Below are 62,379 nucleotides of genomic sequence, written 5' to 3'. Positions count from 1 at the left end.
AGGGCATTGTTATATATTGCGAGAAACAAAATCGCAAAATTTCATGAAAATGTGTGCCCTTATTTTTAGAATTGTGCTTATAATACACATTAGACAACTTTCAAAACTAATTTGGTACAATTCATGGGTCAACAACCAATATGGTAGTTTTTCCCTTAAAAAAAAAAAAAAAAAACCAATATGGTAGTTTTGGGAAGTTTTTTTTCGCTGGATCCAGCATAATCCTTTTTTTGAAAAGAACGGTTTTTTTTTTTTGAGAGATGTCGTGGTAGAGTTTTCCTATAAATTAACGACTGTTCATATTATAATTAACAAAATAGAAATGGCACCTTCAACATACTTATCCTTTTTTATCATTATTTCAATGATCTTTATTTGTCATGCCCTTTCACCAACACCAAGCCCTAAGTTGTACGAACGTATATGCAAAGAATCTGGTCAAAAAGACTTTGAACAACGTTGTCTCAAACTTATAGAAGCTTACCCTCAAATTACTTTGATCGAAGATTATCTAACTTTTTGCAGGTCATTTTTAAAGATTGTGGCAATAGAGAAGGCAGTAAAATCCCAACAACAAGTTAAAGAGATTATGAACAAATATCCTTCTTCTCAACCCATCAAAGAATGTGGGGATGATTACAATACGGTGGTTATCGAGGTACAAGGTGCATTGCGTGAGGATCCGGAAATGATAAGCATGGCTGTCAATTATGCTAGCGATGCACTTGACATGTGTGAACGTAGCTTGGCTGATGAAAAGATTGTCAATACTTCTTCCATTGTTGCACTGAATCATGACATGAAGTTATACACAAATATTGTAGTGATAGCCGGAGGCCATCTATAAATTAATAAATTTACATTTTATCAATAAAACCACAATTATATACACACACGTGTGTTATGAATAATAAATTTGATGGATGTCCATCCTTAAGTCTTTCACCTTCCTATAATTCTCACTAGTGAATGTATGATTAGTGGTCCTTAATTGCTTTGATCATTAATTTGCTCATTTGTATCCTGTAAATGAGACTCATATTTTAGTGTAAAAGCACACTTTTAAAGAGAATAATACAAAATCTCCTATCTTCTCTATCTTTGATCATCTTCTTTATTTTTGCTCTTGTCATTTATTTTATTTCATAACACATTATCGACACGAAACTCTAACCATTGAGGTAAAGTGATTCCTGTTTTTTTTTTTTTTTTTTTTTTTATATTACTTGTGGTGTTGTATGCACATCACTAGAAGCAGAGGAAAACTAAGAAAAACTATCAGAAAAATTGATGTGTTGGATTAAAATATGTAGTACGATAGAATATTATGACATAATTTGATCCATACATTCGACGCCACTTATTTAGAATTGCTCGAGCGTGGGATTGGTATGCACATGTTCTTTTTTAAGAGACACGATTGAAGGGTTGATAGTTCTTTATTTGTGGTAACCGTTAGTTAGAGGGTAAATATGGAAACAAAATAGGTTAAACCAAATCGATATAAATTTTTATAGATGTAGAAATTTATCGGTGGAAATCGTTAGTTGGAGGGCAAATATGAAAATAAAATAGGGTAGACCAAATCGGTTTATCCTTTTTATAAAGGGATCAAAATTGATTCTAAATGTGTATAATTGATTTTCCTATGTTTCATTGCTTCTAAATAAATTGCTTTTGCCTCAAGAATTGATATTACTGAAAATTGAGATATGTAGCTTATGATTATAGAATTGATTTTGACACTCAAATTTAAAGTTTAACTCACTTTTATATAAATGTATAAAAACATAAATTATTTGACCTTAAATTCACTTTTATTTAGAATAAGTCCATTCAAAATCAATTTTTGTCATCGTTGAACCCAACATACACGTAGAGAGAATCATGTTTTGATCTATTTCTGAACTTAGTTATGAGAATAATTGATATACCTTAACGGGTGTAAGAAATATTAACAAGCGCCTGTAGCTCAGTGGATAGAGCGTCCGTTTCCTAAGCGGAAGGTCGTAGGTTCGACCCCTACCTGGCGCGTTTCTTTTTTTGCTCAAAATGCATTGCTTTTTTTTTTTTTGAAAGAAAAATGCATTCTAAATGATCAACTAATCAATTCGAGCTTTTAACAAGCACAAACAATAGATTATGAAAAAACAGAAGCATTAAATTTTTTTTCCATCAAAAATCACATTTGATCCTAATTTTTTTTTTTCTTGACAAAACATTTGATCCTAAACTTAAATTGCTACACTCCATAAAAAAAAAAAGAACTTAAATTGCTACATATGTGGAGCAAATTTTTTATTGATTCCTCAAACAAATACAAATTACCACAAACAATTTGATGTTTCTTCATCACTCCTGAAATCATTTCTCTAGTGTACTCTACACTCTCCTTGTTTCCAAAATAACAAACATATAAAATCTTTTTCATCACAAAACTCTAGCATATTGGAAGATCTTTTGGTGGTGGAAGTATGGATTCACTGGGGCCTCTTCCATTGTCTACTATGAATGCCATTTTAAGTCCCCATGTGGTGTGTACTTCTAAATGACAATGCAGGAACCAAACACCTTCAATGTTTACAAACAATATACAAGAGTTTAACAAAATAATATAAATATCCTAATAAAGTAAAATGTCTTGTTAACGGGTGCCCTCGGGACACTGGTTAAGGAACCCAAAAAATGAAAATTTAAAATTAAAAGTAATACTTTTTAAACTTTTAATGAGTTGATTGTACAGGTTCCAACACGATATTACTATATTTGTTTCCTTAACCAGTGCCTTCGGGGCACCGATTAACATTTCCCTAAAGTAAACGTTGATTACAAAATGTGACTTTAATACATATACAATCATATAGTAGTGTAAACTATGCTTATACCAAATTCCAATCTTTAACAAAATTCTTCAACTCTCATAACTTTTAGTGGTATCTTAGGCACACCTTGTGCTTGGGAACTACGGCTTGGTGTGGTATATAATTTCATTTTGATTTCTTAAAAAAGAAAACTTTAACAAAATTCTTTTGAAAATAATATGATGATGTTATCAAAGCATAAGATTTACTATTTGGATGGCATAATATCATTGCCACATTTAGTAACCTATTTTATGTTTTATTAACTTAGCATAGCTTTGAGTTTGGAAGAATTTATGATGTTTCGGATAACTTATTATCGACTCATATAAACATTTTTGAAACAGTTGGAAAAACTTACAAAATTAGCTTATTACATGTTCATAAGTTGTTTGCAGCTTATTTCATAAGTTCTCCAGAATGGCTTATTGCTTATATATAAGAAGTGCTTATATATAAGTACTTATATGTTAAATGCTTGTGTTATAAGTGCTTAATTAAGTTGTTTACCCAAACAGAACAAAAAATGAAGGTAAAAAAAATCAAAATTTAAAAGTTAGAAAGAAAAAAAAAGTGATTTTTTTTGCTACCTGGGTTATCTGCCCTGAATCTGATTGCAATCCATCCATTATTTGGCACTGACAATGTGTTTCTTTCAATAGGGTCAACAAGATTAAACCTTAAAGGATCCTTTTCAGGATCAAAATTCCCTAATCCTTGTCCAACAACAAAGAAATTGAACCCATGCAAATGAAATGGATGATTTTCTGGTGCTATCATTGCAGTGCCTTGAAGAACAATTTGAACACTTGAATTAAAATTCAATCTATAAACCTTTGTACCATTATCAGTGTGAAGATTAGCCGGCTGATCCGTGCCGGTATAATCGAAAACCATAGGTGGTTTAGAAGGAAAATCATCAGTGAAAACACCTTTGATATTATAGTAATTTGCTTGAAGAAGTGATACAGTAGGCATTAAAAATGTGATATTGTTTATAGCAGACACAAGCTTGTTATCAGTTATGCATGTATCACATGGATTAAGTCCAACAGTTATTGCAAATAAAAGAGAGTGATCAATGGTTAGTGAAACTCTTGTAGGGTAGGTCTTAGAATTAAGGCTTCTAAGAGAATCAGTGAAAGTTTTTGTTATTGGAGTTGCATTAAGTGGAGGAATGTTTGTTAAAATTGTTTTAGTATAAGGTGGTATTCCTTTGTAACGAAGCGTAGCAATCGAAGAAAGATTGTCAAAGCCAATAGGTGCATCCATGAAAGGTGTTATTGCTATTAAGTATTTGCCAATAGGTTGGTTTGCAGTTAGAAGAACATTTGTGGTTTGGCCTGGACTTAGAAATATTGTGTCGATTTCGAAAGGTTTAAGGTATGATGCATCTGCTTCAACAACTATTAGTTTATGGCCTGCAATTTTGAAGAATAGTTCGTCGTTTAAAGCTGCGTTTATAATGCGTAGGAGATAGGTCTTGCCGCTTTCAACATGTAGTGTGTAACCTGCACAAGTTGATAAAGATCAATATTTCGAAAAAGGTTTTATATAAGTCATTGACAGTGATCTGAGCCGCAACATCGATGATTTTGATGTTTATGCGATCTCAAGTGGCCGCAACTGCTACTATAGAAATAGTGAGATTATAAGAAACTAGTTATGTAAGTAGTAAATTATACCCTGAGAAATGCAACCGGGAACCGGTCCTGGATGACCGTTGATGGTATGAGCATCTGATATATTTGGTGGCATACCAGAACTTGTGGCCTGATTAACCACAGCTTCAACATCTGATTTCCACCATTCACCTGTAACTCATACAAATCAAGGTTAACACAAATGATCATAAAGCACAACTTCTAATTTCTATGGTTTAAGAAATAAATACTATTTTGGTAATTGTAAAACTTGCCTAGAATGATTATCTTTTCTTTGTCAGGTTTAGGAAATGGATAAGGAGTGCCTCTTTTAGGCAAAATGACAATAGCACCATGCATTGTAGCCCTTAGCCAAGTGATATGTGCATGCCATAGAAGTGTGCCTCTTTGACCTGTAATGGTAAAGTTGTAAACAAAGCTTTGTCCTGTCTGAATAGGGCATTGTGTGACATATGCCGGCCCATCAGACCAACAAGTCCTAAGTTGTTTGATTCCATGCCTGTCAATAAGCCCAAAAAACTGTTTGATCAAATCAAAATTTATGAAGCACTTGTATGGACATCGGACACGACAGTAACACTTGTAATAGTTTGATATAATAAAATAATTAAATGTATATGTCAGTGTTGTGTGAGACACATGTTGAACACTAGACACACCTTCAATCAGAAGTGTCGGTGCTACATAGGTCAAAATAATTCACTTCCAATTATTTTTTGAAGTTAAGAAGAAGAAATTCTCACCAATGGATTGTAACATTGTGTTGAACAAGGTTAGTGACCCTTACTATTAGAGTGTCATCTTCCCTTGCATACAGAGTTGGGCCTGGGAATTTTCCATTGACTGAGACAAAAGATTTTGTTGAGCAAAGCTTTGTTTCATTCTTCAGTACCACCTGCACACATTGACCATCATGAAAAATATTTAGTTTCCCTATTTTAAAAAAAAATATATGGGGAAGGGGCAAATTATTATTAATAAATTAAAGTGACATTATGGGTCATTTTTCAATCGTCCCTGAGAAAGTTTGAACTCCGTCCTCTGAGGTTATAAAGGTCAAACTCATGCCACCGAGGTGATATTTCATTAACGAGGCATTAGGATAATCGTGAGGTCTTTGCAAAAGCTTATTTAGAGTTTATTCGGACTTATCTCATCACGTAAGTATCTACGTTAATTTTAGAATACATGTAAGATAATTTACGACATCTCGTGAAGATATTTTTAGCTTATTTTAATAATCATTACTAGATAATTTAAGAATAAGTACTTAATTAAACTGTTTATTTGAATACTCACTATTTGTCACCACTTCACCTTTATTTGTCCCTATTTTTTTGTTAAGAAAATCCTACAAATGCATAGCCAGTGGTGATTTGTGAAATTGTGATCATATTTTATCAGTAGCATAGGAATTTAGGAAGCATTATTTTGATAATGCTTTTATGCCAACTTTTTCTCTTATTAACTAATGTCACGTTTTTCACTTAAAATGAATCTGAAAAATTGAGCATAAGAAGTGTACTTACACTAAAATTGTAATGACGCACCAAGGACTGAACAAAGAGTGGAAATGAAAGAGCTACCAAAAAAATTGCTAGAAAACGTGGCTCCATTCTCTTAAGCAATTGAATTTTTTCTGTCAATTCAATCCTTCCCTTACACTTATTAATCTCCTCTATAGTTTGATCAATACTTAAGTATGGACCAAGCACATTAACATTATATATAATGGAATAATTTGTGATGCTGTGTCCTTTTACACATGGTAGGTGACTACTAAAAAAATGCACAATTTGGAAAATTATACCATTTCTTGCATGCTACACAATGTTGTCTTTATCTTTTCTTTTGATGTAAACCGTTGCTGCTATTTTCATCAGACAATTTTTTTTCAGTGATATGAAAAATACTGCTCAGCTACAAATACTTGTTTTTCTCATTTGAATTACCATTTTTCTTGACCACCATTTCCCTTGTATGTTTATATTTTAATTTTTAAGTGTTACTCTTCAAATATACACTGCTAGGAGATAGACTTACCTGTCCAAATCCTGTTTTATTAAATATGTTGTACCATCAAAACACACCAAAATGATTCAAATGGGTTATCTTTTTCAATTTGATTTTTCTTATTCCTTGTCACAACTTGCTGCCTTTGTACTTCACTATACTCACCTTATTAGGACAAGATCAAAACTCACATTTTTTTCATTGCTAAATAAGTTTATTAAGTCATAATAGTTTCATAATTTGGTAATGAAGACTTAGTTAAGGTTTTTTAACTGTTTTTTTGTATTGATTTGAATTATGAACAAAAAAATATGATTGAAAGTGATGCCACCTCTTTTGTTGATGTTAAAAACAAAACTCATTGCATTTGCATAGCCACTTGCGCATAGATATGCTAGAAAATTAAGCACGACCACATAAGAAAAGGATAGAGAAAAATTCACAGTGGTACAAATATTTTGTTTAATTTTGAAATCCCTACAAGAAGGCTGTATGTTTATCCTATAGAATGATGTTTAACATAAGTCAAAATTCAAGATATCTTCAATTATGTATGTGATATTTAAATGATGTTATAGTTTGAATGGTGATGGAGATATTCTAATTTATATTACTCCCTCTGTTTTTAAATATAAACAAATTTTACTTTTTAGGTTCATCCAATTAATGATGTGTATGGTTCATAATATAGACTACATACATCATTAATTGAATGAACCTAAAAAGTAAAATTTGCTTATATTTAAATACGAGGGAGTATGTTTTATGTTACCTTAAAGTTGCGTAATATTTTCTAAAAGTTATAACACGACATAACATTGAAATTAACTTAGCATTGATAAATAAATATAGTTTAGGTAAATGAAAATGTACTTGTGTTACAGATAGTAAATGATAGATCATGAAGATAGTAGTTAATGAAGGAAAAAAAAAAAAAACATGAGATGGTGAATCGATTGTAGTATTTGAGATGGCAGCAGCAGTTGAACTGAATTTTTGACAGAAGGTTTGATCATTAAAAAGATGGAGTAGAAGATGAAGCTGAAGGATTGACTTTGTACACAGGACATTTTGTATTATCTGAAATTATCAATTTGAAGCGTATTGTTTGGCCAATCCTAAAATTATTTGTTTTGCAGAAACGATACCGGGTTGTACCAAACTGTGTGGTCAAATTTTCATCATTAAGGAAGTAAAGTTGGAATTTTTCTTCATGCCCATTATCACCACAGAGTTTAAGTCCCTGATATCCATACTGCTTGAGATACTAAGCAAAGATGTTATCCACTTGCTCCATAAATTACAAAGAATATCTTAAAAATAATAAACAAACAATTAAGTAACAATTACAAATATAGTCAAAGAATTAAAGTAGGACAGAAGCAATACAAACCTTCATTGGGTTCAGAAAGTCATCTTCAGTAAGGAGAGAATCAAAAAGTAACGATTTGGAATTTTTGCAATCTCTGCCTCTAAGAGCTGTTATTGTTGTTGTTGGCATCACCCTTTCTTCCTATAATGTTGATTTAGTGACTTTTTTATCATCTACAAAATTTCTTCTTTACTTTGTTGATAGTAGATGCGTTGGATCCGTTTTCTCCGATGAAGAGCCTAAGTTGAAACCGCTATGGAGAGTGTTACTTTAGTCAGTGTTACCGTGAGCATCGTTTTATAGGGTTTTTGTGGCTGCTTTGAGAATGCTACATTTGGAGATTCAATTCCAATATTTTTTTTTCTTCTCAATGTAACATACAGTAATGTTAATTAACCTATGGAAACACCCTTGCCATTGCATTTTGATAGCAGTGTCTTGATTTGTGACAATAGTTTTAGGACAAACCCCCGCCTGTTGCTTCTAATCAAGTACTTAACAACCAAACAAATATCTCTTCATTTTCATGGGTGCAAAGATTCTCTCTCCATTTGCCGAGGGCAATCCCTGGTTTAGGCCCTGGCAAAACACTGACAACCCATGTGTTGTGTTACATCACTCAGTTTCAAACAAATTTGAAATGGAGGGAGGTTTTCTGCCTCAAATTTCTCAGAGGTTCAAGTATGTTTTCCAAGGGTTAACCCTCGTCTTAACCCTTGTCATACCCAAATCTCTTAAAATATATTTTCTCAGGCGTACCCGTGTCTCTACCCCCTGACAAATTTCCTAGGGATTGATGCCCCTCACATATGTCTCCGGCAAATAACAGTTTTTCTTGTAGTGATTTGAATCATGAGTATACGCTTTATTCGGAACAAAATTGCAATTTTGCATGTATTGGTTAAAAAATAAAAATAAATTAAAAAGTCTTTGAAATGCAATCCTTTTTATGTATTTTTATATATCTCTCTCTACAAATAATTATCTCAAAATTTGATTTTTAGATCGAGATTTATGTTGTTTTATTCTTTGAGTTTTTGGCGCTTTAAAAATTCGTAATTAATTTGTCCTTAGTCGCAATTTTTTTTCTTGTGTAAAACCAATTGGTGCTAGTCACACCCCAAAAAAAAATAAGTTACACCCAAATTTATTTAAAATTTTACAATAATACCAAAATTGCTCTCTTCATGTAAATTTTTAAAAACCCATTTTTATGATCATTCTGAACCCTTACCCCCTTTCATCCACAAATCACCATAGATGTGCAACCAATATCTGAATCAACATCTTTGTTATTGATCTGTACTATATTCATAAAGGTTAGTGAATTTCATGAATTTCATTTTCGATGAGTTTCTATTTGTTTATTATTGTTTGTTTTGGTATAAGATATGTTCAATTTAGGTTAGTGTAAATTCAGTTTACTTATGTTCAATCTAGGTTAATGTAAATTAAGTTTACTTATGTTCAATTTAGGTTAATTTAAATTTAGTTTACTTATGTTCAATGTAAATTAAGTTTACTTATGTTCAATTTAGGTTAATGTAAATTTAGTTTACTTATGTTCAATCTAGGTTAATGTAAATTCAGTTTACTTACGTTCAATCTAGGTTAGTATAAATTCAGTTTACTTACGTGTATGTATATAAGAGGTTAGTGTAAATTCAGTTTACTTACGTTCAATCTAGATTAATGTAAATTAAGTTTATTTATGTTCAATCTAGGTTAATGTAAATTCAGGTTAATGTAAATTAAGTTTACTTATGTTCAATTTAGGTTAATGTAAATTTAGTTTACTTATGTTCAAAGTAAATTAAGTTTACTTATGTTCAATTTAGGTTAATGTAAATTTAGTTTACTGTTCAATCTAGTTAATGTAAATTCTGTTTACTTAAGTTCAATATAGGTTAGTGTAAATTCAGTTTACTTACGTGTATGTATATAAGAAGTTAGTGTAAATTCAGTTTAGTTACGTTCAATCTAAGTTAATGTAAATTAAGTTTACTTATGTTCAATCTAGGTTAATGTAAATTCAGTTTACTTACGTTCAATCTAGGTTAATGTAAATTAAGTTTACTTATGTTCAATTCAAGGGTATATTAGTCATTCTGGGGTGTAACTTGTTTTTTTGGGGTGTGACTAGCACCAGTCATATTTCAATGTCCTAAATTTTTTTTATCTATTTATTGATAATTTAATAATTATTTATTTATAATTTGATGATTATGATTTGGGTTTGTCAAATATTTTGAAAAAAGTTGTAGTAGTTAATTCCCACACCCTCCACCTTTTTAATTCCCACACCAACACAAATATACAACTCACTTTGAAATTGGGCTGGGTGGTGCTTATGGGCGCGAACCCGGCACTTTTTCCACCCGTAATTCGCATATATATCCCATCCTACCCACACAAACCATTCTCATTCTCTTTAACGAGTAACGACACATCTTTGCGATTGTTCATATAATCGCTTCTGATAATAAAGCTATCGCCACAAGAAAGAAGAAAAAGCGATTATTCGCGATTCACTTTTCAAGCTTCCGTTGTCGATCAAAGGGGTTTTCTCCGATTCCGTCATCGAAGGCACCAAGATTCGATTTCATCACCAAACCCTAACCGTTCCTGTTGCTTCTCGTGGTTTCTAATTCGGTAGGGTTTCGCTTCGCTGGATTTGGATTCCATTTTTGTTGATGCTCTCAAGATCATTCAAGACTCCGTTTCTTATCGTTCTTGAAGAAATTTAGATTTATTTTCATTGTTATGGTGGTTCGATTTATTCGATCGTGACCTAGATAGGAAAAAAAAAGTAGAGAGAAAGATATTTGATATATTGTACTGTTTGATTTTGTTTTGATTTTCACTATTATTTAATTAGTATTGTTGTAATTTTGTTCAATTTTGAAGAGATTTATTGATTATTGTTTTTTTGTGTTAATTCAATAGAGTAATTTACCATGGCGGTGTATTATAAATTTAAGAGTGCAAAAGATTATTATTCAATTCCTATGGATGGTCCTTTCATATCTGTTGGTACATTGAAACAAAGTATATTTGTATCCAAGCGTTTTGGAAGGGGTACTGATTTTGACCTTCTGGTTACTAACGCTCAGACCAATGAAGGTCGGTTCTTAATCTCGATCGTTTTTAATTTAACTGTTTTCATCCTTACGGTTGTATACTAGGATTTATTGATTTTCTTGATTAGGGTTTATATTTGATTCTTAATTTGTAAAATGAGTTTTAAGTTATGAATCACTGACATGGGCACACGGACAGTTACACCTCGTCACCGGTAGAAAGTTAATTTGTAAACTGAGTTTCAAGTTATGAACCACATGGGCACACGAACACGACAGTCATACCTCGACAGCATTAGTTGTTTGAAAAGTTAATAATCTCGATTAGGGTTTATATCTGATGCTTGATTGTAAACTGAGTTTTAAGTTGTGAAGCACGACACCGGACACAGATCAATACTTTTTGAGGAAATGAATTAACCGAATATAATCCGTGTCAGATAGTGTAGTAGACACTGTCACCTTTGATTAGAGGTGTCTGTGCTATAGATGTTCTGGGTGTTCTTTTGTTGAAGGGGTGTACTAGTATTCTCTTTTTCAATAACTACACTTTAGACTATAAAGTTGCACTCTTTCTTGTGCCAAGTACAAGTTTTTAGTAGTCCTATCTATCATTAACTGAAACAAGTTTAATTTGAGTTCACTTATAATAGAAACAAAAAGAAAACACTTACAATTAAGGCATAAAAATTGACCTGGGAAGATGTAGTTAAGCTGCAATGTAGTTGTGTATTAGAAGCACCTAACTTTGCTGCAAAATTTGTAGTATCATATTGGTTATATTAGGCTTAATGAAATAGCACATTTACAATGTTTTATAGTTGACTTATCTTTTGGAATTTCAGAATATCTCGATGAAGAAATGTTGATTTCTAAAAATACGTCAGTGTTAATTCGACGGGTTCCAGGACTGCCACGTGTACCAATTGTTATTGAACAAAAGTACTTTCTGAAACCTTTAATCTCATTACTCTTGTTTGATTTCTTTACCAATGATCATGCATTGTGTATGTAACTTTGTCTAAATAGGCAGTCATCAATTTTTCATACTTTGGCAAAATTAGAAACTGCATTGTTCATTTATGAAATAAAGTGTGTTGTGTGTTCTTGAGTTGCAACTGTATTTTGCTATTTGCAGACAAGGAGTTGAAAATAAGGTTGTGGAAACTGAACCTAAGAACAGTACCTTACCGGCAGATTATACATCTTCCATGCAATATGTAGGTCTTTTTTCATTTCATTTTTTTTTATAAACAAGTCATATTCATTTCCTAATAAATTGATAATTTTGGACCATTGAACAGCCTGAAAATTTGGATTGGCATGAATTTGGCAATGATGTATATTCAATACCTGATCAACTGCCTGTTCAATCAAGCACCATGATTCCAGATGCTCCTCTCACTAACAAAGCTGACGAAGACAGTAAGATTAAGGCCTTGGTTGATACTCCTGCACTGGATTGGCAACAGTGAGTAGATTATCCTCCTTTTCCTGGTGTTTTGTTTGGTGCATAGAATGAATTACAAGTATAATCAATAGATGCATAAAGAAAAAGATTCAAATTCAAATTATTGTCTTCTTACCAAACTAATGCTATGTGTGGATATCTAATATGGGTGAAATGGATGAAGGCAAAACGATGGGATGGGATAAAATTACTATAAAATATGTTTGGATGTTTTATAATGCCATGGAGATGTTAACTAAATGTAATCATTATAAATTCATTCTATCGCATTTGACTCATTCCATTTCGCCCTTCAAATGGAGTTACAAACCATATTTATTTTATGAATATACTTATTTTTTTCCTGTGGAGGGATAAGAGGCATTTGATGCAACAAAATGAGTTTTATCCAAACAATGGTAACTAATGACATTCTACTCTGATTTCCTTTATTTTATCAAATCCAATTATAGTCATCTAAGAAAACCTCATTCCCAACGAAGATTGAATTCCACACGTCAAATATGATTTTCTTTCCATTAAAGCCTTTGAGTTCTAGGCTTTTTCATGTTTTAGGTTGACACCTTCTTTTTCCTGTATGCAGACAAGGTTCATACTTTGGCGCTGGTAGAGGTTTTCGAAGGGGCATGGGTGGTGGAAGGATTGGGGGTGGACGTGGTTTTGGTGATTCTATTTCTCTATCTCCATCTCTATATATTATACATTTATGGATGATTTGCTTTTTTGAATGCAAATATTAACAGTTAATAGACTGATGCCTATATATTTGCTGGGGTCTTGCAGGGTTGGAGCGGAAAACACCTCCAGAAGGCTATGTATGTCACAGATGCAAGGTGTCTGGTATGCTCATATTTCTCAACTTTATAACCCGTTTTGTTTATAGAATGCTGGTTACCTGTGTCAGTTAATTTGGCTAACTTGTCTCTTGTTACATTTGTTAAGGACATTTCATTCAGCATTGCCCTACAAATGGTGATGCAACTTTTGACATCAAAAAACTCAGGCAACCTACTGGTATTCCTAGATCTATGCTGATGGTAAATCCACAAGGTTCCTATGCTCTACAAAATGGTTCAGTAGCTGTTTTGAAGCCAAATGAGTGAGTACATCTTGATTCTTGTCTGTTCTGTTATATGATGACATGAAATTGAGTTTCATGTTTTCCTTGCAAACAGGGATGCGTTCAATAAAGAAATGGAAGGGTTGTCATCCACACGTTCAGTTCGTGATCTACCACCTGAGCTCCACTGCCCCGTGTGCAATAATGTCATGAAAGATGCTGTATTGACAAGCAAGTGTTGTTTTAAAAGCTTCTGTGATAAATGTAAGTTTTTATGCTTCTATAATAAATATTTCAGAATTTGAGTATTATACTAGCGTCTTTAAAGTTTATCTTTTTCATTATGCAAGTATTGAACATTTTAGATGTTTTGCTTCTCGGCAACTTTTTCCCGAACTATATATATTGTATATAATTTTTATTTTATACTGAATCATTTTTAAAAATCTTTTCAGGTATTAGGGACTATATTATGTCCAAGTCTGCATGCGTATGTCTTGCAACAAATATTCTTGCAGATGATCTTATACCAAATAAGACGCTTAGAGATGCCATCAATCGCATATTGGAGTCTGGCAATAGCAGTACTGAAAATGCGGGGAGCACTTCTCAAGTTCAAGGTGATTGAAACAATCATGATTTGGATCTTAATTGCACTATTATTGGCTATAGGTTTATCAAGATAATTTTTTTTTTTGGTTTGATTTTATTTTCCAGATATGGAGTCTTCTCGTTGCCCACAACCCAAGATACCATCTCCAACTTCATCTGCTACCTCCAAGGGAGAACCAAATATACAGGAAATAGCTGCTGAGAAAAAGGAGGTCTCTGCTACACAGCAGGTATCAGAGCAAGTAAAGATCCCTAGAGCTGCAGTTGTATCTGAAGCTACTCATGAGTCTATGAATGTGAAGGAACCAGTCTCCCAAGGGAGTGCTGAGCTGGTTGAGGAAGAAGTGCAAGAAAAGTTGGTCCCCACCGACGGAGGTAATGTAGAATGTGTATATAACTATGCGTTCTTTGTGCATTTTCTGTTGAGGGCATTGTCATTTTATTTATTAACTTTGCAGGAAAGAAGAAGAAAAAGAAGAAAGTCTGTATGCCTGCAAATGGTAAATCTGCTGTTTTTTCTAGTTCTGCCTTACATAGTGCTGGAACATTTAGTGAACCACGTAATACATTGGTTTTTAGTCGAGTAATAACATTGAACAATCTTTATTTATCATGTAGATTTACAATGGAATGCCCCACTTGACCTTGGGGGTGAGAACTATATGATGACACCGATAGGCCTACTGCCTTTTAGCTACAATTCATACTGGAATGGCATGCAACCTTGTATGGATGGATTTATGGGACCATATGCTGCTCCAATGATGGGTTATGGTATAGGCCCCTTTGACATGTCATTTGCAGGTGGTCCGCCTCAAGACCCATTTGGCATGCAAGGTTATGTGATGCCTGTTCATCCACCTCATAGGTATGACGTCAGCCTTTCCCCCTGCTATTGCATGTTTGTTCTTATATGCATGTTTAAGAAGTTTGATAGAGTTTTAACTTGCTTGCAAGTCAAATATTTGCACCGCTGTAAAATAGCAACATCTGCCTTTTGCATCCTTTCCTTTTTGTACGATTCTCCTACTTTTTGTTTCCCGGCAGTGGTGTTTTGGGATTTTGTGTGGAAATTATTCTACAGCAAATCTTGTTTGATAAAGCAGAATATGTTGCGGATTTTCATAAAATAATTGCAAAGCACTGCTTTACACAGACATTTTTTCATATCATTAACTACTTACCTATTGAATATAGTTTCGAACTTTTATGGTTGACAGAGTAACATATTGTAAAAGGATGATAGATGTTATCATTATTCTTTTTGCATGTGGAACTATGCAGTGCTTGAGACTCATCCGAGTTTATTATTGTCTTATTGCTTTTAATGAGTTTAATTCCTACATGGAACAGGGACTTATCCAAAGATCGAGAATTTGGTAGAGATGTGAGCAATGTTGGAGATGTTTCTTCGTTGAAACCAAAAACAGTATGCACTTTCTATTGTCTTAATTTTCAGCTCTCTATGTGGAATTTTATGCGTTTATTATTTTCTGTGGGTTTTCTACCTAACGTTTGTCCAGAAACCTCAAGCATGCAAAAGAACATCATTATAGTAGATAATCCCATTTGTTATTTTTTTGTATTTAATTATAGTAGTCTTTGGAAGTTATTTCTTTTGGCTTCATTTATTGATTATAGTATTTATCTATCAAGTTATATTGTGTGGTTGTTTCCGAAATGGTTGAGGGAGCGATTCCGGCGTGTCTCACCTATTTTATGGTCAACGGCAACGGCGTGGGTAAAAGAAAACGTTCATGATGAAATATTGGATAACTGCATTGCTGCATATGATAACGGTGTAGTGCTGTTATAAAATCTTGATTCGCCGTTTCAAAATCTCTCTCGTGGCCATTTATTCAAACCATGGTTTATGGACATGATTTGAAGCATTTTGTCTTTGTATTGTAATTGGGTTAACCGTTAAAAGTTTTAATTGATTCATCGAAGATCATGGTTTGTCTTTGTATTTTTTAAATCTAAGTAAACTTGTTAACGGTTAAACACGCTGAAAACCTATCATTTTTTTTTGGTACAACACCTATCATTTGTTAACGGTTAAACTAAGTAAACTTTCGACCAAAAAAATAAACTAAGTAAACCAAATGTAACAACCTATGAGTTTTTTTTTGTTGTGACAATAATGCGATTAATTAATGATTTGGTCTACTATTTTGTAAAAAAAAAAAAAAAAATCATTTGGTCTACGATAATTTCTTTTCTTTTTTTGGTACAAGGTCTACTATAATTTCTAAATGAGTTATTTTAAACATTGTATAATATTTTAAAAGTCAAAATGATACTAATAATGAGTTTTTGGCAAGAAACAAGCGATTTTGTGCTGAAAAGTATAATAAAAACACATGGTACAAATTGTAAAAACTAGTCATGTACAATAAACTATCTAAATTGATGATTTTAAAGTTGCTTTTAGAATATATTAAATATTCCTATTTTTGCCAGAGGTATATATATTATTGTTCATGATGGGTCAGAATAACAAATGTGCCAAATGGGTTTTTGCAGAAGTCAAACCCGTCTTCGCATCATCGACCTATGCAAGAAGAGCCACCACGTTCAAGGAAACGACCACCGTCAACATCAAACTGTTATTACGAAGTGAGAAAAAACGAAGACAGAGACGATGATCGACATTTCAAAAGGAGACGGCCGAGGTATGAGTTGGTGGAAGCATAGGTGAAGAGCAACAACAACTTTACCGTTGGAAGGATTTTTAGGGAAATTTTATTTGATGGCATATTTCAATTATTTTGCCAATGTAATTTGTTTTTTTTTGGAGTTCAATCGACATTGTAATTTTATGTTTCTTCAATTCAATGAAAAGTTAACTTTTTTTAATTCAAATTCGTCTCTTCCTTTTTCTATTTCTGTCCATCAGTCCTTCATAATTTATGATTTAAATTTTACAAGAATATATAAATTATATGCATTATTCAATCAACCTATCTAAAATTTGAAGAAAAAACTATCAATGATATTATTATTTTGTTTGAGAATAATTATAAAAAAATAAAATAAAGCTTTTAAAGAATATTTTTTTAAAGAATTATTAAAAAATCATTTTTGAAAAATGATTGGTCCACATGATTAGTTTTTTTAAGATGTAAACAAAAGTGAAGAATTTCTCATTAATTGAATAGAGAGTTTGCAACTGATATATATATACATTTGATCATGTACTCTTAACTAACTTGTACTACGTACTATATGAGAAATGTACTACATTAAGTGACTTGCACTACAAGCTACAACTATTAACTCTTCTTTCACTTTTATTTGTTCATGGTGGAATAACTACAACTACATTCTTGACAATTGGGATGACAAAAACCTGTGCTTCATTCTTTAGACAAAATAATCTATTATGAATTATAGGCCGAAAAAAATGAAATATTATATCTGGAATTATAGCACAAAGTTCTGTTTTTACTATGATCTTAATGTCGTGATTTTAGAGTTATTTTATTTCAAATGTTAATAAAAAATTAACGCCATCCAAAAATGAAGTTTCCCAAAATTTACTGACCTTGCCTTATTTTTTTCACCTCATAAACGGTTTTTATGCAAGTGACTCTTTCAAAAGCTGAATTTTTCATAAAATATTAGAATATGTCTTGCCCTATATTTATGCTTTGAGTGACTCATTCAAAAGCTGAATTGTATATGGAAAACACACGGAGTACCGGTACACTTCATTTTGTGAGGTAAGTGAGTGTACGGTAGAAGTTCCCAATTTCTAAACCTTCCTTTACTTTTGTCACCTGCTTGTGCCTATAAAAATGATATAAGCAGCACACTCCAAGCAGATAAAATAGATACACCCACATCAAACAAGAAAACCATTTCCTCTTCCAATTTTCTATTCTTGGTTACATCTCCAGTGATCTCTAAGATAAATTTGATTTGTTCTGTAATCTCAGGTTTATGTGATGATTTATTATTTTGAATGTTTCATATTACTTACTTTCAAAAGATATTATTGGAACCAGTGTCGATGGCTAAATTATTCAACACTATTCAAATAAGTTTACTTGATCTCTCTCTTATTTTTGTTTTCAACGATTTTTTTCATCCTAATTGCTAAAACAAACACAGTTTTCAATTTTAAGTAATTGTTGATTGACGGATGCGGCAATTGTTGATTATTGATCCTGAGATTCAAGATTCTTCTATTCTTCATATGTGTGATTTTAGAAGTAGTTATAATTAAAATCAAATATTTTTATTGATCTGCTATCGTCGTGTAAAAAATCTTTACTCTGACATTGTATGTTAATGAAATCCTTTTACAATTACATCTTCTGAAAGTGTGTGTGTGAAAGAGTTACCTAAGCCATTCTAGTGTATGGACCTTTTATCATAATCTAGTGTAGGTGATAGTCTAATTGTGTGTGAGCTGCTGATGCAAACAAAATTCAAACCAAATTGTCATAAAATAATACTGATGTTTTAGGATGGAATGTGTTCAAATTAGTGTGCTTTTCTTTGATGCATACTTCATTTTGGACTTTTCATGGTTCACTTCACAAAGGAAATCAGATCATTGTATTAGTTTGGTAAAAGTAAAAGTAAACCAAACCGTTAATGGTTTGTCGTGAACCGAAATGGTATAAAGGTTAAGTGCACCTGTTTCGTGGTTTCGAATTGAACCAGAACTACCTTTACAAAAGAACCAAACTGTACTTTTTTGAACCGAGCTGATTCTTTGTGAAACAAACTGTACAAAATTGCTATTCTTAACTGATAATTAAAACAGTTGAAGAAAAACCAAAAACTGAACCATATTGAATATTATAACTCTAAAAAAAACAATAACCGAACCGAAGGGAACCCAGCTGTGTCGGATAGTTCACGAACTAAATGGTTTTTTTAACAGCCCTACCTTTTGTTGTTGCTTGTTGCTATTAACCTTTCAAAATCCTGCAATAATAATACAGTATGCAAATTCTTTATTTAGGTTATGCGGAGATACCGAGCCTTATGAGAAGTTAAAAGAGCTAACAAGAGGAAAAGCAATTACCAAAGAGAGCATAAGAGACTTCATCGAAGGCTTAGATATTCCACAATCAAAATGGCCCCTCAAGGCAAAAAAAAAAATAAAAAATTTGACACGTGGCACCTCACTTAGGGTGCCACGTCAGCGTTGACCGAGTCAACAATGGACTGTGGGTACAAAACTGTCAAAAAATCAAAACATAGGGGGTTGTTTTGTATTTAAATTAGTTAGGGGTCCATAACCGCAACTTTTGGAAAGATAGGGGATCCAAAAGTGCAATTAAGCCAAAATTAAAAGTAATACTTTTTAAACTTTTAATGAGTTGATTGTACAGGTTCCAACACGATATTACTATATTTGTTTCCTTAACCAGTGCCTTCGGGGCACCGATTAACATTTCCCTAAAGTAAACGTTGATTACAAAATGTGACTTTAATGCATATACAATCATATAGTAGTGTAAACTATGCTTATACCACGTTCCAATCTTTAACAAAATTCTTGAACTCTCATAACTTTTAGTGGTATCTTAGGCACACCTTGTGCTTGGGAACTACGGCTTGGTGTGGTATATAATTTCATTTTGATTTCTTAAAAAAGAAAACTTTAACAAAATTCTTTTGAAAATAATATGATGATGTTATCAAAGCATAAGATTTACTATTTGGATAGCATAATATCATTGCCACATTTAGTAACCTATTTTATGTTTTATTAACTTAGCATAGCTTTGAGTTTGGAAGAATTTATGATGTTTCGGATAACTTATTATCGACTCATATAAACATTTTTGAAACAGTTGGAAAAACTTACAAAATTAGCTTATTACATGTTCATAAGTTGTTTGCAGCTTATTTCATAAGTTCTCCAGAATGGCTTATTGCTTATATATAAGAAGTGCTTATATATAAGTACTTATATGTTAAATGCTTGTGTTATAAGTGCTTAATTAAGTTGTTTACCCAAACAGAACAAAAAATGAAGGTAAAAAAAATCAAAATTTAAAAGTTAGAAAGAAAAAAAAAGTGATTTTTTTTGCTACCTGGGTTATCTGCCCTGAATCTGATTGCAATCCATCCATTATTTGGCACTGACAATGTGTTTCTTTCAATAGGGTCAACAAGATTAAACCTTAAAGGATCCTTTTCAGGATCAAAATTCCCTAATCCTTGTCCAACAACAAAGAAATTGAACCCATGCAAATGAAATGGATGATTTTCTGGTGCTATCATTGCAGTGCCTTGAAGAACAATTTGAACACTTGAATTAAAATTCAATCTATAAACCTTTGTACCATTATCAGTGTGAAGATTAGCCGGCTGATCCGTGCCGGTATAATCGAAAACCATAGGTGGTTTAGAAGGAAAATCATCAGTGAAAACACCTTTGATATTATAGTAATTTGCTTGAAGAAGTGATACAGTAGGCATTAAAAATGTGATATTGTTTATAGCAGACACAAGCTTGTTATCAGTTATGCATGTATCACATGGATTAAGTCCAACAGTTATTGCAAATAAAAGAGAGTGATCAATGGTTAGTGAAACTCTTGTAGGGTAGGTCTTAGAATTAAGGCTTCTAAGAGAATCAGTGAAAGTTTTTGTTATTGGAGTTGCATTAAGTGGAGGAATGTTTGTTAAAATTGTTTTAGTATAAGGTGGTATTCCTTTGTAACGAAGCGTAGCAATCGAAGAAAGATTGTCAAAGCCAATAGGTGCATCCATGAAAGGTGTTATTGCTATTAAGTATTTGCCAATAGGTTGGTTTGCAGTTAGAAGAACATTTGTGGTTTGGCCTGGACTTAGTCAGCTTCAACATCTGATTTCCACCATTCACCTATAACTCATACAAATCAAGGTTAACACAAATAAACATAAATCACAACTTCTAATTTCTATGGTTTAAGAAATAAATACTATTTTGATAATTGTAAAACTTGCCTAGAATGATTATCTTTTCTTTGTCAGGTTTAGGAAATGGATAAGGAGTGCCTCTTTTAGGCAAAATGACAATAGCACCATGCATTGTAGCCCTTAGCCAAGTGATATGTGCATGCCATAGAAGTGTGCCTCTTTGACCTGTAATGGTAAAGTTGTAAACAAAGCTTTGTCCTGTCTGAATAGGGCATTGTGTGACATATGCTGGCTCATCAGACCAACAAGTCCTAAGTTGTTTGATTCCATGCCTGTCATTAAGTCCAAATATTATTAATCAAGTCAAAATCTATGAAGTTCGCACACATATATCAGACACGACACTGACACGTTGACATCTATAATAATCTGACAAAATCTATCGAATAATTTCATGTAACTACGTGGGTCGGTGTCATGTTGGACACGAGACACACCTTCAATCAGAAGTGTCGGTGCTACATAGTCCAAGTTAAGAAGAAGAAATTCTCACTAGTGGATTGTAACATTGTGTTCAACATAGTTAGTGACCGTTACTATTACAGTGTCATCCTCTCTTGCATACAAAGTTGGCCCTGGGAATTTTCCATTGACCGAGACAAAAGATTTTGTTGAGCAAAGCTTTGTTTCATTCTTCATTACCACCTGTACACATTGACCATCAAGAAATGTTTAGTTTTTTTTTTTTTTTTTTTAAATATAGCTGGTGAAGGGTGACATTATTTTTAATAAAATAAAAATCATACAAATACCTAGTAAATGTTATATGTCAAAAATTATGATCTTATTTTATCAGTAGCATAGGAAGCACTATTTTGATAATGCTTTTATGCCAACCTTTTTTCTTACTAATTATTGTCACATTTTTAATGAACCTGAAAAATTGAGCATAAGAAGTGTACTTACACTAAAATTGTAATGACGCACCAAGGACTGAACAAAGAGTGGAGATGAAAGAGCTACCAAAAAAATTGCTAGAAAACGTGGCTCCATTCTCTTAAGCAATTAAAATTTTTCTTTGTCAATTCAATCTTTCCCTTACACTTATGAATCTCCTCTATGGTTTGATCAATACTTAAGTATGACCAAGCACATTAACATTATATATAATGGAATAATTTGTGAGGTTGTGTCCTTTTACACATGGTAGGTGACTACTAAAAAATGCACAATTTGGAAAATTATACCATTTCTTGCATGCTACACAATGTTGTCTTTATCTTTTCTGTTTGATGTAAACCATTGCTGCTATTTTCATCAGACAATTTTTTTTTTCGGTGATATGAAAAATACTGCTCAGCTACAAATGCTTGTTTTTCTCATTTGAATTACCATTTTTCTTGACCACCATTTCCCTTGTATGTTTATATTTTAATTTTTAAGTGTTACTCTTCAAATATACACCGCTATGAGATAGACTTACCTGTCTAAATCCTGTTTTATTAAATATGTTGTACCATCAAAACACACCAAAATGATTCAAATAGGTTATCTTTTTCAATTTGATTTTTCTTATTCTTTGTCACACCTTGCTGCCTTTGTACTTCACTATACTCACCTTATTTGGACAAGATCAAAACTCACATTTTTTGCATTGCTAAATAAGTTTATTAAGTCATAATTTGGTAATGATTAAGGTTTTTTAACTGTTTTCTTGTATGGAATTGAATTATGAACCAAAAAAATATGGTTGAAAGTGATGCCACCTCTTTTGTTGATGTTAAAAACAAAACTCATTGCATAGCCACTTGCCCATAGATATGCTAGAAAATCAAGTGCAACCACATAAGAAAAGGACAGAGAAAAATTCACAGTGGAAGAAGATGTAATAATATTTACCACATATAGTCAAAGCAATTTTACTCACCAATTAATTGGATGACTGTTAGAACAGCAATCCGGTTCAAAAGAATAAAGATACGAAAAACGCAAACAATGAACACACGTTGTTTGGTAATGAAGTTCTTTCAATTGTGTCTACATCTCTGAATGCATAGCCGCTTCCTTTATATCAGTAAAGATTAGGGTTTACATTGTACAACATGTAATACTACAAATCTACTATCCATATTATAACATTACATCTTAAACGTATTGCAGGAGCTTCGCCCCACGAGCGACCTGCACACTTATAAGTACCGTGTTCCATACTCAACAATGACTATTCGTTCTCTCTTGTGATTAGTAACATACAAATTACAATCACAAGACAATTATTATTCATCATTCACATTATAACTCCAGATTATATACATAACAAAGACTCCACTTTACATGTATATATGAATTGGAAAGAAGCTTATGGTTTGAATAAAATGATATTCACTGTGGTGATGAAACATTTGTTGAAGCAGCTACTATAGCACCCTCAATCTTATTAATGCAAGATTTATAAAGAAATCCAAGATAATCCACTAAGCTATTCTCAGATACATCTTCTAGAGGATTAATCTCAAAAGACCAATGAATAAGAGCTGAATCATCACCATAGTCAACAAGTTTTAGTGTATTTACAGAGCCATCCAAACCAACATTACTTGCTTCCATTCTATAAACATAGCTATGTGATGAAAAATCCTTTGAAATCAACCTCTCTTTGATCCATGATCTTTCTCCATCTTGTTGAGGAAACATGAAACCAGAAACTAGCCTAACACAACCTGGTTCATCTTCATTTCCAGCTAAGGTAGTGCATCTTTCTACCATTGGCATCCATTGAGGAAGTTTCTTAGTTTGTGAGACTATGTTCCAAACTTTGTCAATAGGTGCACAAATTATACCATAAACTGAACCATGCCATTTACCATTCCCCACTTCAATAGCCTACAAGACATGGTTTAATGTTAGAATAAAATCATAAATCATACTATAACAGAATGCATAGTGAAGAATGTATATAATCATTTTCTTTTCTATCATGAATAAAATAAAGTATATAATCATCTAACAGAATGTATAAATTGAAAAATAAAAGGAGGGTCATTGGATCACATCTAAATACCATGTTAATTTCTGATTTCTGATTAATTTGATAGATCTTCACTGTTTCATCTGGTAATTACTTGCACTTTTATATGAAGGATAATGCTATCATCTTTTTACCAGTCATTACCAACAAAAATAGCAGCAACTTTAGCTTATAAACCTAGAATAGAATAACTGGGGCCTAATATATCTTTCTATAGAAAAATTCTTATTGTTATAATATATATGCATGTAGCATCTATCTTGTAAATTAATCGGGATATTCAAGGCATAATTTGTCATGTTGAAAGACAAAAATTATGGTGCTTTCATTTGTAGATTGATACCTCCAAAGACAGACTTAGATGTTTCCACCATTTCTTAGTTATTAACCATTTACATGTTATTTTGATGCCTAATTGGAATTAATTTATATACACGAAGAGTGTAAAACCGTTTTATACATTCAGTCAAATCACAATGTCACTTTTTTAGATTAATTTCTAAAATATCTCTAAACATATACATTTGGTGTTATTTGATTTAATGCATGTATAAAAAAGTTTTACACCATGCATGAAAATGAATCTAAAAAAATAAATTAATAACATGATATTTCAACTATATCTGAATCCTGCTCTCCACCCTGCACATTTTGTTCGCGCCCTGCAACCATTCTAAATTTACATGCGCACCTTAAGTAACGTTGCGCACCTTAACTCACGCAGCGCAAGTTAAGTGACGCAGTGTTACTGTTTTCGTACAAAACTCATCAGTCCAGACTCCAAGCACCATTTTCTTTCCCTCCACCTTCAAAAATAAAAAAAGTACGATTTTTTGGGTCAAAATCCTCATCCCAAATCATTGCAAATCGTCATAAAGCACCAAATATCAGGTATTGTATCATCAAAACTCATCTTATTTTGCTGGTTTTTGTGTTTGGTTTGTCTGGTTTTCGTAGGCAATAGGGCTAGGTGCGCAAGTTAACTTGCACAAGTGGTAAAGGTTGCGTGACTTAAGTAACACAAGTGTTAAAGTGTTGCGTGACTTAAGTCACGCCACTGTGCACAGTCATGTTTTTGAACTTTTTGCGCCACTTTTGTTCTTGGTTAGGTTGTTCCACAAGTAATTTATTTATTCTTCCTTTGCAAAAAAATTTATTCAATAGATATATAGTGAGATGGTTGACAATGTCACGGATGATGACGTTGAACCGAAACCGGCCAAAAATGAAGCTTCTAGTGAAGGTTCCGGCGATGTCAAACCAACCGTTAATTTGAAACCGTTTAAAGTCCAAATTCCAATTCAAGCTCAAAATAACTTTTATACATCCTAACTTACAACGTAATTGAATTACTGAGATTAAAATCAGTCCTTATGGGAACGATATTTTTACTACTTCGATAGTATTTGGTACACTTGCCAAACATCTATCATTATTCAACTATTTATTTTATCTCATATTTGTTCTCATACTTTCATTATATTTTTGTGAAGTGAAACATGTCTGAAGATGCACAAGATCCGGTTAAACTTCATGTCCGTTATGTAGATGTGAAAAAGAGGGCTTGGTTCACTATAAACCCCACCGACAAGTTGGACGAGTTGAAGACAAAACTTGACGACTTCTTTATCCATATTGGTTCAAATCACAGAACATATTATGTAGTAGTACAAGTTCCAGGCGTGGACTTGTGGGAGGATAAGGAAGAGGACCGTTGGAAGACCGCGTATTTTCCACAACTAGTCAAAGATGATAGTGACGTTGATTACATGTTTCGCGTGATGGTTGAAAATAATCTTTTACATCTTTATGTCCGATCCGTTGAAGTGTAATATTTATTAATGTGTAATAGTGTAATGTTTTCCGAATTTGTGTCCGTATTGTTGAATTTTAATGAATTTGTGTTGATGTAATTTAACGATGAATTTGGGTAATTTTGACCGTTTATGTGAGATTATGTAATTTTAGAAATTTATGGACAAATTTGTGTAATTTGGATCGTTTACGTGTCATTAAGTGTGTTTAAGTGATTATGGGTCATTACCGGCGAATTTGTGTAATTTGGATCGTTATGTGTGATTATGTGATTGTGAAAAAACGATGTTTTTGTGTAATTTTGATCGATTGTGTCGTATTATCCAATAATCTTGTTAAGCTGGCGTAAATCGGTTCAATTACGAGCATCTTAAGGTTACGGGTCTTTGATGACACATATTGCATTCAATGCATATCAGTATAACATTTATTGATGTACTAATATATCAATAGAGCGTGAGTTAACTCGCGTAAGTGTTAACACTATGCGGGAGTTAACTCACGCAGTGTTTTACACTTGCGCAACTTAATTGACGCAGCCTCACGCAATATTTTACACTTGCGCAGCGTTAGTTAACTAACGCATGTTTTTCACTTGCGTTAATTAACTAACGCAAGGGTAAATTTGAAACGGCTGCAGGGAGCGAGCAAAATGTGCTGGGTGGAGAGCAGAATTCTATATTCAATATATCTTGGATAATTTATCTCCCCCTTTGGTCATGTATGATTGCCAATGGCATTGTTGCCTAATGTCACAAGAGGGATAAGGGGTTTCCATTCTAGCCCTCCATACCCTATGTCCTAATCCACACCTACATCACATTAAAGTGTCTCTTACTTTACCTAAAAAAGGAAGAAAATGATGCATGACTTTAATGTGTATTTGTAACATTAGAAGGATATCATCATTTTTTTATTTATAAGATTTAATTTGTATACATCGGTGTAAAAAAGTTTTACATATGCATCCCTCTAATGTTGCTACACTAATGACTATAACAGATCTATTTTTAACTTATTAATGTAGATTTTGTCATAATTGAGATATTCAAATGTGGCTACCAAATTTCCTGAGGAGAATATTTTAATGACCAATATGTGTGGTCTCTTTGATTTTCCTTATATATATATATATGAATAAGATAAATTTGTGGCATATGTGACCCCACCATGCCATAAGAATAAAGGAACACATCATTGTACTACACCTTTACAAGATTCTCATCAATCTTAAGGCTTGAATCAAACCTTTGGTGAGTAGAAGAAATTAATGTGTCAGTGTTTCAAAGTAAGGTTCTTTCTATATTTTAAAATGGGGGAGCGGAGCCGAACATAATGAAATAGTGTGGAATTAGACATCCTACATTTTCGAGTTAAATCGGAAACATCTTCTAAGCAAGCAATAAGATTTAACAGAATTATTTAAGGCCTTCATAGAACATTGGATGGTCACAATGAGATCTAAATTGATGAAATTCTTCTTAAAAGATTAAGTCATTTGGGTTGTTCAATTGGAGCAATTGTGAAGTCATGGCCGATATATTTGGTTCTTGAAAGAAACACTTGAATATGAATGCTATAACAAATGATTAATCAGTGAGGCTGTTGTTGTTGGATTAAAAAAATTAAGCCATTTCAAATCTTAAAAAAAATTCACAAATCGTAATTTTAATGGGTTTTACGTGTTCTGGAATTTCTTGAATATGGGTAATGAAGGGAAGAAGATGAAAAGTGAAAAATATTAGACGCTGACGGTTCATTGTAAAGTACAATGGACATGCAATCGAATGATTAAAATTATATCAAAAAATTTAAGCATTAAAAAACTAATGGATGGACCTTTTTGACTAACGGAGCAAAACAAAAGGGACTTGAACGTTGATTTTACGAGTTATGGGACCAAAATGAAAACACGAAATAACTTAGGGGATCAAAAATCCAATTAAGCCAATATATGTTTTAGACTTTTGGTTAATAAACACATACTTTCTCTATTTTAATAAAGAAAAAACGATATTGGTGGTCGTAACCAGTGAATTAAAACCAGACACAATATTGTTAATCTTGCATGACATGCATCCATATTAGCTCGGAGTTCTTCCAAACTCGACCACTTCTTCAAGCCCTCGTCTCGAACTATGAAACAATAACTCCGAGGGCAACTATTTTGTATTGGGTCAAGGCCTAATCCTAAAGTTAGAAGCCTAGTCCTGTAATTAAAGGACTAATTTTGGTAAATTATGCTAACCATCATCCACTTGTAATCAGATGATGTTCTATGGAGAAATACCTATTCATGATAGTTGCTAATATGATATTCACACCAAAAGTGTGTGTGTATATATATTAAAAAATAATCATGATTCACAATAGTAATTCAATAAATGAATATAATAAAACTGTATTTATCATCAAGAATGTGAAACAATTATGTGAGCCCTAATTATTTTAAGAAATATGTTGGGGAATTGTCAGATTAGTTTAAGAACCAAATATAGAAATAACATGTTGGAAAATTGTGAATTCAAATTTATAAAATAACGTGTTGGAAAATCAACTTTCTTTTCTGGTGTTTTAGAGCATTTGATAGCATGATCTTTTTTTTTAAAGAGATAAACTCTACAATATTTTTTTACCTTTTTCTTTAACTTCTTCATTCACAGAAAATGGTGGCTTTAGGTCAATTTTTTACATGGGATGATCCATGTGCACATTTTTCTTGTTTATTAATTTAAATTTAAATAAAGTTGCAATCTAATATTGAGTGGCATGCAAAAAAATATATGTTTTTTAGGCAAAGAGATAATCACTCACTACAAGAATTTTGGTTTTTACTAGGGGAATAAACCCTCAGTAATGCAATATATCCCTCAATAACACACATTAGTGGCGGATTAGTGTCCCTCAGTAATACTGACGTCAGTAATGTTACTGATGGAATTTTCCCTCAGTAATGAAGAGATAGTTTTGACAAAACATTACTGAGGGAATAATCCCTCAGTAATTACTGACGGATGCTTTGTCAAAACTACCTCATCATTTTGTAAAAACCACCTCTAGATTATTGAGGGAAAATTCCGCCAGTAATATTTATGGAGAATAAGAAAAATTCTGTCAGTAATGCATTTTCCACTTATTTAATATAAATAAAGAAATAAAATTAATCAAACACAAATAAACTAAATAAATAAAATTTGAATTTAATAAAACACAAATTAATTAAACAACACATATCATGATAATATCCGTACAATCGATAATTAGTTTTCGTACAAAGTCATAAATATTTCAATAATATTCGTATAAATCAGAAAACTAACAAAATAAACTAATTATCATAATATTCGGGCAAATTCGATAGTGATTTTCCGATGATCTCCCACTACCAAGATCTTTCTTGGCAGAACCTTTTCCACCAGCCTTCCCATAAACATCTTTTTAGGCATAGAACCATTTCCACCAGCCTCCACACCAAGATTTTTGCATTGATTCTTTGGGGCACCACATAAGAAGACTACAAATAAAAGTATTAGACTATTCAAATCCTTTGGTCCACTGCTCCACTTTCTTGCATCTTCATTTTCATTTTGTATTGCAATGTAGCTGGAGCACAATCTAAAGGTGTTTCTCCTGAATAAGAAACAGGGAATTAGTGTTTGCATTCATTCAACAATATTTGCTGTCAATTATTATTCAGATATGTCTTTAAGATCATTGCAGAGGATCCGGGCTGAAATGACCATTTACTGAATTTAAGAAAGGAAAAGTACTTATTACCTTGTCCATTTTTATACTCCAGATTTTCCCCCGAATCCATGAGAATGAAAACTATATCGGTTTGATTGAAAACTGCCGCCTACAGAGAGTATTATAATTAGTGTATATCCACTATATGATTAAGAAAATTATATCAACCCGAGCACAAAGATGCCGAAGAGTGAGAGAGATACCAAATGCAATAAAGACAGTCCCTGCTTATCTCAGTAATTAGCATCCACACCGTGCATTCATAGAAATCCATGAATACTACTTCCCTCAAAAAACAGAACCATAGAGGTGCATCATTTGAAAGAAACAGACCTCATTAAGAAGTTTTTTGACAGCAGCAATGTCACCATTATTTAGCCTACAAAATGCTATGAATAAAATAACTGACATAGACATGGACACTACATCGACACTGACATGTCACATGTAATAGTTCAAAAATATGATATAATTGAAGTTAACACCAAATACACCTTCAATATGAAATGACAGTGCTACATGAAAAAGGGCATGATTTGATTCATGTAGGTGATAGTTTGAATAACATTGGACCATATAAATAAAAAACAAGACAGTCATACCAAATATCCGTGAAACGCTGTATGAATCTTGAAAAATGACAATTCTTCCTTGGTCTTTGTGGGGTAATGAGGCATACTCGTGAGACGAACAACCTCGAAGCAGTTTGATCCGCAGCAACAGCAGCCCCTGCCGCCGCAGCAGTGGCAAAAGCAAGAGACATTGCTTGTTTATTTTGTTCATTCTCAGTCAATTTAACATCTTCTATTGGTGGAACAGCAACTTGTACTTCTTCTGTTTCAACTTCTAAGTCTTTTTCAGTACTGAACTTGTCAAAAAAAAGATAATCATCTGAAATATTATCATAATAAGAAATATTTAAAGATTTTCTTCTTTTTTGACAAAAAAAAAAATTATTTAAAGGTTAACAATGTATAAACCTTAATTGTTTTAAAGATATTGAATATATATTTTCATATGTTGACTAACTTTTTTTTTAAGGATATGTTGACTAACTTAAAATAACTTCATGTTTTTTAGGTGATAAATTTAACATATTCATTAATTTTGCTAACATATTTATCTATGAATACGAGTATAATATTACAAATATTAAACTTATAAAATATAATATTTCAAGTATTTTTAAAAGAGCATAACCTTATAAAATATTTTTATCACACTTATTTAATATTTATTTTGAATATTAAAAAATGAAAATTTAGTGTTTCTGGGACGATGACCATTATATATATATATATATATTAACTTTTTTGTAAAAGAAGCTAAATTTTAAGTTTTAAATATTCAAAATAAATATTAAATAAGTTTGATAAAAATATTTTATAAGGTTATGCTCCTTTAAAAATACTTGAAATATTATATTTTATAAATTTAATATTTGTAATATTATACTCGTATGTATAGATAAATATGTTAGCAAAATTAATGAATGTGGATAACTTTATCACCTAAAAAAGCATCTTCACAAAAAAAAAGCTAGTCAACATATGAAAAATATATATTCGATATCTTTAAAACAATTAAGGTTTGTACATTATTAACCTTTAAATTATTATTTTTTTGGTCAAAAAAGAAGAAAAACCTTTAAATATTTCTAATTATGATATTTGAGAAGATTATCTATTTGCCTATAAATAAATATACATTTTTTTAACATATCACTCAATATTAGATTTCAACTTTATTTTTCATTGCAAATTATTTTTTATTTTTTATAATGGAATCTGGTTTGAAAATGTTCTTGAAGTTTGTGTTTTTAGTTGTTGCTATTGCATGTGCTCTCATTGGCAATGTACAAGGTATACCACCTTGTTGTCCACATCCTGCTATTGAATGCCAACCAATCCATTGCCCTAAGCCCCCATGTTGCCACCCTCTATCTAGTGATACAAAGCCCTAAAAGCTTGCAATATTTCTGTTATTATATTACCAGTCATGTTGTATTCGAGAAAAGTTCATAACCTATGTAATAATTGTATGAATAAGACTGGTTAAAAAATTATAATATATTATTATCTTTATCGTTTGCATTTTGTAGTAGTTATCTTGTTCACTACATACATATCTTGATCATGTTGGATTTATTTTTTTAAGCAAATTATCGATTATCAATTGTTATAATTAAATAATTAACTTAAAAGCCCAAATGTGAGGAGTGAAAAATGAGCGGGCACAAGATCTAATTAAATTTTGTACCAGTGAATCGATTCAAAAGATTCCTCACCAACCATCTTAAAAGATTTTGTGGAAGAAAAATGTTGAATCACTTAACTATATCGACCAATTCCTTGTTCGCTCATCACAACATGATTCTCGTGACATATCTTTGTTTGGTGGTGTTCGTGAAAATTGACATCCTAGTGGCCAGATATTCATATATATCAATAGGATTAACTTGCCATTTAGAGAAATGCCCAAAATGTAGTCGATAATCTAAAACTTGTTTCTCAACCCTAAATCTCAAACTTCTTTGCTAATTTTTAGAGGTAGATGACTCACCAAAATTATTATTTTTACTCGTGGTTTGTCACTCCACATCCCACTCAATACCATGGAGACAATCACCCCCTCCCCCCCCCAGACTCGCCAAACTAGTTATTATTTTCAAAGAGAATGTACTTAACGAAGAAGCAATATATATTTTTGAGAAAACTGGAGAGTGAAGACTTCAGAATAACGAAAGCAAGTAAAGACACGAGGACAAGTCTTAGGAATCACCAACATACAAGACATGAACATGAAAGATCTAAAATGAGGCAGTGGCGAAAATTCATTCGAAAAGAGGCACTCAGGCATATAGACAAGAAAAAGAAGCGGGAAAAACGCACATTTGAGTCACAATCCCTCAAAACAATGAACTAAAAACCACATGTAGGATCCAAGAATCCAAGTTATTCATGAAGCACTACCACATGTCGTATCAGACATTCCATCCTCATTAAATGCTCACTAGTAAGTGACGCCAAATGCTATAAAAATGACAACTTAGAGGACACAATTGTCAATTGCAATCATCAAGAACACATTCCAAATACTTTGAGAACAAGGACAAGATTAAATATCATTTCAACTCTTCATAGAACTACTAAGATTTTGTCTGGGAGTTTGGAAGGGAGAGTAAGGAAAGATTTTGGAGAATTGGGAATACAGGAGAAAATGGTAAAATCTTTCATATTTTTTGAAAGATAAATTTTTTAGAGAATGATAAATTAATGTTTATGATCACTATATTTTTAATTTTAAGAATATTATGACATTCTAGTTTTTGACTTTCATAAAGTTGAACATTCTGCTTTTCACCACAAATGAAAAGTTTCTATATTAGTTTTTCTTAACCAATGCCTCCACCGGTTAACATTTCTCTTTATTTTATCTTTCCATTGATTTGATTTTCGTGTCGAGACCTAGTTTTCTTTGTATATCTTTGATTGTCACATAAGTTGTCTCACAAATGGTTGTTCAACTAACATGTCTTTAAAACTTTACCTAAATTTTTTATAGAAAAAAAAAAAACACTTTTCCCACTTAAAAAAAATTAGTTAAAAAAAACACTATCACACAACAAAGAGGAAAAAGACCGTTTGTTACGGATTAAAATAAAAGTGATTTTGACATAAAATAATTTTTAGATTATTTTATAGAGATTTTGAGCCCGTTTGTTATAGCAAAACTCATAAAAGTGATTTTGAGCCCGTTAGTTATAAAAGTGATTTTAAAAGTTGTAACAAACGGATGCAAAACTCATAAAAGTGATTATTTTTTTAAAATAAGTGATTTTTTTCTTAAAAAAGCTATAACAAACGTGCTCTAAGGGCCCGTTTGTTACGGATTAAAATAAAAGTGATTTTGACGTAAGATAATTTAGAGATTATATTTTAGAGATTTTATGTAAAATCAGAATCTATTTTGCGTTTGTTTACCGTGATAAAAATCACTTTTTTCCTTGAAATAAGTGTTTTTTTCCTTGAAAAACCTATAACAAACGGACTCTAAGAGAAGCTTCTAAAAAAATAGATTTTTTCAGAGGAGAGAGACCGTTTGTTACAAATTAAAATAAAAATGATTTTGCCATAAAATAATTTAGAGATTATATTTTAGAGATTTTATGAAAAATCAGAATCTATTTTGCGTTTGTTTACTGTAATAAAAATCACTTTTTTAAAACAAAATAATCTAGGGCCCGTTTGTTACGGATTAAAATAAAAGTAATTTTGCAATAAAATAATTTAGAGATTAAATTCTAGAGATTTTATGAGAAATCAGAATCTATTTTGCATTTGTTTACCGTGATAAAAATCACTTTTTTTAAACAAATAATTTAGAGCCCGTTTGTTATAGCTTTTTTAAGAAAAAAATCACTTATTTTAAAAAAAATAATCACTTTTATGAGTTTTGCATCCGTTTGTTACAACTTTTAAAAAATATCATAATCTAAAAAAAAAAATCTAAAAACAGCTTCTCAAAAAATAGATTTTTTTTAGGAGAGAAAATATTTTTTAAAAGATTGAACTAATTTTGTAACATAAAATCTCATTTATATAGTTGTATCCTAACAAACTAGATTATTTGTTTTAAAAAAGTGATTTTTATTACGGTAAACAAACGCAAAATAGATTCTGATTTTTCATAAAATCTCTAAAATATAATCTCTAAATTATTTTATGTCAAAATCACTTTTATTTTAATCTGTAACAAGCCCTTAGTTTGTTTTGATTCAGCTAAATAAAAGCGATTTTTTGTTACACAATTAGAGTCCGTTTGTTATAGCTTTTTTAAGAAAATAATCACTTTTTTTTAACAAAATAATCACTTTTGAGAATGTTGTATCCGTTTTCACAGCTTTTTAAAAAAATGAGAATCTAAAAAAGCTTCAAATTATAAGCTGTTAAGAACAGCTTCTCAAAAAATAATATTTTTTTAGAGGAGAGAGAAAATATAAGGTCCGTTTGTTACGGATTAAAATAAATGTGATTGTGACATAAAATAATTTAGCGATTTTATAAAAAATCAGAATCTATTTTGCGTTTGTTTACCGTAATAAAAATCACGTTTTTTAAACAAATAATTTAGTTTGTTTGGATACAACTATATAAAAGGGAATTTTTTGTTACAAAATTAGTTCAATCTTTTAAATCATATTTTCTCCCTCCTCTAAAAAAAATCTATTTTTTGAGAAGCTTCTCATTTGAAGCTGTTTTTAGATTTTTTTTAGATTCTGGTTTTCTTAAAAAGCTTTAACAAACGGATGCAACATTCTTAAAAGTGATTATTTTGTTAAAAAAAAAATAAAAATTCTTAAAAAACATATAACAAACGGGCTCATAATTTAAAATATTGAACTAAATTTGTAACAAAAAATTCCTTTTATATGGTTGAATCCAAACAAACTAAATTATTTGTTTTAAAAAAATGATTTTTATTACGGTAAACAAACACAAAATAGATTCTGATTTTTCATAAAATCTCTAAAATATAATCTCTAAATTATTTTATATCAAAATCACTTTTAAAATCTATAACAAACGGGCCCTTAGTTCTATCTTTTAAACCATATTTTCTACCTCCTCTAAAAAAAATCTATTTTTTTGAAAAGCTGCTCATAACAGCTTCTCATATGAAGCTGTTTTTAAATTCTGATTTTTTTTAAAAGGTTGTAACAAACGGATGCAAAACTCTTAAAAGTGATTATTTCTTTATAATAAGTGATTTTTTTTCTTATAAAAGCTATAACAAACGAGCTCCTAGTTTGTTTGGATACAACTATATAAAAGGGATTTTTTGTTACAAAATTAGTTCAATCTTTTAAAAAAAAATATTTTCGCTCTCCTAAAAAAAATCTATTTTTTGAGAAGCTGCTCTTAGGAGCTTCTCATTTGAAGCTGTTTTTTAGATTTTTTTTTTTTTAGATTATGATTTTTTTTAAAAAAAAAAAAACAGTAACAAACGGATGCAAAACTCTTAACAGTGATAATTTTTTAAAAATAAGTGATTTTTTTTTAAAAAAAATCTATAACAAACGGGCGCTTAATTTTCTCTCTCCTCTAAAAAAATCTATTTTTTGAGAAGCTGCTCTTAACAACTTCTCGTTTGAAGTTGTTTTTAGATTTTTTTTTTAAATTCTGGTTTTTTTTAAAAAAAAAGTTGTAACAAACACATGCAAAACTTTTAAAAGTGATTATTTTTTTTTTTAAAAAATGATTATTTTTTTTTTCTTAAAAATGCTATAACAATCGGGTTCTAAATTATTTGTCTAAAAAAAGTACTACCTCCGTCGCTAATTATAAGGCCCTTTTAAAAAATAACGCGAATTAAGATAGTGGATATTTGTATTAAATATGTTTGTAATTACTATTGTTTTTACAAATTTATCATTCAAGAGAGAGAGTTGGTTTATGTTTTCAATATGTTATTTATTGCTGATTGAAGAAAAAGATGAATAATAAATAAGGACATATATGTAAAGAAATAATTAATGTAGTTGGAAATAGCAAAAATATCTTATAAAAAGGGACAAAAAAAATTCTCAAAAGGATCTTAGGGACGGAGGTAGTAATTTTTATCACGTAAACAAACACTAGATTCTGATTTTTCATAAAATCTTCAAAAATATAATCTCGAAATTATTTTATGTCGCGGAACCAAAAGAGCACGAAATAGGTTTGACACTGTATGTAGAGCTGTCAAAATGGGCCGGGCCGTAAGGGCCGGCCCGAAAGCCCGAATAAAATGTAGGGCTTGGGCCGAATAATTGGAGCCCGAAATTGAAGAGGGCTTTTTAGCCCGGCCCGTAAAAGCCCTTGGCCCGTTAGGGCTAGCCCGTTCGGGCTCCAGGCTGCCCGGAAGCCCGCAAAAAATACAACTGTTTTTTTTTTTTTTTTTTGTGGTCTGTGTGTGTGAGAGACTGATACGGGTCCGGGCTGTCCCGTTAGCCCGGCATATTTATGTATGTTCCGTACTTAAAAGAATGGAAAAGAGAAGAAAAAAATACGGGTCAGGGCCGGCCCGTTAGCCCGGGAGCCCGTATAGGGTCGGGCTCGGGCTCATTTTTTGCAGCCCATATTCAAACCGAACTTTTTAGCCCGGCCGGGCCGGGCCGCCCCGTTTTAACAGCTCTAACTGAATGAATGTGAGTGAGAGCAATAGAAGAAGCCATAGCTCGAAGCTTTTGTTCCGAACTTCAAAACCTCACTCATGACACTCTCACACACCACCCAAATTCGAACCTTCAATCTCCTCAACTCTCAAAAACCAACACACCCTATTCCTTCTTCTCATCTTTCCTTCTCTTTTCCCTCTCACTTCACCTCCAAATCCCTCATCGCCACCAATAACACCAACATGTTCCGAGCTCGTTCCGGCGACTTTGAACTCTCTACTTTAACAGCTTTATCTCCGTTAGACGGTCGTTATCGTCAAAAAGTTCAAGAATTAGCTCCTTTCATGATGACCCTTTAGGGTCATTGTTGAGGTACCCCCTTTTTTTTTTTTTTTTTCTCATTTTTTGATGACCCTTTTGCTTAAAGTACCCTTTTTTTATTGTTATGTTTGTGTTTATATGTGAACTCAGTTACTGTAGGGTCATTGATGAGGTACCCTGTAGATTTTTCTAAATTTTTTTTATACCCTTTTGCTTAAAGAACTGTTTTTTATTATTTGTCTAATGTTATGTTTGTGTTCATACATGGAGTCTAATGTTAAAGAACTCTTTTTTATTATGCTTTTAATGTTATGTTTGTGTTTTACATGGACTCAAGTACTATAGGGTCATTGTTGAGGTACCCCATTGTTTATTTTTCTTTGGTTTTGGTAGAACAACTAGTAACAGAAGATTAAAGATAACATAAATCGTAAACAATGGAACTTGATCGTTTGTTTACGCAATTTGGCCAATTGTGTCTGCCTCTGTGACTATAGAGTAGCTATAATTCCGAATATTACTTGAGTGTATTAGGGTTTACAATGTTACAAGCCATATATACAGTATTACGGTCCAGACTAGAACAATATCCCTGAAAGGTACCGTGGGATAAGGAACCCTTGCCAACTCAGCTCCCCCCACCCCTTGCCACATTTCTGTGTCTATGTATGAGCCATATTCAACAGATTTTGGATACAGTTTGTTTAAAGAACTCTTTTTTTATTGTTTTTCTAATGTTATGTTTGTGTTTATGTTGTTATAGATTAAACGGTTGCTGAAGATTGCTGAAATTAGTGAAATCACTGAGGTTCCTGCTTTTAGTGAAGATGCCAAGTCTTTCTTACAAGGTTTGATTGATGACTTTGGCGAAGATGATGTTAAGGAGATTTAAAAATTTGAGAGGATTACAAATCATGATGTTAAAGCTGTGGAGTATTTCTTGAAACAGAACTGCCAATCAAATGCTAAAATTGCCAAGGTTGCGATTCACTTTATGTTATTTTTTCGTGCTTTGTGACTGTACATTACTTTCTGTTTGAGTTTTGGGTCTGTTTGGATAAACAATTTAATGAAACACTTATCATATAAGCGCTTATTGATGCAATTTTTTCATAAACTATCATGGAGAACTTGTGTGAAAATAAGCTGAAAACAGCTTATGTACATGTGGTCAGATGTTCCCATAAGCTATCACAAGTGCTTATATCAGTAGATAAGCTCAAATAACTAATCCAAACAGACCCTTGATGGCATTGTGTAATTTTTAAACAAATATTTTTCAACAGGTGCTTGAGTTTTTCCACTTTGCTTGCACATCTGAGGATATAAATAACCTTGCCCATGCTTTGATGCTGAAAGAAGCAATGAATGCTGTTATGTTTCCTGTCATGGATAAAATAATCAAAGCTTTGTGTACAATGGCCAAAGACAATGCCAATGTTCCTATGCTTTCTCGCACTCATGGCCAGGTAAGCTGATTCATGCATTATTACTTGATTATTTAAGAATCAATGTACCATTGTAGATTGTAATATTGAGATATTGCAAATAATGCTGACTCAGCAATTATTTCAGTTCGTTAGTATTATCATTCTTCAATTTTATTAGTTGCCAGATTTTCATTGTTAAACCGTCTTGGTTGAACTTGGTGATTTTTCTGTGATATTCTTCAGCCAGCTTCACCAACAACTTTGGGGAGGAAATAGCAATATTTGCTGTGACGCTAAGCAGAGAAAGGAAGGAACTATCTCAGGTTGAGATTTTGGGGAAATTTGCTGGCGCAGTTTTAAATTACAATGCACATCTTGCTGCATATCCTGATGTTAACTGGCCTTGCATTACACATATATAGTTATATCTTGAGTGCGTATAAAATTGAAGTTAGCACTAGGAGATCACAATCATTTAATCATACATACTGATTTGTTCACAAGATGGTAATTTCATGATTCCTTCTTATATTACATTATTACTCTTCTTGGTTAACAGATTGAAACCCATGACTACATGGCAAAGATTTTTCATTCTTTCATCCAATTCAACAATATATTAATCGACTTTGACAGAGACGTATGGGGCTATATATCTTTGGGCTACTTTAAGCAGGTGAGTTTTCTAATACATTTTCTATGACCAGAGAGTGTGGCACCCAACTTTTTAGCAAAACAACAATCGTTTTCATTTTTCATAACTGTTTTTATTGCAGACCACTAAGGCTGGGGAGATCAGGTCTTCAACTATGCCTCACAAAGTGAATCCCATTGATTTTGAGAACAGCGAAGGCAACTTAGGTGTGGCTAACGGAGGTTTTTCTCACCTAAGCATGAAGTTGCCGATTTCACGTTGGCAGGCAAGACTTACTTTAGTTTGATTTTAATGTTCTTTGTTTTATTCCGATCATTATGTGTTGGCATTATTCTAAACTATGACACTCAGAAGATTTTACTATGAGTTTAATTTTGATACACTGTCGGTATAAAAAATTTTACATTGTCAGTAAATCACAACCAATCATATGTGTGATTTTAGAAGTAGTTATGATTAAAATCAAATATTTTTATTGATCTGCTATCATGGTTGATTTTTCGTGTAAAAAATCTTTAACATTGTATGTAAATGAAATCCTTTTACAATTACATCTTCTGAAAGTGTGTGTGTGAAAGAGTTACCTAAGCCATTCTAGTGTATGGACCTTTTATCATAATCTAGTGTAGGTGACAGTCTAATTGTGTGTGAGCTGCTGATGCAAACAAAATTGTCATAAAAGAATTCATCTGTTGTTTTATTGAAATTGAACAGAAAATGGAAAATATAATTCTTCCCAAGTGTTCTCTTTATTCTAAACTGCTCGTTTCACACAAAAGCTATCCCATTACAAATTAAATCCCTCTATTCTGATTTCCCCTATTTATCTCATTGATCCCTTCTAAGTTCTCAATCGCAAGTAGATCTTAGAAGTAATACTTTTTAATTTGTGCTTTTTTGTTTGCAGAGGGATTTGACTGATTCAACTGTCTTAAGGAACATGGGTGTAAATTTTGGTCACTCTCTTCTTGCATATAAAAGCACACTTCAAGGAATTGGGAAGCTTCAGGTGTGCAATCCAAAATTTGATTTGTGCTACTTTTTTTTAGTTTGTGCATGATTATCTTTTCATGATAATAAAACATTATATTTATATTTATTATTATTATTGCTATACATTTTGTTGCCCCAACTATTAGATTCATTGTAGTTAGTATACTGTTTATATGAGGAGGATGTATGTACAGTGTTGCAGTCATTGATTATTTGCACAACTACAGTACAATTTTCTTGTGCTTTCCTATTAAATCTTGAGAAAAAACAGTCTGCTTTCGCTTACTTATTGAGCTTTCTTGTAAATGTTATAATTAACAATTCACAATTTAGGTCAATGAAGCTCGCTTAAGCGAAGACTTGGACCAATGCTGGGAGGTGCTTGCTGAACCAATCCAGACGGTATTTATATTCTTCTGTCTTTACATTTTTATCTAGTTTAATCTTTTTTATATTATATTGAATGCCTTAAATATATTTGTGACTTGAGTCCATTGATGTGCTTCAGTGCACAATGTGTGGTTGTGTACTTGGTAGAACAACATTATGAGAGTTTTTTTCTTAAAAGTTTACTAGTTGATGACACGTTATGGGGGAAAAGGCCTGTTAATCTAATTTAAAATTTTATTACATACTTCCACAACTACAAATACTAATCGAGTCAATTATTGTTTTCATAATTTGCAATGATACTGATGTTTTAGGATGGAATGTGTTCAAATTAGTGTGCTTTTCTTTGATGCATACTTCATTTTGGACTTTTCATGGTTCACTTCACAAAGGAAATCAGATCATTGTATTAGTTTGGTAAAAGTAAAAGTAAACCAAACCGTTAATGGTTTGTCGTGAACCGAAATGGTATAAAGGTTAAGTGCACCTGTTTCGTGGTTTCGAATTGAACCAGAACTACCTTTACAAAAGAACCAAACTGTACTTTTTTGAACCGAGCTGATTCTTTGTGAACCGAACTGTACAAAATTGCTATTCTTAACTGATAATTAAAACAGTTGAAGAAAAACCAAAAACTGAACCAAATTGAATATTATAACTCTAAAAAAAACAATAACCGAACCGAAGGGAACCCAGCTGTGTCGGATAGTTCACGAACTAAATGGTTTTTTTAACAGCCCTACCTTTTGTTGTTGCTTGTTGCTATTAACCTTTCAAAATCCTGCAATAATAATACAGTATGCAAATTCTTTATTTAGGTTATGCGGAGATACCGAGCCTTATGAGAAGTTAAAAGAGCTAACAAGAGGAAAAGCAATTACCAAAGAGAGCATAAGAGACTTCATCGAAGGCTTAGATATTCCACAAGATGCAAAGGCCTATCTCTTAAAATTAACGCTGCACACTTACGTTGGATAAGCCGTTGAGTTGGCCAGAACTGTAGAACATGAAGTGAATAGTATTTTGAACGGAGTAATCTCATAAACAAGTGGTTGAAACTTGAATCAGTTCTATAGAGATTTTGATTAATTAGTGAGAGACTACTTTGCTGACAAATGACAATGCAATTTTGTGACCTGATCTTCACCATCGATGATCATCAGTCGATAAACGAACCTTCAGATAAGTTTTTCATTTATGAAAAAGGGCATGATTCGGTGATTATGAAAAACCATAGTGATGTAGAATGATATTCATGATTTAAGTTTTGACTGATAGGTAAATTGTATTGTCGTTGAGTTTGTTGCAATTCGGAAGTGTTGGACCTTAATAAGAGCATAGGTCTGATAATTCAAACCATCCAGCTATGGATTGACTCCAAAATAACAGAATTTCTGAAATCTATTTTCCAAATATTTAAGGTATTTTAAATGCATTAGGAAAATTTCATTTCTCTTTTCAAATGAATGTGTTTGGGATTTCAATTGTATGTGAAATGAATTGTAAGTCCTTCAATTTTTACATGTTTCTGTGGTTCAATGTATTTTTACATGATTAATCAAACATAGCCCAAGAGTTATTTTTATGAAACAAATAATTGAGTTTCTGTTGAATCAATTTTGTCAAAGGTAATTAAATAATTTTTTTTTTTAATTTAATCAATTAAAAATAAAGGGACTATTCTTAAAGAATATTATGATATCAAGATATGAATGAACCTTTTTATTGTTATTCTCTGGTTGTAACTGCAGCACTGGGAATCTTGGTGGTTCATATTTTGAAACACCATAGTTGTCCTCCAAGCATTTTTTGTGACAGCAATTTCTGTAGTACAAGAATCATTATCAATTTGTTTAGATTCATTTATGTTGTTCTGACACTTTGTGAGAATGTTTAATGCAGACCAGTGAACTCTATTTATAATTAATAATTATTGAGTTTTTTCTTTGGGTGAAAGGGATTTGAATGTTTTATTTTTTCTCTTGTAGTATGTAGAACAAATTTAAAAATTTATTTGAAAATATGCGCATCTTGTAAATATCTCTCTTTTTTTTAGAGAAATATATCTCATAAGCACCATTTTTATTATTTTATTTATTTTAGGTAACTTGCACAGTTATATTTCAATTTTTCTAGGTTGTAATTTTTCCCAGCAATACAAAATATGTACCCAACATTTCACATGGATTAGAATGAAACCATTAGTTTGTTTTTGTGACCAAATTTCAGTTTTCACTTAACTAATGAAATCTATTTGACAAGGTCTCTTAAATTTATAAGCAAAAATTTACATTTTAGATTCATTCAATTAATTATGTATATGATTTTTGTTATAGACTACATACATCATTTAATGAATGAATCTAAAATATTGATTTACAAATCTTAAATTAATAGTCGAGATCAATTAATACATGTAACTACATGTTATTTTGACCGCATGAATTAAGATCTTTACGATGGTGCTCATAGAACATATGAGAACTATTCAGATCCCTACAATGGTAGCTTGAAGAGCACATAATTTAAATCTTCAACAAACTTGAACAATCTATATTTCTTATTTTAATAAATCAAATCCAAAAAAAAAAAAAAAACAAAGATAATTGGTGAATGCAAGAAATTCACAAAAATGTCCAAGTGAAAATGTGGATTTGGCAAACATCCTAATCAGAATTTTTGCAGCTGTTCTGTCCTTATTAACTGATTTCTGATGATGGTGATTGCATTTGGCCTGATTGCACCAAGTGGATTGTGGATTGTGGAGTATGGACTATTCTTAATATAACTCTTTCTTTTCTTTTTTAAGGAAAATTACATAGTACTCTTGGAATCTAGAATCTAGACACTACTTCCTTTACCCACCATTGGAGCCTTGCCAAGTGGCTCTAAAGTGTAATAATAATTTCAATGTTCAACGCAAGCTTGTGGGAGCTACCTATCTAAGAGTGACATCGTGTCATATACAGTTTTAATTTTATTCTTATCTACTTCATATTAATTAATTTCATTTCCGGACAATGATTAGCATTTTTTAAAAAGATAAAAGTTTTTAAAATATTTAGCAGAAGAAAATGGTGAAATGTAGTCAAATAATTTTATATTTTATAGACGAAATAACAAAGAACATCTGAAACTCACACATAAGTATAATATTTTAGATTTGAATCTGATTGTATGTTTTCGGTCTACAAATCTGTGTTGTCGATTGAACTAGATTTTACATACAAATACACTTAAATGATGTAACAAAGTAGAAGATTGTTGGAGGTCGGCAAGGTGAGACAAATACACAGTTTTTTTTTAAATAAATGAGACAAGTACATGTATTAGTATAGTTACCAAAACTAAGCATGTGATGTGATGGTATTACGAAGGTAGCCAAATCCACATTTTTACATTCATAAAGAAAAATCCAAATAAAAATGTAGATTTGGCAAACATCCTGATCATCAGAATTTATTCCATTGTGCAATTGTTCCGTCTTGGTTAACTGATGAATGAATAAATGAATGATGTTGATTGCATTTGGAAGGGAACTCCTCTGATTACACCATGTGCCATGTGGATTATTTGTGCATTATTTATAAATTATTGTTATAAATTATAATTACTCTAGAACACCTACACTTCTGATAAAAATTTAGTGTCCAATACATATCAATATCTGACAACAACACATGTAATTTTGTTTAGGGTTAATAGATCTTTACCTCTCTATAATATATGTCATTTCTAGTTTTCCTCCTGTAAAATTTTTATTTTGATTCAATCTCCTGTAAAATATTTTTGTTTTTAAATAGGTCAAACAAAAACCAATTTTATTTTATTTTTCAAAAAAAATTCATTTTTGTTTGGCCTATCAGGAGGGTAAATCAAAAAAATTAAAATAAAACTTTTACCGGGAGGAAAATCAGAAATGACCTATATTACATAAATGTAAAGACCTATTAACCCTTTTGTTTAATTAATTCACTTTGTCAATTTTTAACCAATATTTACGTGTTCGTATCAATGTCGTGTCTGATGTTCGTTTTAATGTTTTATTATATAGATAAATTACACAGGACTCTTGGAATCTTGAATCTAGTCACTACTGCTTGCTTTACCCCACCATTGGATCCTTGCCAAGTGGCTTTAGGTGTAATTATATTTCTTGTGGGAGCTACAATCTAGAATCTAGACAGTGACTAATATTGTTTTTATTTCTTATCTATTTCAGATTAATCATTTCCAGATAATGATTGGCATTTTTAAATATAAAGTTAATAATTACTATATCGTCACAAAAGAAATTAATACTCACTATAATCTTAGAGGAAGAGAATAGTAAAATTTTGTTTAGAGAAATTCAATCGAAGTGGAAAAGTTTTGGAGTTTTGACAATTGAGGCAAAGACATAATACAGACCATAGATTTATGTCACACAATTTTTAATCTCAATGGATCGAAAATAAACGGTTAAGATCGTTTTATATTGACTTTGTTATTGTGTAATCCGAACTACCCTATTTCAGATTAATTGTCGATATCAAAATATCCGCATAACTGTGTGTTTTTTTCATTATAAGATTAAAAAAAGATTGTTTAAAAAAAAGATTCCAAATAAGATGAGAAATGGTTATAGAATTTAGATGATTTTAGAATTTAATTACGGTGGTATAGATAAGATAGCCAATTATTTTTGCTATGTATGCTAGAATTAAATATGTCACTAACCAATCATGGAAAGGCACGTTAAATTCAAAGGCTTAGCTGTACATTATACTATTTGGACCATAATCTTTCATCCATAATTCACTTTGTCTATATCATCATCATATTCATATAATAATAATGTCTGTCATAGGTTCTTTTCTTTCCCTACCTTCCCAAATCACCGGCTTAACTGCACACATGTTCACAACATGGCTGTTTTGATCATGTTGTGTTAGAATCTTATTGGTGTAATATAACAAACAACATTATTTGGGTCAGTGTCCACTCTTTTTCTTCCACCTTAATTTGTTTAGAGCTATTAATGTTGTTTGCAACTGTGCCTGGTGATTGTGATGTGAAGCCATGTGTTTAGGACTAGAAGCTTTTATGAGTTTTGTTATGAACAATGACCAAGTTTCTCTAAAATTTCAGGACACACTTTGGATTTCTTGAAGCAAGTTTTTGGTGTTATTTGAATTGGATCTTAAAGATAGATTAATCTTGGAGTGTTATTATGTCTGCATATGGCCATGAGCATATGTATTCTACAAGGAGTCTCTCAGCTGGTTCTGGTATGATCAACAATTATTATCACCTATATGGTAGAATCTGCTCATTAACGATTCATCGTTTTAGTCCTTGAAATTGTAGGGGACGAGGAATTCCATCGTCTAAATCAATGAAATTGAAAATTCTTGATTGTATTAGTTATTTTGGATCAGAAAAAAGACTAGTGTGATCGAGAATTTTCATATTCAAAAGTCATTTTGGAGACCTGCCCTATTGTTTTAAGGAATAAATTAATGATGCACTCGTTCTTAATCACACTATTCGAGCAAACAGATATTATATTCAACTAATTGTTATTAAAGTCTAATTTTGATTAGTATTCTTGGTCCTGTTTTTTTCTTGTTCACAGAGATGGGGAGTAGTTTTGTGCTAGAATCAGGTTTCTACATCACATCATTTTCTGCAACAATCTTCATTGCTGGATTTGCCGCTCTTGGACTTTTATTAGTCACTCTGCTAGTTTCAATGGCAATGATGCTACAATCATGTCAAAATAGCAATGGTGGAATTATTGAGCTTAGGAATATAAATAATGACTATAGTTATTGCAAAATTCATTCTCTGCATGCTAAGCTCAATAATTTGGAAGAACATAATGTTCCTAACATTTGTAAGGACCTGGCTTTACAATATATCAAAGGTGGTCAATATGCAAGAGACTTGGATTCAACCAAATCTGTGATTGAGGATTACTTCAATGGTGTTAAACCATCAGAAGATGGTTTTGATGTTGTGTTGATAGACATAGATAGCCTTTTTCAATGGAATCCTCCTCATTCTTCCAATTTGTTACTAAGGTAATTTTATAATTTAAGATTTGGATTTTATTTCTATTAGTTGAATTTTTGGAATTTGGATTTCATTTAGTCGGAAAACTTAAAGTCGAGACGGCTCATGATGTATAGTTTTGAATTTGTGTTTGATATTTATTTTCCATACTCAAAATTTAGCCGTTCGATTTGTTGACTGTGTAGATTCTTGACTGCGAATAATTCGGATCCCGGTTTTGCAATATTAGTAAAGAGAATTCTACTTTCTTGTGTTCTTTATGATAATACATTTCACTACTTTGAAGATGTAATTTCATATAGAAAAATTTGAAGACTTGTAATCTGAATCTTCATGAACTTTGTTTATTGTATTAGAAGATCCTCTATCCATTATGTACCATGATTCTAGATAATGTTAAATACACATAAATGCTAAGATCTAGGACAGCTGGAATGTCTGTGTCTTAATAATATTATTGTACATTAATCATGCTATAACAGCTCAAATTATTCATGATTAATGTACATTAATTTATAAGGTTATAGCATAAATACTAATATTGTTCATGCTATAACAGCTCAAATGTAATTATTGTACATTTTTTATGTAGCTAATCCAAATTGATGCTAATCTGCATATTTTGTTAGCAGTAACTTGACAAAGTTTTCTGTTGGTGTTGGATTTTCATTGAAACAGCATTAGCAATTGTATCATCGACGCAAAGTATTTAAAGCGAGTGCTTATGTTAAGAATATACAAGAACCTTCAAGCTAGTGGTTGGTCTATAATTTTGTTATCAAGAGAGTCAGGAACACACCAAAATGTCACCATCAATCATCTTGTTGATGCTGGATTTAGAGGCTGGTCTTCATTGATGATGAGGTATTATTTTCCACCCATATATCCTAGATAATGGTTGAAGAAAAACCACCAATATTGTTTTGTATATTTGTAAGACACTAAGGAATTACTATGCATTTAATTATTTTTATTTAAAATAATATTTGATTACAAAGTACGTGTTTGGATTGACGGTGTCATTGTAAAAATCACATTGAACCACTGATTTTGATAAAAGCTACACTTCAGAGCTTCAACAAAATTACGGTACCACCTTGATTTTGACAAACTCATTGTTCATCCACAAAGTATATGTGACATGTTTCCTAGTATATTGCTACACTTTGTACCAAACATACACAAATTATGTGAGAACCACATTTTAAGCACCAATATGTTCTGATTTTGCAGAGCAGATGATGAAGATTCTACCAAAGAAAATGAATATTTTTCTAGACAAAGGAATGTGATACAGACAAAAGGCTTCAGGATCAAAAGTATCATAAGCAGTCATGTTGATATTTTGACTGTTACAGATGCAGATACAGGAATGCGAAAGTTTTTGCTACCAGACCCTATATGTGACATGTTTGAGCCTCAAAGGAGTGCATAGGTGCTGGATATTAGTTTTACCCTATAGAGTTTTTGATTCGATAAATATTTTTTTGTATATTAAAAAAGAGGTGTGTTTGCGTATGTTTGGGTGAGCGTTTGGCCACCACCAAGGGACAGTGACGTACCTTTTCACGGTGATTTTCTAAGCTACAAAGTGTAGCTTCCACGTCAATGAGGTGTTCTGCCGCAGTTCTAAGGGTTTTGGACGCGGAACCAAACACATACTTTGTTAATTTGATTTCAAATTATCTCAATTTTGTAAAATAATTTTTAGCTAAAAGTGTACTTCAAATAATGTAATTAATATTTGCAATTTTTCCTAATGTTTGTATATAAACTTAAATGGTTGCAAACTTTCAATTTGCATATGTGGAGATTGAAATGGATTGTGTGCAAGTAATCAAAAGTTTGAAATCCAAGAACACATGCATCTAATATTGTACCATTACCTAAACACATGGATTGTCTGGAAGTAATTTTTTTTTTTTTGGTAAAAAAAAAACATTACCTAAATATTGTACCATTGTAGTATATGATAAACAAGTGCATCTAATATGAACCACGAAAAAAGATTTTAAAGGTAGACCCTTACAATTTTATTAGGACCCAATTTTGAAGATTAGAACAGAATTTCCAATTTCAGTTTGAGAAAGGTATGTTAAAAAAATTATAAACTATTGAATTCTATATGATTAGGACCACAATTAGCTAGCCTTGACAATGATAGGTCACTATCAGAAGTAAATTTGATATTTAAATTTCATTTTTCGTACATACAGATATTTTTGAGAAGGAGAACAAATTAGCAACGTTTCTATCTTATGAAGGAGAACAAATTTTGGATGAAGCCAATGCTTTCACTAGCATGCACCTCAAAGACCTTAGTGAAGGTAGAAGCAGTATTCTCATTGATCAAGTGAATCATTCATTGGAGCTGCCATTACATCGTAGAGTCCGAAGTCTTGAAGTTCGATGGTATATTGATTCATATGAAAATAGGAAGGACGCAAATAAGGTCTTGCTTGAAGCAGCCAAATTGAATTTCAATATTGTGCAATCAACTCTACAACAGGATCTTAAAGAAATGTCAAGGTAAGTTTCTCAAAATGAATGTACCTATTATTAGTATATATTAGCATGACAAAATATGGAAAATTAGTGAGAAGTGTAGAGAAGTACTAAATATGAATCACAATTGCGGGGTCAATTTCGTTAGGAGACAAGTTAATCGAGTGGTCCATGAGTTAGCTTGGGCATCAAGCTTTTTTGCTAATCGCCAAATTTTTTATTTTTGTCCACATTGTATTGAGACAATTATTTTTAATGAAATGCAGTAAGTTTTAGTCATTTAGAGAAGGTTGCAACTTACAACAAAATAAGAAACACTTGGTTACCTTCTTACATGGTGGTTTTACTCTTAACTCTGATGGGTTGACTTTCTTGTCACTCTTGACACACTGGACCTTTGTACCTCCTCTCATCAATATTTCCTTAAGCTCTCTCTTCCTTTTGGACAGTGACCTTAGTTTATTGTTACTTATAGAGTAGTGTGATTTGATCTGTGAGTACAAGGATTTCTGCAGGTACCTATATTGACCCCAACGTGTTAGGAAAAACCAGTTGAAAGGTTTGGTAAGTATTGGACCAGTGATAGAGGGAAGGAAGATCAAACTAGGCCAAGCATAGGTTATTTTCAGAACAACTAGATTCGCTACGCTGGCAAATTTTTAAGACCGAATCTTACCATTTCCCATTAGTTTAATTACAAGTCCATCACAATATTGCATCTTATCACTCATTAGCTTAAACAAGTTCTTATTATAAAAGCCAATAACATCTTTAATGGTCGGCCTCCTTCGTTGATCCTTCTCCTGCTGTCATAGCAGTTTCTGTTTTCTGTTTTCTGTTTTTTGACTGTTTAGGGATCTGTTTTGGGCTTGTTTTCCGGTATGTCGGAGACATTTGTATTTGTTATGCTCTCGAGTTTGTTGTGCGCCTTGTACACTCTCGATTTCAATAAATTTTGCTGATTTCAAAAAAAAAAAAAATTTGCCAACTAATCTAACCTATAGTGCCGATACGTCAGTTTTAGGTTCAAAAAATCTCTTTCTATACCCATGCACGCATCTTCCTCCAAGAATCACCTTTGTTTCATATAGGTCAAACTTGACATGCGGCATTTCTGGAGATTTGCTTTCAAGCTTTTGATCCATATACACAATTTTGGCACATGTGAGTGATTTTTAGTCATTTTGTACTTCCATTATGAACTTGACTCTGGCATGTGATAATGTTTTATTGAAACAGATGGGATATTGCTAATGTTTCCATAATTTGATAAGTTGCTCATGTCATTCAGTTTTGATTGTTTCATGTACTACAACCACGAGGTGCATCTTTGAGTAAATATACGTAATGGAAAAAAATGTGTGTAGATATAATATGATTTAATGTTTCCCTATAACATATATATGCTATCTTATTAAGTTTATGATACTTAAAAATCATACACCTATGAAAGAATTTATGTCTACAATAAAATATATGACTAGACATGTTACTTTTTGCATTGTAGAATCCGGGGTTGGATTTCTATATGTGCCTAAGCACTATCTTTTGAGTTTTTTTTTTTTTTTTTTTTTTTTTTTTTGAGTGAGATTCAAACTCATTTAACAATATTTATAGAGCAAAAAAAAATTATAACATGATTAACACTTCAAATCATGTAAAAACACACTATTAATTTAAATTTCAAATCCATACAGAAACACGCCTTTTGAAGGCATAGATAAAATAAAACAATTGGTTAGGATTTTCACCCATTTACTACATTTGACAAGGTTTTTTGTGTTGGATTTTCATTATAACAACATTAGCAAATGTATCATAGAGGCAAAGAATTTAAAGCGCATGCTTATATTAAGATTATACAAGAACCTTCAAGCTAGTGGTTTGGTCTATAATTTTTTTTATCGAGAGTCAGGAACACACCAAAATGTCACCATCAATCAACTTGTTGATGCTGGATTTAGAGGCTGGTCTTCATTGATATGAGGTATTAAGTTCCACATATATTCTAGATAATGATTGAAGAGAAATCACAAATGTTGTTTTTAAGATATCTAAATTCTAAAGTTTCTTTGTTTTCTTCTGTTTTTAATGATTTTTGCAGAAAACTGTTCTTAAACTACCTTTCAATCATCTTATGCAAAATTGTTATAAAAAAAGTTAAATGAAGATAATTTTTTTTTTTTTTAAGAAATTAAATTAGCCCATCTAAATTGGCACGAGGAGAATCAACATGAGATACTAAAACCACTAATTAATGTGCATTTAATTATTTCTATTTATTATTATATTCGATTATAAAGTGCATGTTTGGATTGACGCCGAGATTGTGAGACTCGCATTGAACCATGGTGACTTTGACAAAAGCTATACTTTAAAGCTTCAATAAAATTATCCACAAGTATATTTCACATGTTTATATTGGGTATAACCTGTTTATATTGCTACACTTTGGACCAAACATACACAAAGTATGTGAATGAGAGCCACATTTTAAGCCACCAATATGTTCTGTTTTTGCAGAGCAGAAGGTGAAGATTCTACCAAAGAGAATGAATATTTTACCAGGCAAAGGAATGTAATACAGACAAAGAGATTCAGAATAAAAAGTATCATAAGCAGTCATGTTCTCATGTGGATCCTATATGTGACATGTTTGAGCCTCAAAGGAGAGCATAGATGCTGGATACTAGTTTCATCCTATAGAGTTTTTGGTTCAACTATAAATTTTGCTGTATATTAACAAAGAATTTGTATCTATATTTGGGTGAGTGTTTGCTCACCATTACGGCACAATGGCACGCGATTTCCTCAAGCCACAAAGTCTAGCTTCCACACCGACGTGGTTTTCTGCCTTAGTTCCAAGGGTTTTGAACGCGGAACCAAACACATACTTGTAAATTTGATTTTAAACGATCTCAATTTTGTGAAATAATTTAAGAAAAAAGTTCATGATTTATCACTTAACCTAAAATTAAAATAGAAGTTCATAATTATAGTACATTATTAGAGTAAATATTAGCCCTGTGAAATTTTATATTGCCTCTAATAACATATCAGGCCTTGTTATCACTAATTCACTACACTACATGCTATAAAAAAAATCTATATTATGCACATTGGACCGCAGAATTTATTTAAAACCACACATCTAATTTACACAAATTTAGCAGTTTCCAAAGAAATCATTTTCATCAAATAATTCATTACACAAAAAATCAAAACTTCTGCAAAAGAGATCCAATTACACAAAACAAAAGAATCTGAATTCAAGCTTCATTGAGTCATTAACTCAAACACAATTCACAATAGTTCTCTACAGAAGAATACAAACTTTCTGTTTCTGTTGGTTTCATAAACCAATCTAATTACAAATCTTAAAACCCAATTAACTAATCATTATCACTAAACATCAAAACTTAAACAACATTAACACTAAAACAGAGCTAATCAACAACAAACCTGAAGAACAATCAGCAACAAAATGAAACCCACATTCACCAATCTTTTCCATCCAGAAGAGAAATCAATCTTATCATACTTTGTCGAACCATTCGGATACAAAATCCCCCAATTCCTTCCATTTCCAGCACCTTCCTTATCAAACAATTCATACAGATAAACCCCTTTCACTCCATCTTTCAACAATGGCGTTCCGGCACCGGACTTCAAATGCTTCACCAATCCCTTCAGATAAATCTCTGCATAAGCCGAATTCGCATCAAGCTCACTTCCAGAGCTAGGCCAACCGGTTTCTGTAACAATCACCGGAATCGTTTCGTAACCTTCCAGCGCCATTGCTGAAACCACAGCATCAACCATAATATCAAAGAGGTTTTTATAACGAACTCCGGTAGTGAAATCGTCACGGAAGTTAAACGGATGTTCTTGAAAAAGCGCGATTCCGAGAGGAATCTCAGGACGTAAACGGTAGAGATTGTAGGGATAAAGATTGATCAAGAAAGATGAATTAGTATCGGAGAGGAATTGGAGAAGTGGACCGATCAGGTTAACGCCGGGAATTTCTTGAAACGCGGCGGAGGAAGGTGGAAAAGGGGAAGTTACGGCGGTGACGAAGGAGAAGGAAGTTGAAACGGAGATTTTACGAATACCGAGGTCGCGAAGGGAGATGTGAACGTTGGAGATGGCGGGAAGGAGGTTGTTGATGGATTCAGGGTAAACGTCGGTGAAGGCGTTACCGACGGAGATGGTGGTGATTTTGGCGCGTGGGTAGAAGGGAAGCACGTGAGTGTAGATCCATGCACGTGCGATGGAGCGGTTAGTGGCGATGGGAGTGACGAGGTAGTTGGGGATTGTGAGGAAGAGGGAGATGTTGGTGTAGAGAAGAGAACGGATTATGGATGGGTCGGGTTCTTCGAGACGGAGGTGAGTGAGTTTGAGATTTTGCATGGCGGTGGTGATGCGGTCAGGTGAGGGTGGTGGTGGTGAGTCTTGGCGGGTGGTGGAGGAGTATGTGACGCCGATTGTGGGGAGGGAGGTGGTGGTTGTTGGGAGGAGAGAGAGAAGAAGGTAGAGAGAGAAAGTTGTTAGAGAAATCATGAAGGTACTGTGATGAAACATGATGGTGGTGATTCTTGGAAGGTGATGAGAGAGAGAAAGGTTTTTGAAGGGTTTATGAAATGAATGATGAATTGGTTAGTTAGTTTAGTTTAGTTACAGAGTTTTTACAATTTGGCGGGAACGTGATTCTTGTTTCTTTTTTGCTTTTCATATTAACTATAACTATATATGAATGTGTATATCTATATATATATCTACTATATCTAATGAATCATATATTATATAGTGCTACTTGATTGACTGATATCACTCAGGTTCAACTCTCTAGTTCTGTTGCTACTATTGTCTGCACTCAGTCACTAATTTTTTTACTCTCTCTTTCACCCCTCTACCCTTCTTCTTTCACCAACTAACTAACTAACCAATAACCACAGCATTGAACCCGACTTTAATTGTCAAAAAAACTAAGTGTGTGTTTGGTATTACGGCAGTGATCCAGTGTGATTTTGCAGAAGCTACAAAATATATCTTTTGAAAAATTACGGTGGATCACCGTGATTCTAGCTTACACATTATGATACCAAACATAGGCTAAATATTTTTTAGTTTCAGCTTCTTTAATGTGAATGTGTTACCAATAACTAATTGAAAAGGTACATGAAAATAATTAAGTTTGTTAAAATAATTTTATTTTGATATATTGTTTGTGCAAAAAGAATTTACGCTATAAACAAATCACATCTGATTATGTTTGTGACTTTAGATATGGTTATGAATAAAGTGAAATAGTTATCGTGATCGGACGGTTTATAATATATTAACGGTCTAAAAAATATTTAGAGTAATAAAGTATATGAAATTAAATTCTTCTTGAAATAACAACTATTGATATTCTTGTTTTAAGGTATGTTAACTTTAGAAGAGTTAGATTGTTTTTATTGAGTGGATGTGAGGAAAAAATATAGCTTCTATAAGGTGACATCATGTAAGCAAACTAAAAGAACTAAGAGATTCACAGTTGAAAAATATAAATGTATTCCATTTGAACAACATCTCTTCACCAATGCCATTTTCATTAGATTTAATTTGTCTTAACTCTCTGAATATATGAATGGAAATCGAATTTGATGTGCAAAATTTTGACGCATTCACGCAGTCAACATACATGAGACCATTGAATCAAGATCAGACAATTCATATTTCAATGCAACTTTCAATTTCTTTTAAAAATAAAAATACCAAACTTAAAATTTAGATCATCCGATCTTGTTCCAAGGACCACAAATATACTCTTTGCATGAATGCATAAAAAAAATTGATGGCATATGCATGTAATAATGGTCCTCGCCATGGTTACAAAAGGAGTAGTAAAATGCAAATGAATGGAGCTTCCACTTCTTTATGTCAAGACAGGTCGAGTTGTGATCAAAGCCTTAAGAGTTAAGAATGTCTTAAATTGTCTGTAATAGCTAGAGTATATTCAGTTAAAGATGAGTGTTGACTTAGATTATTAACTTGGGGATGGACCATATTTTCTCTAGCGAAAATCAATAGGGTAAACCCATGAATGATGCTCTTGAACTTTCTTTTTCAACAATTTATCAACCCAACTTTGCCCAAAATAGAAACATAGAGATACTTAATATGTTTAAATTAGTGAGTTTGATAGATTATTTTCTTCAAAAGCTTTTGCTAAAAAATTGAACACAATTATTTTGAGCATAAACAGAGCATTCAAAAGATAAAAACATGTCACCAAATAATTACTATTGTAATTTCTAGTTTTGAATAGACAATGTCTCACCAAACCATAAAACTACACTGCCTAATCGGGTACTAAATACTACAATTAAAAAATACGAATTTTCTCGTCAATAAACAAATTTAAGTATTGTAAATAACAAATGAGTAGAGATCCAATTATACAACTCTTTCTTCAAGAATAAATGACTACAAGACATTCCTCAGTATGCCAACATGGGTATAGTACAGAGATCATTCACTTACTGGAACTTGGTACCATGAGCTATTTCTGGACAGTTGCTAATATAATGGGAAACCCCTTCAATAAGGCTTTCTATGTGGGGCCAAAAGAATTCTTATATAGAGTCTGTAACATCCTGATTCTGAACAATTTTGTCTCATAGAATCTTGAAGTTGTCAGCACAAAGTATAGAGAACTCACTGATGAATTCTTATATCAGAATCACTTGCTTCTCTTTTTGGCTTCACTGTAAAGTACAACTCCAAGGACTGTGAGTGAATAACCCATCATTCCAGTGACTGAAACTGGGTTTCTAAATATTAGAATTGAAACTACAACTGCTACAGCCCCTTTAGCATTCCCAAGTACCTATATGAACAAACTCTTGGATTAGTAGTTAAACATCATTTTAAGCAAATATATCAAATACTAGACTACATGATAATTGCACATCTTGAATCCAATATATCTACTCATTCATCCTTATTTGAATCATTACTCATTGAACTTTTCCTGATCTAGAATAGGTGTAGGAAAATAAAACTTTAAAAGAGAAAAAAATCCTAAAAAAAAATATTTACATTTTTATTTGTTACTATAACCTCAAACCCTACAAATTTTACAACAATTGTATATCTACTAAGCAATTTAGCAAAAAAAAATTGCAGCAGCCGGCTTTTGGCCAAAGAAATCTAATGATCTGAATCAGTAAAACCTGAAATGTCATGGAACAAAGAATACTGATAGCAACTCTACGTCCGATAATTGCAATTACAGACAAAATTTTAGTAAAAACAAATGACATCCTTAGCTTTAGGTTCTTGTGATGTCTAGCAATACAAGTATTTGAATATACTGCCCTACTACTACTGGCTTTAGGGGAAATATAAGCAGCATTCCCTTAACCTCTTTAGTCTTTTCCAAGAGGCTTGAATTAATTATGAAATAGAAACTGAAAATCAATTCAGTCATGAATTTTAAGAAACTTGTTTATAACTAGTCATGAATTTTAAGAAACTTGTTTATAACAATGGAAAAAAAAGTTAGGTTCCAACTAAAAAGACAGCAGGCAGGCATGTTTGTTTGAGTAAATATATAAATTTAGCAAAAAGTTGCACGACTGTATGAAAAGGGAGGCATACCTGAAGGGTGAGAGCGCTGGTATGTTTTGTGACCAAAAAATTGGTCAGATTGACAAAATATGCAAGTGCGGAATTGAACAGCAGGTACCAAATGATCTTCATATCATCTCTGGCAAGAGCCAACGTGATGCCTACCACATTTTCTTCCATATAGAGTGTAGCAGGAAGAAGGAAAACAACAGCCATTGGAGCCATGTAAAGTAGAAGGTTCATAGAATTCAGCTTCTCCCTAAGACACAACAAGGATGTCAATACCCATTTATTATATAACTTGACAACAGAAGAAAACAAATTAATGAGGTAATATCATGTTACTCATACATACCCTTCAGATGAAAGCAAAATTCCTTGTAACACTGTTTTTAGGGCTCGTGCCGCTGTAGCTGCAACACATATTATGAACCCAAACAAATGGAAACTTGGTTCACCCTGTAAGCAATGAAAGAAAAGAATAGCAAATGCATCAGAAGCCATAAAGATTCTTATTTTCCTAGTTTGGTTTAAAAAAATCCATAATCAAAACACGAAATAATTCCACCAAAAACAGAGAACACCACACAATATGAACATATGAAGTTCCTATTGATAAAGATTTGGTCATTTCTTACACCTATTAGTAACTGCAAAGTGAATAGTGTTTCATTTCATATGGCATCAGACATCATATAAATCAAGGTTAGCTCAGATCCTAAGACAAACTTAAATCAGATATTTCACCGATTATAAAAGTAGACATTCTTATGTACACAATGGAAGTAATAGATCAATCTTTCACATGCCACTCCATTGCTCATAAAAATAATTGAACTAGATCTGTATGGTTGCTAAATTACCAATAGTTAGAATTGGCACAAGCAATAAAAATTTCAAGATAGTAATGACTTATGATAAGTGGCAAGGACCATAATTTTCTTTAATTTGATTCAAATGTTTCCCTTTTAACTGGAGTCTAGCTCCCAGCTTTAAAAACAAACTCCAAGATCGCGATTTGGGCACAATATGAGGTTTTTATACCTCTGCAACTAAGGTTAAGGACAGATATGCAGCAAGCACTGCGGTTCTCCGCACTTTGAAGGATCACAGCACAACCGCGACTTCTATTTAAAACCTTGATCTAGCTTCTGACTACCAAAATCCCAAAAACATAAATAACATGGTCAACCTCAAGTGGTTAATGAGCACTCAAATCGATCAAGAGCACCCCAAGTTCAGTTTCATACCGGAATAGTCATTGACCAGAATTCTTTAATTGAGAAATGGTTTTTTTCTTTACACAAAATCCACCCCGTATACATGTAGACTATGAAGCACGGACACTCCTCGGATTAGGCGTGTCCCGATGTTGGACACGTGCCCAATACTGACACGACACTATCCCATATAATTACACTAAATTATGTGATTTTCTCAAATTATTAGTGGTTTCGGCGTGTCGGTGTTCATATCGTGTATGGTGTCCGTGTCTATATCCGTGCTAGACTATTTCCGACTTTTATGTTATTTTTCTCTCACCTCAGATCCGAGGTCCGCTCTCATTTGTAAATTACACAATTGTTTCTGAATTACAAGGGCCCTCTACGGATTAAGACAAAAATATATATATATATATATATAGTACTCCATTTCATTTGTTGTGATTAATGCACTAACAGAATCATTCCAAAACTGTTCTAGAATATACTCTCTACCGTCTTAAATACAAGTAGAAGTCAAAACAAATTCAACTCAAATTTGGAATAAATACCTTTTGATTTTTACTTACATTTTTTTTTAAAAGGATTTTTGCTTACTTGATAACTTTGATACTATAAATTTGATTTTCATAAGCAAGGGGACTTACCAAACAATAAAAAACTACAAAAGCTAATCCAAAAACATTTCCCATACCCCAAAATGCAATTTATAAAGTTTCACCACCGACAATATGTGATCACCGACACATTTCAATCAAACACGAAACCAAAGTGATTATTATGTATGTATGTGCATAAAAGTTTTACACATGCAGTTAAAAGATAGAGATTTACCCCACTAGCAATGATAACACCAGTAACAACAGGAACAAGAGCAAGATAAGTAAGCCAAGCCTCTCTTTTGAGCGTCATAGCATAAGCAAAAACCGCAGTAAAAAACGGCGTAGTAGCACCGATAGCTTGATTAAACGACACAGGAAGATACCGTAACGAAACATTACCAAAAACGACGGAAACACAGAAAATAAAACTCAAAGTAGCGATCTTAAAGAATTGAAGACGAGAACGCATGAATTGCATTGGAACCATTTTGAACCACGCGATTGCAACGTAGCTGAATAAGGAACATGCTGTCATGTGACACATGGTGAGGAAAATTGGGTATTTGAAACCGTAGTTTGAGAGAAGGTATTTGTTTAGGAGTAGAACTCCTATGTTGGATGAGTACCATGCTGAGATTAATGTTATTGTGAAGGTTTTGCTTGATTCTTTCATGGTTTTGGGAATTATTGGGTTTTGTTCATGGATGGATCTGTGAAGAGGAATTGGTTTGTTAGAATAGAAGGAAGGAATTAAGGGAGAAGAAAGTGTGTTTTAAAAGCGTATAAAAGACAAAATCGGTGTAATTAGTATTGTATTGTATGAGTGAAGGAAAGGTAAACGGGAACGCGTATACAAACGGGGACTTCGACTTAGTTGAGATCCATTTCCTTGCACTTTCTTTTATTTTCTTACTCGTTTTAATTTTAAGTGTTTTTATTTGAGATGTCAAATATAAAATGTTGAAGGTGTCACCAAAGGGAAGATACACGGAATCAAAAAACAACAAATACGCATATATTAGGTGGGAAAAAATATAAAAGATTCAACTGTAGTATACGTATTTTGTCAACAAAAAAACCATGAATTAAGTTTAGCTATATCGAGTTTTTTTCTTTTGAGAAGGCTAGACTGAGTCAAAAGTATGATTTATTAACAAATATATAAAATTTTAAATGCATAATACATAGAAGAAATTATAAGATATATTCAAAATAATAAGAAATTTTAATGATATAGGAAAGATGAATATCTTGAATCTTGCTGGAAAAAGACTAGATTAAAACAACTTTTAAATAGCAAAGGAAAAAAATATGAACAGAAAATAATACAATTTAGGAAGATGAATTTATAATGAAATCGCAAGCAGTGAATTGTTCATAATGACCCAAAATGTGCAAACAAAATTTAGAATATGAGTCAAATTTTTTAAGTAAAATTGCAATGAAAAATCCTAATTTTGGTGAAAATTTTAAAGTAACATATATTTTTGAACAGATGTAATATTTAATGTAAAATATACATGTTTCAATATATGCAAATTCACGCATCATAGAAAAATCTGTTTTAAGTTTTTGTCAAATAATATAGTGGTTAGAGCTTTTAATTGTGAAGAAATTGAGTATCGGGGTTCGAACCCCAACCCCTGCATATAAAATGTAATATCATTAGAAACTGAGCTAAGCTGATTGGATTGCGAATAAAAAGTTATAATTTGAAGTGTGAGGATGAGATGAGTGAGAAAAAAAAAAATACGAATGGAATTCCAAATTAGAAATTTGGTAAGCAAACAAAGAAGGGAATCCCATTTGGCGCAAGGAGAGGACAGGAGGAATTGGGATTGGGATGGTAAAGCCGGTCCAAACGCCGCCTTGTTTGTTTTTCTACAAACAAATTAAACGGGTCCGGGTAGCGCAATTAGTGCTAATATAGCAACCTGTTAGTCAGGGTAGAAAATAAAATTATTTTCATGCATAAAATGCTGATTTTGAAACTATGATATGGGTCCCCAACCAAGTTTGTTTTGAACTTTTATTGGATGCTGCCAAACCATTTTGACCAGTAATCGAATTACTTATATAACAAACATTCATTTTTTTTTTTATATATATTTATTGAATAACTTATGTATTTGATATTATATACTATTTTTTTTTTGAGAGGATATTATATACTACTTGAAAAATATATCAATTATTTAATAAATTTTAAAATTACTTTTTTTTTATATTTATTGAATAATCTTACTTATGTATTTGATATTATATATCAAATATTTTTTTTTTCAGAGACTAAAATGCAATATATTACCACAACAAAAATGGTCTTCCTAGCATAAGTTGTGCTAAAGAAGAAACAACAAAATACAAACAGAATTCGTCACAATATTTACAAGGCAAAAGCCAACCACCTAGCAGCGAAGAAAGAAATAAAGACAATTAGTCTACTCCGAGAATAGAAAACAGACCTAGCCACCAACCATGATAATTGAGAGGAAGACTGACGTGTTTCCCCCTTCAACCACTTGTAAGTTAGTGACTTGATTTTGTTCCATATTTTCCACATTGTTGCAAACCAAGTGACCTGTATGATAGACCGACGAGACAAAGCCACCCCCACCAATATGACTGAACTGATAATAATGACTTTGAGCGACCGACGACAATATCGACGGCAATAACTTATATATCAAATATATTTAGTAAACTTGAAAATAAATATTGGTTTATAATAATGATCAAATAGAATATCTGAATAACTGATTTCACCAACAAAAAGAAAACTTATTTGAGGATTTTAACTCATACGTCTGTGCAGTATCACTTGTTTTTTAGTTATATTTTAGAAGAGCTAAATTTACATGATATTTAAAAAAAAAATAGCAATATGATAAATTATTATAAAATGAAGAAACACTCTATTTTGAACACACTCTTTAACATTCACTCTTTTATTAGGTCATTGAGTGAAATCAATGTCGATTTTACCATTTTACGTGAGTTATATTTTTAATGTGTAAACTTTACATTGATCTTGCTCAATAAAAAAGTGAATATTAGAGAGGATGTTTAAAATAGAGTGTTTTTAGTAGTGTATTTAATTTTAAAAAATAAAAATAAAAAATAAGTCAACATCTCTCCTCTCCCTTTCAAATCCAAACTCACAAACAAAGTATTATGATCTACTCCATGTGCTACAATAGATTATTGCAATAGGGCTTTTTAGACGTCATATTTAAACTAAATTGAAAATAAGTTGCAGGTGATATGCTAATTGTCAATATTAATAGAACTGAATAAGATTATATTAGAAGATTGGAGAACCATTTTATTTGGCTACAACAATTTTTTAGACGACAAGTTAATGGTAACACTCATGCCATAGAAAATGTGTCTATCACACGTGTTCCTTGTAATAATTAATAACCTTCATTTTTCATCCAATTGTACTCTAAATTATTTATTTTTTTGAATCATTGTACTCTAAATTTTGTTAATAATAATGAGTTAATTTTTTTACTTGAACCAAAAATAGACGTCACGTCCAAATATATGCATGTGTAGGGATGAATTCTTTCTATTTGGACGTGATATGCATTGCAGACAGCTATAAGTTATTCTGGACAAGGACTTAGCGTTGAGAATCACATTGCTTCTTTAATTTGCATTAACATCACATGGAAATTGAGACCAAGTGCTCACTTTGCACTTAACCTTCGTGATTGATATGTCAAACTATAAATAATGTCAATATTTAATATTTTTTTTATTTTAAGATGACCGAGTCATTTGCAAAAAAAAAAAAAACTACTTAAAATTATTTTTCTTTCTCTTTCA

General features: G+C 32.0%; 7 protein-coding genes, 1 long non-coding RNA gene, 1 other non-coding gene and 2 pseudogenes across 11 annotated transcripts; 5 read left to right on the top strand and 6 right to left on the bottom strand.

The window, feature by feature from the left end:
* The first annotated feature begins 1,961 nt into the window (after positions 1 to 1,961).
* Positions 1,962 to 2,034, top strand: TRNAR-CCU (transfer RNA arginine (anticodon CCU)). The gene has a single exon. It is a non-coding gene; the product is annotated as a tRNA-Arg (tRNA).
* A 224-nt stretch (positions 2,035 to 2,258) lies between these two features.
* On the bottom strand, positions 2,259 to 6,239 carry LOC11406707 (laccase-4). Its single transcript, XM_024785149.2, has 6 exons — positions 6,055 to 6,239; positions 5,269 to 5,420; positions 4,780 to 5,024; positions 4,547 to 4,675; positions 3,452 to 4,372; positions 2,259 to 2,571 (listed from the first exon to the last, which is right to left on the bottom strand). Exons 1-6 carry the CDS (start codon positions 6,139 to 6,141, stop codon positions 2,441 to 2,443), a joined length of 1,665 nt encoding a protein of 554 aa, XP_024640917.1. The 5' UTR covers positions 6,142 to 6,239; the 3' UTR covers positions 2,259 to 2,440.
* Positions 6,240 to 10,314: 4,075 nt separating this feature from the next.
* On the top strand, positions 10,315 to 16,927 carry LOC11411312 (E3 ubiquitin ligase PQT3-like). Of its 2 annotated transcripts, XM_024783474.2 has the most exons (14): positions 10,316 to 11,033; positions 11,836 to 11,932; positions 12,129 to 12,210; positions 12,295 to 12,461; positions 13,045 to 13,124; positions 13,245 to 13,301; positions 13,404 to 13,560; positions 13,637 to 13,785; positions 13,977 to 14,141; positions 14,239 to 14,508; positions 14,592 to 14,633; positions 14,752 to 15,001; positions 15,487 to 15,562; positions 16,660 to 16,927. In XM_024783474.2, exons 1-14 carry the CDS (start codon positions 10,868 to 10,870, stop codon positions 16,828 to 16,830), a joined length of 1,929 nt encoding a protein of 642 aa, XP_024639242.1. In that variant the 5' UTR covers positions 10,316 to 10,867; the 3' UTR covers positions 16,831 to 16,927. The 2 variants fall into 2 exon arrangements, with proteins under 2 accessions (XP_024639241.1, XP_024639242.1); XM_024783473.2 differs by lacking the exon at positions 16,660 to 16,927 and having other exon boundaries at positions 10,315 to 11,033; positions 15,487 to 16,208.
* Positions 16,928 to 19,347: 2,420 nt separating this feature from the next.
* On the bottom strand, positions 19,348 to 22,114 carry LOC11405171 (laccase-22-like; annotated as a pseudogene).
* A 1,271-nt stretch (positions 22,115 to 23,385) lies between these two features.
* Positions 23,386 to 24,703, bottom strand: LOC11411311 (uncharacterized). The gene is made up of 2 exons (XM_039834748.1): positions 24,650 to 24,703; positions 23,386 to 23,886 (listed from the first exon to the last, which is right to left on the bottom strand). Exons 1-2 carry the CDS (start codon positions 24,701 to 24,703, stop codon positions 23,386 to 23,388), a joined length of 555 nt encoding a protein of 184 aa, XP_039690682.1.
* A 4,323-nt stretch (positions 24,704 to 29,026) lies between these two features.
* On the bottom strand, positions 29,027 to 29,964 carry LOC11418989 (uncharacterized). Its single transcript, XR_003012218.2, has 3 exons — positions 29,797 to 29,964; positions 29,624 to 29,702; positions 29,027 to 29,476 (listed from the first exon to the last, which is right to left on the bottom strand). It is a non-coding gene; the product is annotated as an uncharacterized lncRNA (long non-coding RNA).
* Positions 29,965 to 36,847: 6,883 nt separating this feature from the next.
* LOC11411212 (adenylosuccinate lyase-like) lies at positions 36,848 to 41,965 on the top strand (annotated as a pseudogene).
* A 3,356-nt stretch (positions 41,966 to 45,321) lies between these two features.
* LOC11409680 (uncharacterized protein At2g39920) lies at positions 45,322 to 48,358 on the top strand. 2 transcript variants are annotated; one of them, XM_013598790.3, is made up of 5 exons: positions 45,322 to 45,513; positions 45,672 to 45,811; positions 46,159 to 46,606; positions 47,277 to 47,462; positions 47,837 to 47,978. In XM_013598790.3, the coding sequence occupies exons 2-5, from the start codon at positions 45,754 to 45,756 to the stop codon at positions 47,838 to 47,840; spliced, it is 696 nt and encodes a 231-aa protein (XP_013454244.1). In that variant the 5' UTR covers positions 45,322 to 45,513; positions 45,672 to 45,753; the 3' UTR covers positions 47,841 to 47,978. The 2 variants fall into 2 exon arrangements, with proteins under 2 accessions (XP_013454244.1, XP_003616557.1); XM_003616509.4 differs by having other exon boundaries at positions 45,325 to 45,513; positions 47,832 to 48,358.
* Positions 48,359 to 48,501: 143 nt separating this feature from the next.
* Positions 48,502 to 51,899, top strand: LOC11413739 (tricyclene synthase TPS4, chloroplastic-like). Its single transcript, XM_024783892.2, has 2 exons — positions 48,502 to 49,127; positions 51,627 to 51,899. Exons 1-2 carry the CDS (start codon positions 48,901 to 48,903, stop codon positions 51,844 to 51,846), a joined length of 447 nt encoding a protein of 148 aa, XP_024639660.1. The 5' UTR covers positions 48,502 to 48,900; the 3' UTR covers positions 51,847 to 51,899.
* A 448-nt stretch (positions 51,900 to 52,347) lies between these two features.
* Positions 52,348 to 53,828, bottom strand: LOC11426544 (glucan endo-1,3-beta-glucosidase 12). The gene has a single exon (XM_003616507.4). The coding sequence runs from the start codon at positions 53,682 to 53,684 to the stop codon at positions 52,554 to 52,556; it is 1,131 nt and encodes a 376-aa protein (XP_003616555.2). The 5' UTR covers positions 53,685 to 53,828; the 3' UTR covers positions 52,348 to 52,553.
* Positions 53,829 to 55,361: 1,533 nt separating this feature from the next.
* Positions 55,362 to 59,303, bottom strand: LOC11426543 (probable sugar phosphate/phosphate translocator At3g11320). Its single transcript, XM_003616505.4, has 4 exons — positions 58,778 to 59,303; positions 57,076 to 57,179; positions 56,751 to 56,979; positions 55,362 to 55,977 (listed from the first exon to the last, which is right to left on the bottom strand). Exons 1-4 carry the CDS (start codon positions 59,216 to 59,218, stop codon positions 55,831 to 55,833), a joined length of 921 nt encoding a protein of 306 aa, XP_003616553.2. The 5' UTR covers positions 59,219 to 59,303; the 3' UTR covers positions 55,362 to 55,830.
* Positions 59,304 to 62,379: the final 3,076 nt, after the last annotated feature.

The sequence above is a fragment of the Medicago truncatula genome, chromosome 5 (assembly GCF_003473485.1).
Source record: "Medicago truncatula cultivar Jemalong A17 chromosome 5, MtrunA17r5.0-ANR, whole genome shotgun sequence".
NCBI lineage: Eukaryota > Viridiplantae > Streptophyta > Magnoliopsida > Fabales > Fabaceae > Medicago > Medicago truncatula.
Note: the sequence above shows the minus strand (reverse complement) of the source record. Positions and strands in the feature narration are given on the sequence as shown.

What these genes read in the sequence shown, in the direction of transcription:
- LOC11406707 (XM_024785149.2), bottom strand. Translation starts at nt 6,141, where the DNA reads ATGGAGCCACGTTTTCTAGCAATTTTTTTGGTAGCTCTTTCATTTCCA. An exon ending in TGCGTCATTACAATTTTAGT is followed by an intron (nt 5,421 to 6,054) that starts GTAAGTACACTT and finishes CAATGTGTGCAG; the next exon opens with GTGGTACTGAAGAATGAAAC. An exon ending in CACAATGTTACAATCCATTG is followed by an intron (nt 5,025 to 5,268) that starts GTGAGAATTTCT and finishes GCTTATTGACAG; the next exon opens with GCATGGAATCAAACAACTTA.
- LOC11411312 (XM_024783473.2), top strand. Translation starts at nt 10,868, where the DNA reads ATGGCGGTGTATTATAAATTTAAGAGTGCAAAAGATTATTATTCAATT. An exon ending in TGGGGGTGGACGTGGTTTTG is followed by an intron (nt 13,125 to 13,244) that starts GTGATTCTATTT and finishes GGGGTCTTGCAG; the next exon opens with GGTTGGAGCGGAAAACACCT. An exon ending in TCACAGATGCAAGGTGTCTG is followed by an intron (nt 13,302 to 13,403) that starts GTATGCTCATAT and finishes ACATTTGTTAAG; the next exon opens with GACATTTCATTCAGCATTGC.
- LOC11411311 (XM_039834748.1), bottom strand. Translation starts at nt 24,703, where the DNA reads ATGGTTGCAGGGCGCGAACAAAATGTGCAGGGTGGAGAGCAGGATTCA. An exon ending in GAGAGCAGGATTCAGATATA is followed by an intron (nt 23,887 to 24,649) that starts GTTGAAATATCA and finishes CATGTCTTGTAG; the next exon opens with GCTATTGAAGTGGGGAATGG.
- LOC11409680 (XM_003616509.4), top strand. Translation starts at nt 45,754, where the DNA reads ATGTCTGCATATGGCCATGAGCATATGTATTCTACAAGGAGTCTCTCA. An exon ending in GAGTCTCTCAGCTGGTTCTG is followed by an intron (nt 45,812 to 46,158) that starts GTATGATCAACA and finishes TCTTGTTCACAG; the next exon opens with AGATGGGGAGTAGTTTTGTG. An exon ending in TCTTCCAATTTGTTACTAAG is followed by an intron (nt 46,607 to 47,276) that starts GTAATTTTATAA and finishes TCATTGAAACAG; the next exon opens with CATTAGCAATTGTATCATCG.
- LOC11413739 (XM_024783892.2), top strand. Translation starts at nt 48,901, where the DNA reads ATGCACCTCAAAGACCTTAGTGAAGGTAGAAGCAGTATTCTCATTGAT. An exon ending in GATCTTAAAGAAATGTCAAG is followed by an intron (nt 49,128 to 51,626) that starts GTAAGTTTCTCA and finishes CTGTTTTTGCAG; the next exon opens with AGCAGAAGGTGAAGATTCTA.
- LOC11426544 (XM_003616507.4), bottom strand. Translation starts at nt 53,684, where the DNA reads ATGTTTCATCACAGTACCTTCATGATTTCTCTAACAACTTTCTCTCTC.
- LOC11426543 (XM_003616505.4), bottom strand. Translation starts at nt 59,218, where the DNA reads ATGAAAGAATCAAGCAAAACCTTCACAATAACATTAATCTCAGCATGG. An exon ending in GTGTTATCATTGCTAGTGGG is followed by an intron (nt 57,180 to 58,777) that starts GTAAATCTCTAT and finishes CATTGCTTACAG; the next exon opens with GGTGAACCAAGTTTCCATTT. An exon ending in CCAGCGCTCTCACCCTTCAG is followed by an intron (nt 55,978 to 56,750) that starts GTATGCCTCCCT and finishes TTGTTCATATAG; the next exon opens with GTACTTGGGAATGCTAAAGG.